At 34.5% G+C, this 72089-nt stretch overlaps 2 protein-coding genes and 1 long non-coding RNA gene across 24 annotated transcripts; all 3 read left to right on the plus strand.

The window, feature by feature from the left end:
• The first annotated feature begins 10602 nt into the window (after window positions 1-10602).
• Window positions 10603-14472, plus strand: LOC25497115 (uncharacterized). Of its 12 annotated transcripts, none has more exons than XM_039826880.1 (5): window positions 10603-11858; window positions 11940-12002; window positions 12297-12495; window positions 12853-12917; window positions 13742-14472. In XM_039826880.1, exons 3-5 carry the CDS (start codon window positions 12481-12483, stop codon window positions 14361-14363), a joined length of 702 nt encoding a protein of 233 aa, XP_039682814.1. In that variant the 5' UTR covers window positions 10603-11858; window positions 11940-12002; window positions 12297-12480; the 3' UTR covers window positions 14364-14472. The 12 variants fall into 12 exon arrangements, 6 of the variants coding, with proteins under 6 accessions (XP_039682814.1, XP_039682815.1, XP_039682810.1 ...); XM_039826881.1 differs by having other exon boundaries at window positions 12364-12495; XM_039826876.1 differs by having other exon boundaries at window positions 10604-11858; window positions 12096-12495.
• Window positions 14473-20850: 6378 nt separating this feature from the next.
• Window positions 20851-27988, plus strand: LOC25497117 (uncharacterized). Of its 10 annotated transcripts, none has more exons than XR_005646736.1 (10): window positions 20862-21807; window positions 22852-22962; window positions 24405-24576; window positions 25095-25445; window positions 25627-25827; window positions 25982-26140; window positions 26242-26494; window positions 26949-27129; window positions 27207-27338; window positions 27427-27988. It is a non-coding gene; the product is annotated as an uncharacterized lncRNA (long non-coding RNA). The 10 variants fall into 10 exon arrangements; XR_003013148.2 differs by having other exon boundaries at window positions 20863-21807; window positions 22907-22962; XR_003013144.2 differs by having other exon boundaries at window positions 20851-21807; window positions 22839-24576.
• A 29132-nt stretch (window positions 27989-57120) lies between these two features.
• On the plus strand, window positions 57121-64952 carry LOC25480372 (protein REVEILLE 6). 2 transcript variants are annotated; one of them, XM_013587179.3, is made up of 9 exons: window positions 57121-57422; window positions 60936-60993; window positions 62091-62214; window positions 62310-62477; window positions 62625-62726; window positions 63413-63522; window positions 63735-63794; window positions 64066-64137; window positions 64504-64950. In XM_013587179.3, the coding sequence occupies exons 1-8, from the start codon at window positions 57223-57225 to the stop codon at window positions 64102-64104; spliced, it is 861 nt and encodes a 286-aa protein (XP_013442633.1). In that variant the 5' UTR covers window positions 57121-57222; the 3' UTR covers window positions 64105-64137; window positions 64504-64950. The 2 variants fall into 2 exon arrangements, with proteins under 2 accessions (XP_013442633.1, XP_013442632.1); XM_013587178.3 differs by lacking the exon at window positions 64066-64137 and having other exon boundaries at window positions 64504-64952.
• Window positions 64953-72089: the final 7137 nt, after the last annotated feature.

The raw sequence follows: 72089 nt of genomic DNA on the forward strand, positions 1-72089 counted from the left end.
TTTTACCCGTTTCTGTCCCATCGTCGATGAGTTTGACGAATTTTCTTTCTGGCTTGGGGTTCTTGATGAACTGCTTGAGCCGTCCTCGTTGAATGAGGAGTTCAATGGCATCCTCTAGGTGGATGCAGTCGTCAGTGACGTGTTCGTGGAACTTGCGGATTCGACAGTATTTTGTTTTGTCGACTCGCTTCCTCTCCGGAGATGGAGCCTTTGGTGGCTTGACGCCAGCTTCTGTCAGATCGGCTACTGCGATCTCGACGAGGATCTTTCCCTGGACATGACCAAGGATGTGTACTCTGTGAAGTGACCATTGGGTCGTTTTCCTTCACGAGTCACTTTGCCTTCCCTCTTTTTGTCATGGAAGGGATTTTTGAAGGATTCAACAGCAGGCTCCTCCTTCCTGGATTTGTTGAGGCTGTCTGCGTATAGCTCCTCTTCATATGCTATGTAGATATTAGCGATCGCTAGGAACTCGTTGATAGTCCTCAGGCGATCCAGGCAGACAGCTTTCTTTACGTCTGTGCCTTCGCGCGGACCTTTGGCAATAAGGTACCGTTTCATTGTCTCATCAGCACCTTTACTTGAACAGGTTCTTTGTTGAACCTCTCAATTTAATCTTGGAGAAGTTCGCTCTTTCCTTGAACAATGGCTTCGAGGGATGCTACCATTTTTGGTTGCGTCCTTGAAGCGGTGAAGTGGGTTGTGAACTCGTAGCAGAGGTCGCTCCATGAGTCAATGGAGTTTCTCCGTAAGTTCTTAGACCAGGTGACAGCTCCTCGTCGCAGTGTAGTGACGAAGAGCTTGCATTTCACAGCGCCCTGCACTGATCTGTATGTGAGAACTGCCTTGATATTCTTAATGTGCTCATCTGGATCGGTTGTCCCGTCGTATGAGTCCATCTGGGGATGATTTTCTAACCAGCGGGGGATTGGAGCTTCTCGGATGCGCCGTGTGAATGGACCGTAAGCGTTACGGTCATTCCGAGCGTCGCGAGTGTCCTCGGAGCTAGAAGAAGACCAGTAGTGTCCGTTACGTCTTGGCGAGGATCACCTTGGAGGGGATCGTCTAGGTGGGGATCGCCTCGGAGAGGAGCTCCTTGGAGGAGTTCGTCTAGGCAATCTCCTTCTGATTGATCTCCTAGTGTAACTAGGAGATCTGACGTTTACTGAGTGCCGAGGGGACCTGGAACGTGACTGGCGAGGGCTCCTTTCTCTTCTGCTATGTATTGGGGAAGGAGTCTGTTTGGCTCGAACTAGAGGACGTGCTTACTACAGATTCATCAGGCGTCAGTTCTATTCCTCGATTAACGACGTCTGTCGTTGAACCGTGTGGAGCATGTTGCTGACGAGGGCACCAGTTGACGTGGTATCTTCAGGTGTCTCTGTAGGTCGGGTTGGACCTTGCAGAGGCCTTTCTTGGAGAGGAATTATCAGTACTGGTTCCTCTCTAGGTGTATCCCCAAGAGAAGGTGAAGATGTGATGTCATCTCGTTGGGGGATGCGAATCTCACATCGTATCTGGGAATTTGCATCGTTGGCAACCATGGTAATTTCTTGGAAAGATTTGGTTTCTAGGAGTATAAAAACAGGGAGAGCTTATATTTTCCCACAGATGGCGCCACTGATCGTACCTGATCATAAGGTGATTGTCGGTGCTTTGAATGCAGTGGTTTAGGTGGTGGTAGAATGTGTCAGAATGCTTCTTGGAGCGAAAGGGGGTGTGTACCTACAGACACTCCGACGCTCAAGTAAGTAGAGATTAGATAGCGAGGGTTTAGAGGAAGAGATAAATTCTAGCTTGGGGACTGCTATGAGTCCCCTATTTATAGAGGTGGAGGGCTGCTGAGCCGTTGTAATGGCACACCTGGCTCTGGCGGTTACGAAATTGTGGGAAGTCTAATCGCCAGAGAGTTTATTGCGGGAACGTGTAGAGAGACGTTGTGGCTCGTTTGAACCAATCTCGCTCGCTCCGTGCACCCCTCTTGCGGGAAAGGGGTATATTGCAAGTAAGTTTGCCAAACGTGGTGTTTGGGCTTTGGATATTATTGGGCCTAAGTAAATGGGCCAAAAATCCTTTTGGCCGGTCCAGAACAGTATTTTAAAATAATAAAAAATGTCTTTTCACCTCTTTAATGCATTTGTACATCTATTTTTTTTGTCACCATTCGCTTCCATCTTTTACGAAAGACCAAAATATAAATAAAATAAATAAATTTCATAAGAATAAAAGTTTTTTGACCAATTGTTAATAATTAGGGATAAAATAGGATTATAATGAAGTTTAATACGAATAAAAAGCATCGAAGCGATCAACACAACATTTTCTTTAGGGAAAGGCGTGACATATTGATTGAGACATTTACCGTTAATTGTAATTTAATAAATCGATTGCAAAATGATCCAAAAAATTTACTTTATTACATTCTAAGAAGAAAAAATATGGCTCAATTTCTCATATTTGTTTATGCTTTGATCATCTTTCTTTTTCCATTTCTTATTGAAGCATCCACATTCAGACGTATGACTTTTTTCAAACCATTTTTTATTTTCCCAAGTTTGTCTTGTACATGATATTTTATCACATTTTAGTAACATTTTTTTTCTTAATTGTCAATGCAGTTAACATTCGTTGTGTTACCGTTGATGATTGTCCAAAGGTGATTAAACCGCTATTGATGTGGTGTATTAATAAGTATTGTCAGTACTATTTTTCTGAGATTCCGTAAGTTAAAACTTAATTATATAACATCCAAATAAATAATATTCCCTTCGTTTGAAAATTAATGTCGTTTAAAGTTTTTACGCACATATTAAAAAATGCATTAATTAAAAGAAACAGAGACGCTAATTTATCAAATTATCCTAATTAACTATTGTTTTATTTTTCATTAAAGAAAAAATAATAGTACTTTAAAAGTAGTGTATATAATATTAATTAAAGGGTATAATTGAAAAGAAAGAGTTATTATTGCATTGGAAACTGAAAGTGACATTCATTTTAAAACAATTTTTTAGTTAAAACGACGCTCATTTTAAAACAAAGATAGTATTATTATTTGTGTATCTTACCATTTTCATTTGTATATTTTAATTCAAAATTATTTTATACTTTCTCTAGCCTTTCAATTTAATTTTACTAGTGTGTCAGTGCACGGAGAAATTGTTTTTGAATTAAATTAAAAAAATAACTTAGATGTTTCTTATGTAAAAAAGAAACAGTAGTGTTATTTGAACATCCATGTATGTGACAACTTTTGTGACAACCAAAATTTTACAAAGAAAATGAGGTATTGTCACAAAAACCAAAACAATAAAGAGAGAAAGTAAAAAGATAATGCAAGTATGAGAGAAAAAGTTATAAAAAATGGTTGTTCAAATATCATTTCTCAAAAAGAAAACGTACTCCTTTCGTCCCTTTTTATTAAGAAAAGTTGTTGGAAGTTGGAACGATGAGTTGTCTTATATGTGTGACTCTTACTATATCATCCTCAAGTGTCTTGTTAATGAGTGCTCCATAGCACTTTTTAAGGATCCAAATTTTAGTAATTCTTCTTTTTTAAAAATCAATTATTACAATTTTCAATGCATTAAATAACAATTTTTTATAAAATAACTTACAATTTAAAGTGTTTAAAGAGTGCTCCGGTGTACTCGTTAACATTTCCACATCCTTAATTTTAACTTTTTATATATCAATAAAGGTAAATAACTTGACAAAAAAAAAAGGTATATATGAAAAAAGAGTAATTTTAGGAATTTGTAAATGACTTTGTATAAAAAAAAAAAAAAAAAAAAAAAAAAAAAAAAAAGGAATTTGTAAATGATTTTATATTTGAGGACAAATTTTTTTTGTAAACTACTCCTGTAAAAAAAACAGGGGAGTAAAATAAATGGGTAGGAACAAAATAAGGACGAAATGGAGAGCAAAACCAATTACGCTAGATAATTGATACTTACGCTTTGAATAGCAACAACATTGGAAAATTATTCCAATTCCAATTGCAGCTAGTAATTACAGAACACAAAATTCTCGGTGATAATAGGAAGAAGAAAACACATCAACGTGACCAAATAAAGAGTAAATAGTCAATTTCTCCCTTGAAATTGTAAGTTTTATCAATTATCCTTCTGAAATTAACAAAACTTCACTTATCCCCCTGAAATTTCACAATGTTAGTCAATTTACCCCCTCCGTCAAATTTTTCTGTTAGTTAACATGACGTTTTGCAAATACCCCCTGAAGTTTTGCACATAAACAAAATGTCCCCCAAACTTAAAAATTTATATTATTTTTTTTCTTACAAACAAACAATTAATAGTTAAATATTAAAATTGTTATAAATATTAATAGTGGATGTCCAAATAGCAAATGTGTTAGTGGGCCATACTACTAGGTTATTGGGCTTAGTTCATAAGCTACTCTATTTCCCTATAAATAGAGCTCATTTGTAACATTGAGAGACACGTCAGTAAATAAGAATACTGCTCCTATTTTCTCTTCTTCTCCTTCCCTTTATTATTATCATCTCTATTTACTTGTATTCATAACAAAAACTAACTATTAATTTTGGAATTTGAGAAAACTACATGCATATACATCAAAATAGCTCCAAAATGGGGGAAAATATGTATTTTTTTAAAGTGACAATAATGTGATGATTTGTGGATTAATATTGGGGGTTGTGTAGTTTAAATGGTTTGAGCAAATTGTTGAAGCAATTGGAGGAGTTAAAAGACTAAGATGGTGAAGGAGAAAATATAAATTTAAATCTGATTATTAATTTGTTTATAAACCTCTAAAAATAATAATTTGTCTATTAGAAATAACCATTATTGTCACTTTAAAAATACACATTTTTCCCTATTTTGATGTATATATGTATGTAGTTTTTCTAAACTCCAAAATTAATAGTTAGCTTTAATATTTAACTATTAATTGTTTGTTTTTAAGAAAAAAATAATATAAATTTTTAAGTTTGGGGGCATTTTGCACATAAGTGCAAAACTTCAGGGGAGTATTTGCAAAACGTCATGTTCACTAACAGAAAAATTTGACGGAGGGGGTAAATTGACTAACGTTATGAAATTTCTGGGGGGTAATTGAAGTTTTGTTAATTTCAGGGGGTAATTGATGAAACTTACAATTTCAGGGGGGAAATTGACTATTTACTCACAAATAAATAAAGGAAATACTAACAAGTGTCATTAAGAAACTAGTTAAAACGTCTAAAGAAGAAACTTTGTGTTGAAAAATGTGCATATTTTTTTATAGGCAAATAGAAGGGTTAGGCATCAGGAAGAGGTTGAAGCATTCCAACTAGATTGGCACCCAACAACAACTCTCATCCTCTACCGCCTTCCTAATACGTAATAATAAAAAAGGATAAAAAATTGTACAAAGGAGGGGAGACTAGGCCCCAAAACCCTCAAAACAAACCAAGAAAAACAATACAGAAAAAAAAATAAAGACAGAAATGGTTACGGTAATCTAATGTTGGGCAACCCATTTCTATCTCTAGTAAAATCAACCAGCAGAGGAGACGGCATAATGTGGAACCAAGTAGTGTCGAGCAAATCATGCCCCATAGTTGCCAAAGCATCTGCACAACTCGCATAAACTCCAGCAATATAGGTTTTAGTGCCCATTGCAAACATGTTCCAGCACCAAACACTGAGATGACGTAAAAATAACAGTAAAAGCAACTTCAGGACCCCAAACCGCCCAAAGTTTAGGAATGAAAGGCTCCCTTTTATTCACACAATATTCAGCAATAAATACTAAAGATGGAGTATTTAAATGACACATATCTCTAAATTCTATCCGGGAATCATTGTTAACGATCCCCCTAATGTTCCAAAAAATAATCTTCATTTAGAGGTTGGAAGAGGACCCTGTGAACGGGTTTTGGTTTGAAAATCTACCTTCTGCTTATTCAATTTTTTCTTTTGAGACTTGGAAAGCACAGGAGAAAAAGGAACGTCAGTTGTGTAACGCTCCTATTTCTATTAAAGCAATTAAACATGCGAATAATACATTTATTCAAGAAATAGAGGCTACGCCACATTCAAAATTCAAAACCAATAAACATGTATATAAACCTCAACAGTTGCAGCGGAATATAAACCAGAGTAATCAAAATATATACATGTCATGAATCAATAAATTACATCACATAGATGCATCTCAAAAATCCCAAACAAAACAGGTAATCTCCAACAAAACAAAATCCAAAAATAACCTAATCTAGACCGACACAACAAGCCTAGATCAGAGGCGACTCAACACCGATACCGGAGAAAGCTCCCAATATCACCAAGCACAAACTCACCAAGCACTACTCCTGCACAACGTCTACCCATCCATACAGACAGGTAGGCGGTTAAAACCACTGGAGATAAGTATTACATTATCATAATCCAAATAACAGTTAACATGAATATTTGAATATAAACATCATGCATTTGATCAATAATAATCACACATTAATACTTACATCACATCCAGATATCTCACATCAATAATCATCAATCATATGAACAATTATCAATTCAAAAATATTCATTCACAATTACCAATCACATTTATCATGAATAATCATTATCACATTTCATGAACAGTTACCAATCACATATATCAATAAGACTCATGTCATGATATGCACCTATAGACACATATATGCATGTGGTACCAAATCTCCAAAAAGGGTCGTCACCCAAATCCAGATCTCAAAAGATCTCTGCTAGGCCGAAGCCCTATAACGAATAAAACATCGTATCCAGATCTCAAAAGATCTCTGCCAGGCCGAAGCCCTAAAACTAGACGTCAAAAGATCTCTGCTAGGCCGGAGCCCAATAATGAATAAAACATCATTTCATCTCGACTATGATGCATGGACATGTAACAAGACTCGATAATGCGACAACAATCACAATTTTCTCCACAATATATAGGACAACACCCAAAGGTTAGGAATGAAAGGCTCCCTTTTATTCACACAATATTCAGCAATAAATACTAAAGATGGAGTATTTAAATGACACATATCTCTAAATGCTATTCGGGAATCATTGTTACCGATCCTCCTAATGTTCCAAAAAATAATCTTCATTTAGAGGTTGGAAGAGGACCCTGTGAACGGGTTTTGGTTTGAAAGTCTACCTTCTGCTTATCCAATTTTTTCTTTTAAGACTTGGAAAGCACGGGAGAAAAAGGAACGTCAGTTGCAGCAGCCTTATCTAACCATGTTTGCATAAAATCCGTTTATGTCCATAAAGTAGGATCAATATTTGCATTTTGGTCTGCCGCTATAGAGGAGACATCTAGAGTCCGGACCAGCGTTGAAATTGGAGCATCATTAATCATTTCAGTACGAACAATTTCATCTATAACATTATTAAGTTGCATACTGAAAGAATTTTGCGACAAAGTAATGTTGTTTACCATGGCTGCCTGAATAGGTCTTGAGGAATCACTTGTCTGCTCCAAGTTCTCTTCGACATGAATGTTCATGGTTGTGTCTGCCTCATTTTGTGTATCTGATATATCTACATCTTGGGTAACAATCTCTTGTTGGATTTGATCAACATCCTGGTGCTTGTCTGCCGTGATTGTAACTTGCTGAACGGGGACATGGGCAGGGATAGCCGTGGCTGTATGTTGCAGTGCTGGAGGTGGAGGCGCCTCAATGCATAAATATTTTAAAAAGTACTCCCTCCATTTCTTTTCTTTTGATGTTTTAGGACTTCAACTTTATTTCAAAACATTTGATGTTTTAGTATATTTAATATTGTATTCTCAAATTTACCCTTGTTGAAAAACACACCGTACTGCAAAAAGAGTTATGACTTTTGGCTTATGACATGAGAATTTATTGATATATAAGGATATTTTAGTCAAAACACACAAATATTTTTATACATTAATTATTCCTTAAGACTTGTGCCAAGAGGTAAAACATCAAAAGAAAAGAAATGGAGGGAGTAACTTTTTCTACGTAAAATTTATCAATTATTTCTATTTTTAAATCATTAACAAGTGCAGGCACTTGTTTACCAGACCCAATAAATAATTGATTTATGCTCTTTACCCAACCAAAAATGCTCATTCCCAACTAAAAAGACTTTAGGACCCCTGCGTGCATGAGTTAACTCACGCACCTCACGCACCCCATCCATGCAACATGAGTTAACTCACGCACTTTTGGACGGTAGCGTGACTTAACTAACGCACATTTGACCGGTGGCGTGAGTTAACTCACGTAGGTTGGTCGGTGGTTATAAACAAAGAACACGTTTTTTTGGACGGTGGTCAAGGTTTTTTAATGGATTTCACACGTTCTTTTACAAGGTTTTACACGTTTTTTGATTGCATTAAGTGTAGTTAAAATCTATGTTACCCTAAACCCCCTATGAATACCCGTCCAACCTTCACCATTTCTCTCACCATCATGTCACGTTCTCTCCTCCTCACTCTCGCCTCCTCTTCCTTCTACAACAACAATGTTTTTCCATCCTTGGTCTTTCATAGAAAGAGGCATATTTTAAAATTTCAAGAGGTTGCTTTGAACTTAAGAAAAAAAAAAACATACCTTACTAAGATGCTTGGTGACCAACCTTCTTGGGGTAGAAAAAAAAAGCAATTTAGTTTTACCCCAAGAGGGTTAATTTCTTTTTACCCCAAGGTTGCTTTTCTTGTGGTTTTCTTTTTACCCCAAATTTAGTTTTACCCCATTGTAAATGTATCAATTATATTAATAAAGTCTATCATTTTTGTTCCTTTATTTTTGTTTATATTTGCATTTATTTAATGATTGCATATTGAATAAATAAATTTGAATAAAGTGAATTCGAATAAAAATTGCGTATTAAATAAATAAATTTGAATAAAGACTAATTAAACCTAGCGTGAATTCAAATAAAAATTTCGTATTGAATAAATAAATTCAAATAAAGTGAATAAATAAATTCGATTAAAGACTAATTAAACCTAGCGTGAATTCAAATAAAAATTGTGTATTGAATAAATAAATTCGAATAAAGACTAATTAAACCTAGCAAGAATTCGAATAAAAAATTGCGTATTGAATAAATAAATTCGAATAAAGTGACACAATTACACAAAATCAATTAAACAAATACCCAATTTTATTTAGATTTAATTTCATCTACATTACATTACATTCTCCCTAAATATATGTGGTATCATCATGAATGATGTTGGGTTTAAATTAAATTATTCAAAGTTTGCACAAAATGTTGGTATTGAAGTGTCTTGTACTTAGCATAGTGATTTGCAGCGTCCATTGAAAAGTCGAAAGAATGAAGAGACCAACACATGCATTCTACAAAATCAACTATATAAATTCTCACATTGAATTCCCTCATATAAAATGAGTAGTAATAAAAAGGAATGTATTCCAATATATTCTTTTGGAGTCAATCCTAATGCATTGACAATTTTCAATTGACAGAGGAGCATGATCAAACACAAAACAGCATCTTAGAAGTACATTCCCTTTCGTCACACTCATTTTATACAAGGGAATTCGATGTGAAATCATATGTATTAGATTTCGTAAAATATATGTTGTGTTCTCTTAATATTTTGACTTTTCAAAAGGCTTGCAAATCACTACATTAAGTATAAAACACTTCAATACCAACATCTTCAGCAAACTAACAAGAATTAAACTTAAATTCCAAGAAAATAAAGACACTACATAATAATGATGATACATAATCATAATCTTATGGAGGAATCAAACTGTCGAGAATATCTTCAGACGATCTCAGCAACATGACAAACATATCGATCCACGAGAACATGTTGTGCTGACAAAAAATCGAGAACATGTTCCTCACATCGTCGTCTTTCGCTAAATCTGGCCGACTGAACGTTTTCAACCCTTGTCGAACTTTGGACGTTCGTACCAAATGTATTCCACCCTCCTTGTGTCTCCGGGGTTGGGTCTTTGGTCATTGAGACCTTTTAACGTGACATTAATGTACCGAACCTTGAACATTTGAGGGTTTCCACCGTTTAAGCGTATGCAAACACAAAATCTCTCATTGTTTCAAATCTACACTATAGAAAAATTAAACAATCAATGAAAAACTCATTCAAACATTTCATCAAACACTTGGAGTGAAAATTATACAAAAACCATAAAACTCATAACTACAACATAAACATGCAAACATCTAAACAATTAAGCAATATAAGTCATTTACATGTAACATTGTATCATTTCTTTCAAAAAAAATCAAAATTTAAACAAAACCCTAAAACTAAAAAAAAATCTTATTTAAGAGGAAAAATCTAAGTTATAAACATAAAAAGGTTGATGTTGTTTGATTATGAAAACTTACTTGTTATTGGAGTTTTGTTTGATTTGAACCTGTTATTAGTGATTTGAGAGAGATTTTGGAGATTTTAAATTGGGAAATGAGGAAATGAGGTTCTGCCTGTCTTTAAAACAGCACGCATCGTGAGTTAAGTCACGCAAATTTAACACTAGTGTGAGTTAACTCACACAGGGGTAATTTTGAAGTTTCAATTGAGAATGAGTAAAACGTGTTGGCTAAAGATCAGAATTCTAAATAATTAAATCACATACCAATGACAAAACCCAATGGACCATTAATAACACTACAAAAAAACGGGGGAATTCCGGCGGTTTTATTATGGCGGTTGTCAATAACCGCCGCTGTAAACTGTACATTGTGGCAGTTTTTTAAGACGCCGCTCTATACCGTATATTACGGCGGTTTTACCCGCCCTTGTTATGTTTGACAATTATTATGGTGTATTGTGGCAGTATCAGCCGCCGCTACTCTCCAATTTTATTTTCAGCTTTCCCTCTCCTTCTTTTTAGTGAAATTATCCCTCTCTTTTCTTCCCTCTTATTTTTTCTTTTTGTCTAGATCCATTCTCTATATCGATAAAAAAAAACTCCTCTCTCTCTCTCGAAAACGAAACAAACAAACCCTTACTTAAGCTTAACACTTCTCTCTCGTCATCAGTTCTGTCTCCCACCGTACGCCGAAATCTTTTGTGGTTGTCTCCCATCTTCGAGAGGCAAGTTCTTTCCCGCCGTCTCCAATGTTTGTAGAAACTAAAAGGTTAATCGGTTGCTGAAAAAGGCAGGTTTGTCCTATAATTTAAGTCTTTCATAGCTTCAATTTCTCTTTTGCGTTATTGCTCAAATCCCATAAAAACCCTAATTTTTTTTCCCTTCTCATCCACAATTTTGCTTCGGTTGGGTATTAATTTTGCGTGTGTCAAGGATTCAGTGTTGTTATAGTCTAATTTTTTGTGTGTCAAGGATTCAATGTTCTATGCATAATATGCAATACTGTCAATTCTTAATTTATTTTTAATCTATTTTTGTTCAGTGAAAAAACGAAGACAACAAAACAGAGAGAACCATTTACCGTCATGCCTTTATGTGTGATATATTTGGCTTTTAACTGGTTTGTTATGATTCCAGGAGTAAAATTTGTAAATTTTTGAGAATGGATTTATATATATACATTTAGAGCATTCATACTTTCTTTAACATTGAAAATTTGTTCATGCCAGTTCTAATTTATATTGGCCTCTTAATTTTTGAGGGGCTTATTATATCTATCTGGTGAAAAGTGAAAAGTTCATGATGATATGCATTAACAGCATATTCGTTTTAGAAGATGGATTCTGCAACTTTGCAGCATCAACAACACCTGAAATATACTCTGGTGATTGTGAATAGCGCAACTCTCGCATTTTTGGCTTCAGGGAGTATGGATACGAACATACTTCAACATCACATGAGGGTTTCAAGTCACTTTATTGGCAAGCTTGTTAGCCATAAGTTTGAGGTAAAAAAATAATTTTCTAAATGCACATTAAACTAGCACTAATTCCTGTTTGATGGCAATTTTTATCCTTCAACTTGATAGGTATGTGGATAGGAATGGTCTTGTGATGACAAATAACTTGCTTATGGTAGTAATGATAATCAGGTATGCCAACTCACACAAAATTACTTTTTGTTTAGTACATTCATTTATGAGTTTTAATTCACCTCTTGTTCAATGTCATGTTTTGTTATTCAGAAATGATAATTATTACGAATGTTGAAAGGACGAAACACACAAAGGGCTAATTGAAAGGCTCATTTCAACGCACAACTCAACTTTGATTTCTGGCAAAACCACAAATGACAGATTTTTTCCTTTTTTAAAGTAAAACATGTGTAATTATTGTGCTAAGTGCTTCGTAACATTTAGCACATCTCTTTTTTCTTATATGAGCAGCTTTTGGTATGGAATCATAACTCTCCAACCAACTTTGAGACTAACATAGCACACTGCTGCTGTGAAGGCTAGTGCTTGGTCCCCTCACTATAGCAGCCTTGTGTCCGGAGGTGGAACTGCTGATAGGTGTATTCGTTTCTGGAACACTACAAACATCCACCCTCTTGTGTCTTGTGAGCTACAAATGCTACATTGGGAGGTGAAGATTTCATGATATTTTTTGCTTTTCCTTTTAGGTTGGTTTTTTTTTTTTTTTGCAACTAGAGTCAAAACTTTGGAGATTTGGCCCCTGCTTATGGTCTTGCTGGATTTTAAAGTATTAAACTGCTATAAATGGTTCTCCATTCACTTATTGGAAGACAAACGAGTCATATGAAATACTGAACATTAACAACTAAAGTTTATTTGCTTCACATTAGGTGTCACTTTAACAAGGATTGCTTGGTTGTTCAATGCTTGTGGCCATATGTAAAAGTGAAAACGTGGTGTCCAACAAGATGTTATTAACTTGCTTTGACTGGTTTTCATGCTCATAGATTTGCAATTGTCTCTTTAGCTAGCAGGGAACTATTCTTTTGCGGAATACAACTTATTGGTAGAGGGGGAAGCAAGTATGAAGAGGTACTTGGAAATTCATTCATACTGCACATATTCGGTGTAAATTTAGTTACTGAGTTTCATAAATTAACAATTAGTTCACTCTTTGTAAAAGACCTGTCAGATTATGTAATTGTAGAGTTTCTTTTCATTTATATGTTGTCAGCATATTTATGTTTGTTATACTTTTTATCAGCATACTATTTTTTAAATTATTTTTGGGCCATAAATGTATGCATTTTATGCAGTAATTGTTGTTCAAATTATTATTATTTTTTTTAATAAAAAAAGGTGGCAATTGTGGCGGTTGAAACTGCCACAATTCTTATATTTTTTTTAACAAAAGAAATGACAATTCTGGCGGTTCGAACTGCCATTATATGCGCAAAATTAGCCGCCATTTTAAACTTTGCTTATTACGGCAGTTGCTGTGGCGGTCATAAACTGCCACTTTACACCTAGTGGCAGAAAAAATTATGGCAGTTTTAAGACCGCCAGTTTAGTATATAGCGGCGGCTAAAACCGCCAGAACATGCAAAATTTAGCTGCCGCAATGCTCACGATTTTTTGTAGTGTAACTTCAGCAAAAAATTGAACAATTCAAATTAAAAGTAAACATTATAATCAAACTTCTAATAGATAATTCAATAATGATCAACCAAATTTTGTAGAGAATGTTTGCCTACTCGCGTCAGACTGAATCGGAGAGGGGTTAGTTGTCCGTTGGGTGACGTGTTATGCAATGATCCGCATGAGGACATTTATCACATTTTTTTGCACTGCTGTACAACAGTAGGTGTGTGGCGTACATTAGGATTGTGGCACTTAATTGAACCGTTACTAAACAGGTTTGATGACGCGTCGGAAATCATTTTTCATATTTTGGAACATGCAGCAACACAAGCAGAGCTGTTTGCCACGACCTTGTGGAGCATATGGAAAAGGAGAAATCATACCTTGTGGAGGCAAGTGACAGAAAGTAACAGGAATGTGTTTGAAAGAGCTACACACTTGCTTGAAGGGTGGAGACATGCTAATATAAAGCAGCTGCCGAGAACAACTCATGTGGAAGAGGCAGCTGCTGTCACGAGACAGCATAGCAGTGTAGCTTCGGATAGCAGCAACATGATACATAAATGGCAGAAACCGCGGCGTGGAAGGCTCAAGTGCAATGTCGACGCGTCCTTCTCAATGACCGAGAACAAGTTGGATATAGGTATGTGTATCCGTAACGAAGAGGGACGATTTATACGCGCAAAAACAATGTGGTTTTTCCCGGTTTGCTCGGTAGATGTTGGGGAAGCTTTGGGACTGTTTTATGCTATTCAATGGGTTCATGAACTAAGACTTCAAAATGTTGATTTTGAGGTTGATTCGAAACGTGTAGCAGATTATTTTAACCGAAGCAACAGAGATAACACTGAGTTTGGAAACATTTTTCTTTTAAAACCACAATCCCACAAGTCATAAAAAAGGGGATAGTAGTTAACTTCATTCTATTAAGTATTTTTACTTTACATTTCAAAAACAAACTGATATGTGTATGTATGTGTTTGTCATAGGTTTTCCCACATCGGACTTTGGAATGAATAGACAAAATCCCTCCTAAAATTAACTTTCGTAAAAAATCCCCCGATATTTAAGAAACTTCAAAAAAACCCTCCTAAAATAGTCAAATATTAGTCAACTACCCTCATCTGTTTGTTTTGCCGGTTAAACCCTTAATGTGGTAGTTAACTGTACATGTAGCACCTCCACGTGGACTGACCAGGTCACAGGGGGTAAATGACTTTTTTTCTTTCTTTCTTCATCTTCTTCCTTCCACTTCTTCATCATCTTTAATATCACTTTCATCAATATTCATAAAAAATCCAATTTTTTATTTTATTTTTAAGAAACAACAATCATCAACAACAACATCATCATCTCATTATTACACCTCTACCACCATAAAAAACAATAGGCTAAACTGCACTTTTCGCCCCTTATGTTTTAAAATGTTGCAATTTTGGCCCCCTATTAAAAAAATAGCAATTTTGGCCCCTTTCATCCAAAAATTGTTGAGAAGACGCCACGTGTCCCAAAAAAGGGGCCATAATCGCAACTTTTTGTAAAGATAAGGGGTCAAAAAGCATATTTCCCTTATGTTATGAGGTCAAATGAACATATTTCCCTTATGTTAAGAGGTCAAAAGAGCATATTTCCCTAAACATAGGGGGTCACTTTTGCCATTTTTTTTAATAGGGGGTCAAAATCGCAACATTTTGAAACTTAGAGGGCGAAAAGTGAAGTTTAGCCAAAACAATAACACCACCTAAACTAATCAACAAAAATTCATCAACCCATAAACAACAAAATCTTGATGGATTTAAGAGTTAGAGATTTTATTGTTTTGATCAAATAAGAAACAATGAAGGGAAAGGAATTGTATGTATATTCACATGATTCTAAAGTCAAAACCAAAATCATAAGATATGGATCATGGATAAGGTGCAAATCAATTCTACTGCAACAGAATAAAACATTAAAACATTGAGAAAACTTATACTTGAAGTTTTCTAATCTTAAACAAAGACAATAGAATCAAACGAGGTGATTTGAGTTACCCATTTGCGACTCTTTTTTAACTTTCTGTTTTTCACTTAGTTCCATTTTCAATTTCATATTTTAATAACCAACTAGATTTATGACTGAATTTCAATTTATTATGATTATATTCAATTTCCCCCAAATTATGTGATAAACCCTAAACCTAGCCCCCACGATCAAAATCAATTTTTTTTAGTTCACTTAAAATTTAATCTATAATTGAATTTGGGAACTAATGAAAACAGGGTTAATTGAAATTGAAGGTATGATGGGAAGTAAAGATGGAGGAGATCCATTCAAAGGAGTGGAAAGAACGTTGGTGTGAGATTGATGTAGTAATTTACTAGGTATCAAAAGTAAGTATTTTTAATATCGTTTCCACATGAACTAGTGCGATATCATAAACCGTTCAACATTAATTATCATCCTAAGTTAAGGTCAGATCGTTTGTTTGTTTAAAATACAATCGAACTAAAAAATGGTAATTAAAATGAGATTCATAAAGGCGTAAAAGCGTTAGATTAGATTTCATTGATCAAACTTTTGCATATATCCTTAAGATCACATATATGAATTCTAGCGAGTAGTCGATATTATCATATATCTCTCGACAACAATATTCATGTCTAAATAATGTTGTGATTTCAACCGTATCGTTTAATCGACTATTTCTCAATCTATTAACATCCTGATAGCATTAAGATTTGATGTTTGAAATGATTATCAAAACCTAAATCCCATTTCTAGAATTTAAACTTTGATAGATGATTAACTTAGGTCTTGATTCAAAAAGTATTTCTCAATATCAATTCAAATCATAAATGAACATAAATAGCAAAGATAGTATCAATATCAATTAAAACACTAGAATCATATATTGAAAGATCAAAAGAGATACATATTGTGCTTGATCAATTACATCTAATCCCAACCATGGAGATTTAGCTACACATCTTCATGATAGCCTTGCAAATTTGAAAGAAAAGATGAAACATTATACAAGATTGTGATTTCTCAACAAATCTAGAAGTATCCAACCTCTAACACTCTTGTTGTGAAGTTCTCTCTCTAAATCACCCTATCTCTCTCTCTATCTCTCAAATTGTAACATGATATCTCAAATAATGAAAGAAAAAGGCTTATATACTTCTGCTAAAAGTGACAGCTTGCTTCGCAAGTTGCAGCTCGCCATGGCAAGCTGCGCATTCTTCGCCATTGGATTTCTGCCACGTCATCAATTGTCCTGAACCGCCTAAGCTCGCTATGGTGAGGATGTTGCTCGCTGTGGCGAGCCCCTGTCTCTCAAAAATCAGACTTCTTTGGACTTTTCTCGCTCTGCACTCGCTTTAAGCTCGCCACGGCGAGTTGGCTCGCCCTGGCCTCATCGTGGCGTGCTGCTGGCATCCAAAAATAGAGTCTCTCTGGAGTTTTATCGCTTTTGCTGGTTGTGGAAATTGAACTTTTGAAAATTGATGTTTTCTTTGCTAATTTATGGTCATGGCTAGCAATTTCCTACATAATGGGGTAAAGTAAGGCACACAAAGCATTGATGACATTTATTCATCAAATTGTAGTTTTTCCTTAAATAACTTGCAAAACAAGTAACTAAAGTGCCTAAAACATGACACAAAATAACTCACTTTCTAACACTTATCAAACTCTCCCTAACTTAGCTCTCCGTTTGACCTCAAACAAAAGATTCAAAAATGAAATTTACATGGCTTTGGACAAAGTTTTGAGCAAATTGCAAAATAGTTCAAGATTTCAAAGATTTCTCAAATGCATGATTCAAATGTAAATGCACGGGCAAGTATGAAGTTTCCCTTTAATCAAGACATATACTATGAATGTGAAACAAGTCTTAAACACAAAATTCATGTCACTTGGTATAGAGGGGAGCTGAAAAGTATTGGTATAGAGGTAGATTTGGTGGGACCTGCCACTTGAAACAAAACTTGATTTGTAATAAACCAGAAACCAAACACATTGGGGATGATACTTTTACGAGATACATTAAAATAATACAATGGGCAATAATGCAACCATGTATGAATGATATTTGTATGCATGCTATGTATGCATGAATGAATGAATATGTATGAGACACATATGACACTATAATGGTAAGATTGTTGAGATAAGATTGGGCACGTCCAAACGGAAGTGGCCCGGTATCACAGTACAAACACTCAGTAATCTTCATCGCCATCGGGGATACCATTACTAGAGATGTGTCAACCACTGTCGGGGTAAAGCCCTTCAAACAAACCACTGGTGGGGTAAAGCCCAAAATCAAACCACTGATGGCGTAACAACCCAATAATCAAACCACTAACAGGGATACGACCTAGTAATCAAACCAATGATGGGGATACGACCCAATAATCAAACTACTGATGGGGATACCACCCAATAATCAAACCACTTGATGGGGATACGACCCAATAATCAAACCAACTGATGGGGATACGACCCAATAATCGAACCAACGGTGGGGTTACGACCCAATAATCAAACCAACTAATGGGGATACGACCCAATAATCACACAACTGATGGGGTAAAAGCCATATTGAAACTACTGATGGGATAAAACCCATATTCAAACCACTTGAAGGGGTAAAGCCCTAAGAAACAACCACCGGAGGGGAAGCTCAAATAATCAAAACACTGAAGGGGTAAAGCCCAATAATCAAAAGCCTGGCAAAAATTGCCATTTCTTGGGAATAAAGCACATCAATCATATCTGGTAGAAGTCACCATTTAATAAAACCACTGGCAGAAGTCGCCATCAAACAAACCATAGATAGAAGTCGCCATCAATCAAACCACAGGAAGGAGTCACCATCAAACAAACCACATGCTGAGCTCGGCAGGAGTCGCCATCAAACAAACCACATGCTGAGCTCGCCATCAATCAAACCACAGGCAGAAGTCGCCATTTCTCGGGATAAAACCCATCAATCAAACTGGCAGAAGTCGCCATTTGTAAACCAGCACAAAGTGCATTCTTCCATTTGGGCCACTTGAGTTGTGATGCCTCTGTTCTTGTTTTTTTTTTATATACTTTTTTTTGTATTTTTAAAATCCTTAACTTTTACCTGGATCGCCCTTTCGGGTTTTCAATCCACCGGGAATATATTCTTTTTTGTATGCCCCTAATTTTTGCCTGGACCGCGCTTTCGGGTTTTCAGTCCATCGGGACGCTCATTTTTGCCTAAGCCGCCCTTACGGGTTTTCGACTTAGCGAGCTTTTCTTTTTTCCTTTTTTTTTTTTTTGACAGAGGTCATCTCACGGCTTTTGGTCATGCTTATGTTGCAGAGTTTAACTGTCCTTGAGACGGATGTTGATGTATGTTTCTTCTATTCATGACTTCAAAGAAAATGTACATGTTTTTTATGTTCTTCAAAAGGCATGAAAAAGTTTTAAAAGAATTTTTGTTTTACATATTATCATCAAAAATAGAAAAAAAATTTGCAAAATAGAATAAATGAGAATTTCAAATAAATGGGCATAGGCTCAAATTAATGTAAATGGAGTGGTGGCCCGCCAAAGGCGTGGCTCCACAGATTTTAAAAAGTTTGAAAAATGGTAATTATATGGGAAAGGTACATTGAACACAATAACCATTGTTCTTCCTAACAACTTTGAATTCCACTGTTCCAAGTCTTTCTTTTGCAAATGCTTCAGATCAGAGGTCCTTCAACAGCTGAGATGCCCCAGATGAATCATATCTGATTTGATGTAGTTACCTTGCCATAAATCGGAGGTCTTTTGACGGCTGATTTGATTTTAACATTTGTGAAAAAAAGTTTTTAAAAAGAGATAAGAGGCATCAAGACATGAGAGAAAATAAGATGAAGTTTTTCAAATTTTAATTATAAGAAACCCAAGTCATATGGATATTAAATTGATTAAACATTTGATTAAAGAAATAAAAGGAAAAAACATTTGAGTTAAAATCCAAGGTTTATTAAGCAAATATTTTTTGAAGTTTTGCATATTTGATTTTTTGGGGAAAATGATTTTTCTAAGTTAAACGCAAGTTAAAAAAAAAAAAAAAACTAATATCCATATGAGGGTTTTAAAATTCACGGGTATTTGATTTATTTTTAAAATTTTAGTTTATGAGGGTTTCAATATCATTATAGAATTGAAGTGATGTGATATTATAAATAGCATAAATGTTTTAGCATGAACAATCTTAAATAAATGCCAACGGGTTCTGTGTATGAAAATTAATTTAGTCAACGACAAATTATCTCGTGCATTTACGTTACTTTTAAAAAGTTTAGTCAATGACCATTTTTCAGATGCATTTCAGTTATCTACGTAATTTTATTCAATATGTACTTGTCTCGTGCATTTAAATTGATAAGTGTTCAATATCATTGATGCATTAAATTGAGGTGATGATATTCTAAATAGTTTAAACATTGTAGATAAAAAATAATTTTTGTGAATGACAACTTGTCCTGTAAATCAAGGTTGGTTTCGTCAGTGACAACTTATCCCGTGTATTTTATTTATTTCTGAAAGTTTAGTCAATGTTCATTTATCCCGTGCATTTTAGTTTACGAAGATTCAATATCATTATAGAATTGATGTGATGGACATTATAAATAGCATAAGCGTTTAAGCATGAACAATTTTTTATAAATATCATGTAACAAAGTTAGTTATCCAATGCATTTACGTTACTTTTGAAATTTTAGTCAATGCCCAGTTCAGCACGCATTTCAGTTATATACGAAATTTTGTTCATTGTCCATTTATCTAGTGCATTTTAGTTGATAAGTATTCAATAACATTGTAGAATTGAATTGAAGTGATGATATTCTAAATAGTTTAAACGTTTTAATAGAAACAAATTTTTTTTTTATAAATTATAATTTATCCTATAAATCAAGGTTAGTTTAGTCAACGACAACTTATCCAACGTGTTTGATATTATTTATGAAATTTTAATCAATGCTCCCTTATCCCGTGCGTTTTAATTTATGAGGGACCAATATCGTTATGGAAATGAAGTGAGGTAATATTATAAATAGCAGAAACAATTTTTTTTTATAAATAACAGTTTGTTTTCTGCATCAAAGTTAGTTTAGTCAGCAACAACTAATGATATAAGTAATCTATATTGTAGACCACATACATCATTAATTTAATGAATTATAAAAGTCAAAATTTACCTATTGTTGACATCGAGTAAAATATGTCTTTTTAACACTATTATTACATTTTTAAATTTGTGTGTGAAAACCTTAAACAATACCCTTAAATTTGTGATTTTTTCTTTTTTTATTATAAAAAATTAAGATAGAAATTAGGAGCCTCACAAATTCATTTTTCCTTTCATTTCTCACGTGACCCACTTTTTGAGATTCCTTTTTTCTTTCTCTTCTGCATACAGCAAAGCCACCCTCATCATCATTTATCGTTTATTTTTTTTTTTATCTCTTTCCTCCCTTAACACATCAAACCAGATAAGCTATCTTCTCCCCCACCGTCACAACTGTTTGTACCCTTGCATGCCAACCGTTCAACCTCTGTTTGCAACACCATCACAACCATTGTTCTTCTCTCATCAAGATCTACCTTATTCACTTAAAAGATTGTTAATTAAACCATACTTTTTAACTCGGATTTCAGACCCTTTTCGGTCAGATTTCGACTCCCACATTGCACCTTTTCAAAAACTATCACCATAATGTTACTCCCCTCCATCTATTCTACAAAACCCCTAAAAAAAAATCGTGATCGGACAACTTTCTCTAACGACCACCGGTGGACATTCAACTGACTCTATTAGTACAGATCTGGATTTTGCAATGGTGGAAGACGACATGCATGCAACAACACTGAAGTCATCAGTTTTTGGGGAGTGGTTATGGTGCATAAGGAAATCCTTATGCACGGTGCATAATTGCTTCGTACACCCCAACCCATTATGTCATACACCCCAAGCGCATCTCTATTTTCTATTTCTAACGGTTATCATTTCTATTTTAACTTTTCTGTCCAAAACCAAACGAAATTCAAACAAAATGAAATCTTCATTCATCCCCCTGCGTCACTGTGTTCATCATCATCACTGTGTGCATCACAATTCAACATCCCCCACCGTCAGTTGTTCAAAATCACTCCTGTTACGTCTTCACCACCGTCGTTGTGTTCATCATCATCACCGTCACCAAAATCATCATCACCGTCACCGAAATCATCATTCATCGTCATCACTGAGTTCATCACCATTCAACATCACGGGAAGCATCATCATCACCATTCAAACGAAACAAACAGCAAAATGATGAAAACAAAATAGGTTCGAACTAATCATATATAATTTCTTCCTCAAATATCCTGAGCTTTCAAGTAATTACAATAGTTTTGAAAGTGTATCTGTTAGTTGGAAATGATTTTCTTTAGTTTGGAAAGTAATTGTATGTGTAACCCTAATTGACAGTTTAATTTCGAATAAATAGTTTAAAAATTGTATATGTTAGTTGGAAATGGTTTCAGAGTGTTGATTTGGTTCAATGACAGTCACAAATGTCCTTATATCCTTATATAACTAAGTTGTTAGTTGTTTTGTGGTAAGAAATCATCAGAATGTTGACACAAGCTTTTGAAAGATATATAATATAAGTTAATGAGGCTTCTCTACCAATTAGCCTTTTCTTTTTCTTGGTACTGATGATAGTTGTGAAATTATAGAGTTCATAATGTCTAGGTTCTTTGTTTCCTCTTTTTGAAAGATATAAAATCACTTAGTTATCTAGAGATTGTGAGAGAATAGAATCATCTTGGAAACCTTAGTTTTCCAATGACAGTTTGGGATTAACATAATCATTCATTCTCTGTTTGTTATTAAGCTAGTCTAGTATGATAGTGTTGTTGATTAATGCAAATAAGTATTAAATAATTAACGTATATGTAGCTCATAGTACAAGTCAGTTGCATCTCTATTTAGGATAATATGAGTTGGGGATTAATTATCGAACGAAACCAACGAGATAGGAATACATTTTCTTACATTATAAAATCATTTTTTCTCTCATTGTTTTTACAATGTTTTCTTTCAATATTAAGTAACATGTAGCAATGCTAGTTTCAAGTGTTACTAGATGATTTGACCATCTTTCCTTTGTTGGTTAACTTGAACTTGTTTCATATGATGCTAGTTTTTGGATCATGCATGGTAGAATATTATCAATGAAAATATAGATTAGGTATCTTATAGATTTGGTTTAAAATCGTCAACATTTCCCTTCAAGATTCTAGTATACATTGATTAACAAACGTATTTACTGATGATCATGTATCTATCAAAAATATAGCTTACGTATCTCTTAGATTTGGTATCCAGTGGATTCATTCATTCATGGTTTTTATGCCAAAATTATTTTGCTTGGGAGCATCAGAGCAGAGATCTCTTTATTGCTGCATCAGAGCAAAGATCGACGTTAATTGCATCCTGGTATTTCCCTGTCAGAAATGGGCTTCTCTTCCCCATTTTCTCCATGTAATTAATCTGCACAATGCACAATAAAAACATGCACATACATATTTTAAAAATCCACCACTTAGTTGTTTTAAAAATACAAATATATATATATATATATATATATATATATATATATAATGATCATCATTAGGAAGTGGAAGTCCGTTAATGGATTTGCAACTTCCAGAGTTTGCAGGCCTTCTTTCGTATATCCAAAAACATGTGAGCACCAGTAATAAGTGATATCCCAGCTGGATCTTCTAATATGTGCGCATATTGGAAAGATACAAAGCTACTATGAGTGGGGCACAAAATTTTGTGAATGATAAAACAGATTGCACCCTTCACCCACGCTTTTGGTTTTTCTAGTGTCTTCAATATTCTCTTCAAATCTGCCACCTTCACAAAAGATAAATAATTTCCATCCAGTACTAATTTTGTCCTCAATCTCTTTATTGCTGCTTCAGAGCAGAGATCGACGTTAATCTGCTTCCCCGCCATTGGAAGCTCATACACCCTATGTACATCATCCTCTTTGAATGGAAGTACCTCGGTCTTGCTTAACGTAATCCACATTTACTCTTTCTCAAAGTTTTTAACAACCCAATCCATAAAGAAAGTGTGGACTTTTGTTCAATTGCAGATATGCAACATTCCTCCAAAGCCACTGTCATTCAAAAGCTCAATTATCTCCTCTTTTCTTCTTTTGTCATGTACTGAATGCATAAGCTCATATACCTTAGATATACTCATCTTGTGCCTAAGGTATATGAGGTTATGCATTTAGTACATGACAAAAGAAGAAAATAGGAGATAATTGAGTTTTTGAATGACAGTGGTTTTGGATAAAAGTCCACGCTTTCTTTGCGGATTGGGTTGTTAAAAACTTTGAGAAAAAGCAAATGTGGATTACCTTAAGCAAGACCGAGGTACTTCCATTGAAAGAAGAGGATGTACATAGGGTGTATGAGCTTCCAATGGCGGGGAAGCAGATTAACGTCGATCTCTGCTCTGCAATAAAGAGATTGATGACAAAATTATGACTAGATGGAAATTATTCATCTTTTGTGAAGGTGACAGATTTGGAGAGAATATTGAAGACACTAGAGAAACTAAATGCGTGGGTGAAGGGTGCAATCTGTTTTATCATTCACAAAATTTTGTGCCCCACTAATAGTAGTTTTGTATCTTTCCAATATGCGCACATATTAAAAGATCCAGCTGGGGTATCATCTTATTACTGGTGCTCACATGTTTTTGGATATACGAAAGAAGGCCTGCAAACTCAGGAAGTTGCAAATCCATTAGCGGACTTCCACTTCCTAATGGTGATCATTATATATATATATATATATTTTTAAAACAACTAAGTGGTGGATTTTTAAAATATGTATGTGCATGTTTTTATTGTGCAGATTAATTACATGGGGAATAGAAACCCATTATTGACAGGGAAACACATGCGGCCATCACGAAGTGATTGGGATGTGAAGACGGCAAACCAAGACCTTCAGAAGGTCCATGACCTTATGGGACTTGAGCATGGACTGACGGCCGGGATAACCAGACTGTACAGCACCGATGAAGGTCCGCTTGTATTGTGTTTTGATGCAGATACTTGTCCACTCTCTAAGATGAGAGCAAAATAATGATATAACTACTATTTATGCAATATGATGGTTTTTATTAGTGTTGTAGATCTTATCATGAACCTTCCTATTAGTCCAATAAGCCATGAACCTTTTTGTCTATCATTGAAGTCATGAATTACGCAAGTCTTATTTGTTACTACAATCCTAAGTAAACTGTGTATCTGTTTGATATATAAATAATCCAACTAGCTTGGTTATGGCAGTGGGGAAATTCAATTGCCGTTGCATAATACTAATTAAAATAATAAAATAAATCAAGTTTGTATACATGCCATGTTACCAAGAACATGACAAAACAATCATCATAAATGCTCCTTATCCCGGTAGTATTGTTAAATGGTTTTATATAATCATTAGTATTGTTAAATCGGATATCTTAATGATTTTCAACATAATATTGTCTTTTTATGGTTTTGAAAATCCTAATAGTACATATACATAAAAAAATTGCAGGCAGAGATGCATCTTTATCATTGTAGGTCTTGTATACGGATCTACACTACAACCGCAGAAACCTTGGAAGAAGAATAACTGAGGAAAATATTGGAACTTCTAGGAAAAATGATGCAGTTCCAAAAGAAACAAACACAACCAGGGACAATCCGATTGAAGTGAAACCTGAAACAGAGGAGAATAAGAATTCAAGTAATGAAAAAGGGATGGAAGTACCTGAAACTGAAGATAATAGAAGTTTGAGTGCCGATATCTAACCCGAAAAAGAAAAGAAAGAAGTTCTAGTGTAGATAATGGAGAGGCTCAGAATGAATCTTCCATACCGCAAACAAGCACTCGAGGGGAAGAAAGGTAATGCATCTAACTACATCCGATGTTTCATATTATGTTTTGTATTTCACACGTGTACACGCTTTAATGTTTGATATCTGCACAAGATCGACACATATAAGCATATGTATAATTCCTATTTTCTCAAATTATTACTAATATCACCGTGTCGGTTATGTGTTGCCATCATTGATGGTTTCAGGTTGAATAATCAAGAAGATGTAGCAGATGAGATCAATGCCAAAATCATTGATGATAATGATGATGATGAAGAAGATGAGATTGATGGCAAAAGCCTTGATGATTCAGTGAGGAAAGCATGCAATATGGGTATTTCCTTTACACAGGAAACAATCTTGAAGTGGCCAGAGTTTTTTGATGGGAGAGAAGCTTCGAATGCAGGGTAAGAAATGAATATATATGATGTGTTTTAATGGTTTTTAATTTGTGATGTATAAAACTATAAGAACTAACTAATGGTTTTATATATATGATGTGTTCGCCAATAGTTTTGATATTTGATGTCTGAAAACCAAAATGATTTTTAATGGTTTCAGGTTGAATAATAATGATTATGTGAGGACAGAGTCAGTGAAGAAAAAATGCAATAGTGAATCGGTTAAGACACAATGCAATGTGAAGCAAGCAAACGTGATGGACGAGGAGAACCCGGAGGAGCAGAAGCTTTTGGAATCAGACACAGACTTTGCTTTAGAGTAAGAATCAACCAATGTGACAATTTTACTTTACAATTGATTCATTAAATTCTGCACAATATTAATTCTGCAAACTAACAATTATGTAATTTATTTGACAGGGCAATTCCGTTAAGGTCGGTGTTACCAGATGAAATAATCGACTTGGATATTGTTGAAACTGTGTAGACAAAGAAAAGAAAGAAGCATGATATGCTTTATTCTGGTGGCACATACCCTGAGCGTAGAAGATCAAGATCAGTGAAGAAGTCAAAATACCTTGCAAGCCTCTACGATGAAGCTGTCTACGAGTCAAATGCAACTAAGATGCAGAAGGATATATCCAACATTTGCATGGAGCATTTCACATGATAAGTAAGTGAAAACCATTTTTAATATCTATTGACAAATTATATGAATTAGTAAGCTTTGCAATAGTACTACTAATAATATTTTGAAGAAATTAAATTATTCTAATTAAGAAAAGTGTAGTAGCATGCAATTTAGTTTTTAAAGCTGAAACCATTAATTTTCAAGTGCCAACAAGCAAATTCATATTCCTAGTTGCAATTACTAAATACAAAGTGCCCTTGAGCAGGCAGGTCGGCATGCATGTTTCTCTTGTTTTTTTTGGTCCAACGAGGTAGTGTGGTTGTATTTTCATGATTACATGTTCTTTAGTTACTAAGAATAGCTTCTTAGGCCGAACTAAAATCATTAAATGTTAATTTTTTTTGCCAACTTAGTTGTTTTATTTGGCTATACTACATCTTGTAATCTCAGATAATATCGTAGTAGTACAAATCCTAAATGCTTTATAATAATGTAGGACGAAGATTTTGTACTGCTCGGAGATTTTGCATGCTTTCACTCTACAAAGGAGTGACTTGTGGACACTTCAAAAAGATGAATGAGTGTCATGCTTCGTGATAAATGTCTGGGTCAATTGCTTGAATTGGAATCAACCAAATGAAAAAATGACAAGACTGGTTACACTAGTCATCAATTATGTATGCATTACATTCCATGAATGTTAAAATTTTACACACTGTTTAGGTCTTTTTGGAATTGATTTTACTCATTTTAGATAAACAGGTTGACATGGAAAGACCTGATGCCATAGATACAACGAAACCAGTTGCATGGAAAAGATTCATCGAGAGACTGAAAAAGTTCAAATACATGGATTGGAAAGCTATTGACCCTACAATTAGAATATGTAAGACTCAGTTCACTATAGTTTTGAAAATTTCTACAGATTGATTGGTGTTGATTATATGGTGTTGATTATTTTACTTATGAAATAGATAATGACGCCGCCACTAATTGGGAATCCGGGTAGTTATTATGTATGCTTCGTTGTGAATCTTAAGAGCCAAAAATTTCAATTCATGAACAACTTGATAGGAGAGACATTGCACATGAAGAACGACGAAGCGACTGTGTATAAAAAGATGTTTGATGTATGGTTGAAGGAGGTGGAAGCATTTGTGACAGTTGTGGAGTCTTTTGCGTGAAGTTTCTTGCTGAATGGGAGGGTGACAATACACAAATGAAATCTTTCAAAGATTGGTCCAAAATGAGAAAGCATGGGAAGAATGACAAGATTGCAAAAATTGTGGATTTGAGAATTGGAATATGTTCCACAATATTAAGCGACTCAAGCAATTGCAAAAGAAACTATGTGGAGAATGCAGCAATTTCATACTATGAAGAAATGCTTCAAAAGTTAGCACGTCCAACATGATATGTAACCTCTGATTAAGGATTGGATTAGTTTTAATGTTTTTTTTATTGAGTTTGTATAAAGATGTTGATAAATTTCTGGATATGTTCTTGAATCAATTAAATTTCTAGATGTTCTTTCCAGTTTATGATTTCGGTTAATGATATTTCTAAGGAAGTCAAAGTTGATTCATTAAGTTCTTTGCAATCTTGTATAACTCCTCTTTTGTTCTTTACGATGTTTGAATTTTGATGAATTGAAACAAACTTAGGGGTATGGATTACTGAAACAATAAGTATGGTTTAATGGTTTTTTTAGTATTGCATGTGAAACCAAGATAATTGTGTAATGGTTTTAAATAATGATTAAGAGGTTATACACTGAAATTATTACTGAAACCATAAGTATGGTTTAATGGTTTTGATAGTATTGTATGTGAAATCAAGATAATTGTGTAATGGTTTTAAATAATGATTAAGATGTTATACACTGAAATTATTAATGAAACAATAAGTATGGTTTAATGATTTTGATAGTCTTCATTGAGAAACCAAAATAATTGTCTAATGGTTTTAAATGAAATTATTATTGGTACATGATTTTAAATAATGATTAACATGTTATACACTGAAATTATTACTGAAACCATAAGTATGGTTTAATGGTTTTGACAGTCTTCAATGTGAAACCAAAATAATTGTCTAATGGTTTTGTAATAAAACAAAAGAACAAATATGATAAACATTTAAACCATTATTCACTAACTATAGTACACAATGATATAACATTTAAAACAATTACCAAATGGGAATTAATCAATCAGTGACCACCTTTTTTGTAAAACCTCATCATCTCTCTTTTGTTTCTTCCGTTACAAAACGAATTTTTGCCTTTGTCTAAATATAATTGTGGTTTAATGGTTTTAATAGGCTTGTATGTGAAAGAAAAATAATTGTCTAATCTATACCTATTAATAAAGACAGTACTTTTGTTTGGTGTAGCCTATTTTTTTAAATACTAAATTGCCCTTTGCAGTTTTGTTTTACACATGGTTAACTTCTCACCACAAAGTTTAATTACGGTTACTTACTTTTCATTGTCTTCTCTTCATACAAAATTGTCATTAACTATGTAAAAAAAAATAAAAAAAAAAATTGTCATTAACTACTTCCCACTACCTGATTTCACAAACACATAATTGCTACAAACATTCATTATTCTAGCAATTTTTCTTTCATCGATAAATTTTATATCTCTTCGAAATTGCGGTATCATTATTCTGTCAATACAGAAAAATCAGTGAATAATGGGTATTGGAATTGAAGTGTCCGATTCTAAGTAAGGATTCAAAACTTATTTGTGTTTCCAAAATATTAGTTACGGAGGTAAATAACTTCGCTACGTTTTAATTTCTTTACTGTTGAGTTATCTTTTTCTTTTTCTTTTTTTGATTTTTCTTTAATTTCTTTTGTTAACTTTCACATATTCTAATATATAGAGGAGAAATATTGATATCTGGGATTTTTTCATTGTGTTGTTTATACTTTTAATTTGCAGCAATGAAGGCAATAGGTTTTTTTGGTATGACCTATTTTACTTTCCAATAATACCTTCGATAGTTTTGGGTAACTTCTTGCAACTTCCAAAAAACAATAGTTTCCATTATATTTCACTCTTTGTTATTTCAACACATTGATTGGTAATGGCATACAATGAATCATAGAAAGTAAAAAAAACGTAACTGAAAAAGATAGAGGTTAACCCTTCTCTCTACATCTCTTCCACTAGATCTCCACATTAATTAATTCTTTGTTGGCAACCAGATTGTGATGTCAATTTAAATCATAAACAACTCTCATAATTTTGATCCTTTTTTTTTTAAACAATTTGATGAATTGAAATGATGTAGTTTGTAAAGTGAATTGATTATAGTAGTAGAAATGGGAAGCCATTAATTAATTATCAATGCTACGTTAAGTTAGATTTTGTAGTTACGTAGTGCATTACTTATTTGTTTCAGGATATGATCAAAATACTTGTTTCATCATACAATCATAGTAATCAGGCTTTAATTTGTGTGCACTGCATTGACAATGTAAAATTATATTACACAAACATCCAATCATGACACATAAATATATATGTTATATATTTATTTTTGAAGGATTTATGGAGATATTTTAGGAACTAACCAACAAAAATGGAACTATCATGTGATTTGCTTGGATGCAAGTGTAAAAAATGTTATACTCACAATGCATAGAAATTTATCTCATATAATTATATCCAATTTCAAATATATCTTCAAATTTTAAAAAGTTTAGGCATGCTTTAAATGATCAAGGAATCAATAGTGAGAGTGATATATGTTCATTGAAATGATCATGAGGTCTTATAATTATTTGGAAAATGATAACGATTACCTCCGAATACTGATTAATGATAACATAAAGGGGATTAGGTTGAAATTGTGGATCTCTTAAGAATTTTCTTCATATTCCAGTTTCAATTTCACGGCTTCATGATAAAAATTAAAGCAGTTACCAATAAACAAATTATACAAACAATTGAACGATTCATTCTCTGAAATTTTGATATAGCTTATTGATTTTAACTTTCAATTTGTTCATACAGACAAAAGATAGATGGAGTTGTATCTTTCTATTCGATGCGGCGGTGCCCAACTCCATCTCACACTTTAAATTTTCTAATTTTTTTAATTAAAAGGGCCTTCTATTTGCTATTGATGTTGTTTTTTTTTTTTTATAGTCGTGAAGGATCCATGGGACAGTAATGCTAAGTCAACATTTATACGAGTTAGCAATAACAAATGCCTTGCAGATTGTATGTATTTTTTTTTCTTGACCAAAGGTAGCAAATGGATGTCACCAGGAAACATGGAAAAGGGAACGAAATTGGCAAATAGAGGTGCAAAATCTATTGACCGACTCGCATAATACAATTTTTGGACTATTTACATATAACTGTTTATATCAAGTTAAGTGACTAATGTTTATTTAAATATATTTTTCTTTTAGATTTTGATGATCATTTTGGATTAAAGGCCAAGTGATGAAGTTGTTTTAACGATATAAGATGAGAGAACCGCTTCTTCTAATTCAATTACATGGAAGTAATTAGTATCATGCAAAGTTTATATGGCTCGGCATGTTATCATACATACAAGACTATACAATTATTGTTATGCATGAAGTGATGATCATAAAATCATATCTCCGTTTACTTACAAAACATATGCTTTTTATTGTCTTCCACAATATATGTAAAAAAAAAAATTCCAAACTGAACATAGAACAAAATTATTCTTAGACAAACTTAATTAGAATAATTTTTTTTTTTATAATTGATGAACAGAGAAAATGCTTGGTTGTATTGTCGTGTAGCTAAGAACCCGAACAACGATTTGAGAGATATGTCGATAGGAAAGTTGTATGGCTGTGTGTAATGTGTGGCTGATGTAGTATCAAAAGTAAGTATTTCTGTTATCGTCTCCATAGGGACTAGTGCGATATTCTAAGCCGTTCAACAATCTATATTGTTCTGAGTAATGGAGTGGTAATAAGTTTTGTTTCATAAACTAGAAAACTATGAAATTATAAAAGATTTGAGAGTTAACAGGGAAATTATTATGCTGGGATTAAACTTCATCAACCTACGTATACGTATTCTTGGATTAGTGTTGCGGATTCTAATTATCAATTGATATTATCACATATTGCTCAACAACATCATTTGTGTCTAAATGATGTCGTGATTTCTATTGAGTCGTTTAATCGTCGATTTCCCAAACTATTAAACGATCTAATAGTCGATTGTATTATTGCATAGTTGATTTCCCAAACTATTAAATGATACAAAAGCTTTAAGTTCCAATATTCAAAGTGATTATCAAAACCTAAATTCCATGTCTAGAACAAAAGCTTTGATAGAAGATTATTCTAACCAAGATTCAAAAGGTATTTTTCAATAACATTTCAAAGCCATAAGATTGTAAGGAAAATAAGAATAACTTCAACATCATAAGATAATTAAAATCAAACAACATCATAATCAAAGGGAATACATACTAATAGAGTTGATTACATTTAATCCCAACAAAAAGAGTCTAGCTACTCATTGTCATGGTAACCTTACAAGGAGAAAAGAAGAGATGGAATGGAAGCAAACCATGATGTCTCAATGATCTTGCGAATCCCTTCAATCCTTGTGCTCCTTGCTCCTTTAGGGTCTCTCTATGTTTCCCCTGTTTTCTCTCTTCCTAAAGTGGCATATGATATGATAATCCCATCTGAAATGAGTAAATGGCCTTTTATACTATGCCTGTTCTGATTGAACTAGCCATGGCAAGTAATCTGCTCGCCTCGTGAGTTGAGCTTTCTTTTCTAGTGGGTTTCTGCCACGTCAGCTTTGAAGGATTAGGCCGCCTTAACTCGCCTCGCGAGTAATTTTGCTCGCCATGGCACGTTAGCTCGCCTTGAACTCGCCATGGCAGGTTGGTGGCGAGCTGCTTCTGGTACTCTCTGCCTCTACTCGCCTTCATGCTCGCCTCGCGAGTAATTCACTTGCCATGGCAAGTTGACTTTTTTCACAAATCCTTGTTTTTCTTTCTTTCTTAGTGTCTTGACATTCAATTCCTGCACAAATGGATAGAGTAAGATATAAAAAGCATAATAGGGCAATTGTTCATCTTTTTCTCGACTTTTCCCTAACTAACTTGTAAGACAAGTAACAAAAGTGCCTTAAATGTAACATGAAATTAATTATATCTAGCACTTATCAGTGGCCATGAGAGAGAGAGAGGGGGGGAGGAATACAGATACGGAGACGGAGAGGGGGGAGGGGGAGAGGGAGAGAGATAGAGATAGAGAGAGGGAGAGGGAGAGAGATATAGAGAAATTTGAATCCTAGGATAGGAAAGGTAGGTACGTGAATGAAAAATGGGAAGGGGTGGTTGTAGGCATGGGCTTTTCCTTCTATTTCTCCAAGATTTCTCAAACAACAATATCACTTATATGCTCCAGTTTAATTAACATTCCTCTTGCTATGTTACATTGACCTTTTCAATCAAAAATATCGCAAAGTATGAATAAGTGATATGACTAATGTGAAAACATTCTTTCACTCTTTTTGAAATGTCTTCGTCCTTTGCAAGACTTGAATGTGTTATTAAAGTTTTGTTCTTATTTCTTCTATTAGTCTGTCTTAGATTTTCTTAAATTTTATATTTTGTGACAAACACAAATGGCTCGAGAAATAATATGAGCATATGCGTACTGGTATGTAAATTGTGTTAGAGATGAGAAAAATTTAATGTCTTCATCAAACCCACCCCGTAAATGTGACTCATGTTTCATGCATATTCATCTACCCTAGATAGATGAGTATGCATCACAAAACTAAGTATATATATTAAGTAACTCCATGTTAAAAAAGTGCATGAATTACATATCTTACATTTTTTTATCAAGTTTGATCCTTCTTTTTTTGATCAAGCTGGATCCTTATTTTAATGCTAATAATTTTCTCCAAGATATATCAAGAAACTTCCTAAAATACCCTTCACAATTTTTGTTTTAATTTTCTTTTATATTGACGTTAAATACAGTTTTGTCTCAAAGTAACTTCAATTGGATATTTACTAGAACTTAAGTCAGAGACAGCTTTTGTTTAGAGGACAAATTGCAAACTATTGTCCATCCCAATTCCAAGCATTCCATCCCACCACCACAATATTCTACGGTTACATGCTAATGGGTCTTGCTCTTCATCTATTTAAAACTACTCCAGGTAATCATTTTCCAAAACAAAAACAAAAAAAAAGTGAACATATTTTTTTTAAGAGATGAAATGGTTTTGAATGGGGGCAGAAATTAGAGACGAAAAAGATATGAGAAAGGGGAAGGTGATGACATTTTCCTCGCCACAGGCAAAGTCAGCGACGGAATAGAGCGGCAACTCGTATAGATTTGCTCTTCGATATTTGCACACTTATTTCACTAATTCCTTTGTCTCTTATTTTTGTGTTCCTTCTATAAGGTGTAGTTGCTGACATGTAAATTGATTGGTAAATATTCTTATAACATGCATGTAGTGATTATTCTTCATTTTCTTCCAAAACTTATTTAGTAACTGCATAGAATTTGGTAATTTGCACTTATAATAACCACCAATTAGATGTGAAATGAAGGCACAACTCATGTCTGCTCTCAATCAAATACAACTAAAAAGAGAGGCACAACAATTCTTTGTTTGTCTCTTTTCACATCAACCACTGCAAAAATTAAGGTTTTCTTTTTAGTTATTTTTTTCATGTTGAAGTTTATACTAATTTATTCAATTTAGTTTTGATTCTGATTAATTGTTTTTTGTTGTTTTTTATAACAATCATTCTGTTGTAATCATTGATAAATTTGTGTTCAATTTGCATTCGCATGTGATTCAATTATTGTTGTTGAGACAGTAGGTTCATGTATGTTTGCTTTCTGGTGGTTCAATTTTGCTATACGCACTGATCTGGTTACTTAAGATCAATGTCATAGTTGTTGACAATTGAATCAAACAATAGTTAAATATTACTGTTGAATGTTCTATGTTTAACTTGGAACCCTTTATGACATTAATTATTTAAAACAATAGTATTATGATATGGTTTCATAGTTGTTGTAAATGGCAGCAGTTATTTGAATTTTGAAAACCTTTTCAAAACTCATAAGCATACAGTGGTGCACTTGGAGTTCCTGAGACCTTATAAAATCAGGCTATCGATGGAAGATCGGTGACGGTTCCCACATCAATGTTTGGAACGCTCCTTGGATACGTTCCCTCCCTACACTTAAACCCTCCACTATTCCTTCTCCTAGTACGGTTGAGCTGTTTGTCAACAATTTGCTTAATCCGGATATGTCCTCTTGGAATAATGATCTCATTCATTCTATTTTTAACTACCAAGATGCTACAACAATTCTTTCTATCCCTCTTAGGAACATAACTATGGTGGATATTTATGTTTGGCAGCACACGGTTGATGGTTCCTACTCCGTTAAATCAGCCTACACACATTGTATGACACTTGCAGCCAGTATGTCGAACGCTGCTGATCCGGACCAGAACTGGAACATTATTTGGAAGCAAAAAGTCCCCCCAAGGTGCACTCCTTTCTATGGCGTGCAGCACATAATTGTCTTCCTACCCGTTCCGGCTTAATCCAAAAAGGTATCCCTTGCTCCGATACCTGTGTGCATTGTGATGTTCTAGCAGGAACGCATACACATCTCTTCTTTGTGTGTCCTAAGGCTATTACTTGTTGGGAGCTGTTGCAACTTGACGCAATCATTCGTGACTTGCTTCCTACTTCATATGATTTTTCCACTCTTTTATTTAATCTCTTTGATAGGTTGACAATCGAACACCAATCTATGGTGTCAATGGTCTTATGGAGCTTGTGGAAAAACCGTAACTCTAAGTTATGGGAGAATTCAGATTCAGCCCCCACCTTCATTGTGCAAAATGCGAAGGATTCTCTTAATGAATGGTGTTATATGCAACATCATAAGAATCCGGGACAGCAGGTACATAGCACGGTTCTGTGGACAAAGCACGGTTCAGTGGCAGGCTACGGGTTGTGCATCCGTAACTCAACAGGCCAATTTATAGCCGGTATGTCAAACTTTTCACACTGCTCCCTCGTGCCTGTCGAAGCTGAAGCATGGGGTCTTCTAGAGGCTATTAAATTTGTTGTTGCTAAAGACATGTCCTATGTGATCTTTGAGTCTGACTGCAAAGCCTTTGTTGACATTGTAAACTCCTCTCTCATTTGCCACAAAATGAGCTAGGAGACATTCTATCTACTTGTAAGGTTTATTATCCATTCATACTAGTTTTATTGTGAACTTTGTTAGGAGTCAAGCAAATGAGGTTGCTCATTCCATAGAAAGAGCGTCCTTATCCAACCCTAGCCCCCATGTTTTCTATGATGTATATTCTCGTTATGTTGTAAAATACTCTAGCCTCTCTGCAAACCTGCACAGTCCCGGGACCCTTTCTCAAAGGCAATAGGGAAATATCGATTTCGAACAAAAAGGGAATCTCGCGGGAAGAAGCCCTAGTGGCTTTCAAGGTGAAAGTAGGTTCTTTCAAAGCTAGCTATTTGTAGCTCAATCTTAAATTTTCAGACCCTAAACCCGATCAAACTCGATGAGGTTGAGGTCCAATAAAGACATTAAAATTCCAAGACAATGCCAAGTTGGACACGAGACACATCACTAACATATAAACTTTTTTTTTTTTTTTTAAAGAATTCATCACCAACTTTTTTTAATCATAGAACAACATCAATTCCAATAGTAAAAAAACCTGACCACATATATACCCAATATAAAAAATCATCTATGAATGTCAACAAACATGAATTGCAAATTCGTTCCTTCAAAAAAAAAAAAAAGAATTGCAAATTCGTCTTACAAAAGTATCCGAACTTGAGTGTCTTTGAAAGAATGTGATATCATGTAATTAGAAGAATATGGTTTCAATATAAATCAATCTTACAAAATCAATTTGTCGAATTTTCTTCACTTATAAATTTAATTTATGTTCATGCTTACATCTTCTTATATAGATCAACTCTTTAACAAAATAACCAAGACATAGAGCTATAATTTAAATCCTTTAATTATTGCGATAAAAGCTATCACCTCAATGATTAGCTCTTTGAATTACAAATGAAGCCATCAGCAACCCAGAAAAAATATAGTCAGTAAAAGAAATAAGTTCAACAAAGCCATAAGAAACGTAAACAACCTATCGGAAACAACAAATTACAAAAACAAAAATTAACCCATCTGATTTTATTTTATTTTTTGTGTTGAAAATTGATTAACCTACCCCAAACACACCACATCCACAAAATCCATTCTGCAACTAAACACAAACACTTTGTCACTAACCCTAGTTTTTCTTCATTTTCAGCAACACCAACAATATTACTACTCCTACTACTTCTCTCCGTCATCGTCACCGATTCCAACTTAAAGTGAGTCGATTCAGACAGTTTGTTGTTGTTAGAATTTTTCTTCTCTTTTTTTTTATTGGTCGTTTGAGAGACGAAATCTTCAAAATCGTCGATGATGTTGTGAATGACTAGGTGATTCGATGAAGAGTTCCAACGAACCCAGTAATTCTTGTAACAACGGAAACAGTTGCAATGGAAGAGATGAGGGAAATGGTCACTGACATCGTTGATTTTCTGGCTGCCGTTTCCATTGAAAGAAGAAGAAGGGCATGAAATGAGGTAAGCTAAGATTTCTTGGTCCTCCGGTGATAGAACAACCGTGAGGGTGAGGATGGCTGCTGGAAGGAATGATAGTTTTTCCCATATTGTTGGCGGCGATGAATGAATCATTCCCTTTTGGTATGATATCTTCATTTTTTTGTTTACCTTTTCTTTTGATTTCAGTTTTTGAAATCAGAGTTTTGACGATGAAGAAAAGAAGGTTGTTGAAGAAATTTGTATTGTAAGGGGTGTTTTTGTGGAATGCGGCACTTGGTGAGTTCCTTCATCTCTTGATTATTAGGGTTTTGATTACGTGGGAAGCACGCTAAGGTATTGTAATAAGGCAAATTCTATGGTACATCCAATATATTTGAGGTATTGGTACACTCACTCATATTATTTTTTAGGGTTAATAGTGATTTTCACCCTGTAATATATGTCATTTCCGGTTTTCGCCCCTATAAAATTTTTTGGTTTGATTTGCACCCTCGTAAAATTTTTATTTTCCAGAAAACACCCCTAATAGGCCATATTCAGAATTTTTTTTTTATCATTTATAATTACAATAACTAAATCTTAATCATCAAAAGTGTCAACAAAATAAAATTAATTTTTTTTGAATTTTTATCACTCATAATTGAGAACATTGATTATTTTTATGATAATATATAAAAAAAATTATTATGATTTTTATAAACAATGAAATGATGTTCTATAAAATATAAATATTAACAAATAGTTATTTCTTTCATAAAAAATGATCGTTAATTTATAAAATTATGAAGTAGGAGTACCGATACACTTCACTTTGTGAGTGTACCGTAGAAGTTCCCTTGTAATAATTATTTTATTTTATTTTGAGAAATGGTAGAATTATTTAGATTTTTTACGGTACACTCTTTTTGAGAAATTGTAATAATTATTTAGAGTTTTCACGGTACACTCACATATTGAAATATACATATATATTTATTTCAAAACAAATTACATTAACAATCATTTTTATGAATAAAAACTATTCGTCGATTTTTATTTTAAGATATATCATTTCATTAGAAAGTTTATAAAGATCGTGTGATAGTCAAGCGGTCAAGGCAGGTCCATATGCTTATTTCAGCTAATAATAATAAAAGTGTCATATTAAATTTTTTATTTTTTTCGTTAAGAAAAATCTCTATTCACTATCATGGGTAATAAAAATTAAGAAAAAGCAACTTTTGATAAACAGGATTTAGTAATTAATCTCTAAACGAGATTTAGTTATTATAATTGTTACTATAGAAAATAAAGATCGGGTGCACCAAGTACCAACTAACTCAAATTTTAAGTGTATTGTAGAAATTGTCTAATTATTATTTTATAGTTGTAAAATATTTTGTGAAATTATAATAATAAATTGAACCGCCCACGAGTATGTTAAATAATATATTGAATTTAGACTTAAATATGTAAATGATCCTTGCAAATATCATGCATTTTGGTTTTAGCCTGTATATGAAAAAAATTGTATGGATCATTTGTTTTCTAATTCAATAAATTAAGGATCATTTTTTTGAATAAAACCTATTCATCCATTTTGTAAAAAATAAAAAAGCTATTTGTTGATTTTATTTATTTATTTTAGGAAAATATCATTTCATAAAATAAACATCATTTTATTGTTATAAAAAAAGACAAAATAGCATAAACAACCAGAGACAGAATGATACGATTCATAACGATGTCAATCATATCAAATCCCTTAAAAACACAGTTTCTAGAAAATCTTGACTCCCAAGAAATCCTTGACACAGTTCTAATCCTTGATAACACGGGACACTATTGTAGATAACCTGAGATCATCTATTTACCAGGGTGCTTTCATAATTGAGCTATTTAATAAATAAAAGCATCATCAAAACCTAAACTAAGAGGCAATCCACAACCATTTCCCCCCTTCCAATTCCAAGGTATTTTTCAATATAATCACACAAGAGTATAACTGCTCAAACACATAAGTTTGAGATTTCTTTGCGTCACACGAGGAGTTATACAATCAAATTTTACAACAAATAAGTTTGATTGGGTTTACACTTTGTACTCATAGAGTGGCAAACTAAATTAAAGCTAAACTAACTTCTGCCACTATAATAAATTTGACTGTGTTTACACTTTGTACTCATAGAGTGGTAAACTAAATTAAGGCTCAAGTAACTTCTCCCATTAATAAATTCTAGGCTTAATACATGCTTTGATCCCTTAACTTATTTTTGGATTTCATTTTGGTCCCCTAATTATAAAATGTCTCAATTTGGTCCCTTATGTCCTCTCGTGTTACCTTTTTTGGTCCTCTCTGTTAGTTTTTTAATGTCTGATGTTTTTGATATGATTTTAACCATTCGATTGCATGTCTATTGTATACAACAATGAACCACCAACACCAAGTTTTTTTCCCTTTCTTCATCTTCTTCCTTCCATCACTTCTTCATATTCATACAAAATTTGTTAAATTGCAATTTCAATACCCCTGTTTTCAATTCAAAACACTTTCAATTATATGTTAATATTAACCATAAACGTCAAAAATAATATTAATCATATAATTAAAATTAAAATATTTTATTAATTCATTAATTTTATTCATTCTGGAATTCATTGTTTGACAGTGCCATCTTCATCTTTTTAAGACCCACCATCGTTGCCCACTCTTTGACACACACCTGATCTCTGCTTGCCATAAAACCAGTACCAAATATTTTCTCTGATCGTGATCTATCATCCCATCCATTCAGTTTTTTCAAACAAAGAAATTCTCGCCGGACCGCCCCCACTTCAAAAATTCTCGCCGCTGCACCACCATGATGTTACCAGAGTGAATTTGTTGTCGTTACCATGACTTCATGCCACCATTGTTGTCCTTTTTCACATTTTTTAGTCTGAGGATAAAGATGAGACAATGAAAGTTCATTCCAACTGATCTCCTTTTTCAGCTGCATTTCTCTCCTCATAATGCTGGGAAATAGGATTCATCAAAGTGACAATCAACAAATCGAGCTATAAATAAATCTCCTGTCGTGGGTTCGAGATACTTTATAATTGATGGAGATTCATATCCAACATATATTCTCAACCTTCATTGAGGACCCATCTTAGTGTGTTGTGGTGGAGAAATTGGAACATACACCACACATCCAAAAATTCTTAGATGGGAAATATTAGATTTTTGACCAAAACTCAATTTCAAAGGGGAAGAGTCATGATAACTGGTTGGCCTGATGCGAATCAATGTTGCAGCATGTAGAATTATTGTCCTTAGGTGGAAATTGGGAGTTTGCATCTCATGAGAAGTGGTCTTGCAATTAACTTTATATGCTTAATAAATGATTATGCAAGTCCATTTTGTGATGAACATGTGCTACAGGATGTTCAATGTCAATTCCAGTAGACATGCAATACTCATTGAATGCTTGAGATGAAAACTCAGAAGCATTATCGAGACGTATTTTCTTTACAGGATAATCAGAGAAGTGAGCTCTTATTTGAATTAATTGTGCTACTAATCTCGCAAACGACTTGGTGTGAGTTGATAATAAACAAACATGCGACCATCTATTTGATGCATCGATTAAAACCATAAAATATCTAGATGGTCCGCAGGGTGGGTGTATTTTGTAACACTCTTATTTCTATTAAAGCATTTAAGCATGCGAATAATATATTTATTCAAGAAATAGAGGCTACGTCATCATACAAAAATAAAAAACCATAAACATGTATATAAACCTCAACAGTCGCAGCGGAATATAAACCAGAGTACTCAAAATATACATGTCATGAATCAATTATTACATCAACATAGATGAATCTCAAAATCCAAACATAAGGGTAATCTCCAAACATAACAAAGTCCAATAAAAGCTAATCTAGACCGACACAACAAGCCTAGATCAGAGCCGACTAAACCCTAACACCGATATCGGAGAAAGCTCTCGATATCCACCAAGCACAAAATACTCACCAAGCAACTACTCCTGCACAACGTCTACCCATCCATATAGACAGGTAGGCGGTTAAAACCACTAGGGTAAGTATTACATCATTATAATCCAAATAACAGTTAACATGAATATTTCAATTTAAACATCATGCACTTGATCAATAATAACATTCTTATACATATACTTACATCAAACCCCAATATCTCACATCAATAATCACCAATCACATGTGTCATAAACAAACATCAATTCACAATTATTCATACACAATCACCAATCACCATTCACATTTTCAAATAAGACTTATGTCATGATATGCACTTATTGACACATAAATGCATGTGGTACCGGATCACCTCAAAGTCGTCACCTTCGATACAACAAAGACATCGTATGTAAGATTTCACACCCGTCTTACATAATCTCCGAAGTAAAAGAGTTCAACCCTTTTACAACTACAATCTCAACACAACTATCATGCATGGACATGTAACAAGACTCGATAATGCGACAACAATCACAATTTTCACCACAATATATAGGACAACACCCAATTATATTGTTCATCTCCACAACATTTGCATTATCAAGAAAACATGTCCATACACAATTAAATCATAGCATTCATCACCACATCAACATGATCATCAATAATCAACAATGTTATTCAACATCAACTATCACATATAGTTTCACCAATTCAAGCATTTCTTACATCCTAAGTAAGATAGCATATACATCTCATGATAAATATCATATCCAGAATACAATCATTCATTCATACAACTTCACTTAGTCATAAAAGAATGGTCACAACAATTCATAAGACAATTGGCTCAAGAAACATTTCCAACCAAAAACCATATCAAGTGGCCACCGGCCAACATGGATAAATCTCAAGACAAAACGACACAAAGATTCACTAGACCCCTTTTACACAAGGTTAATTCTTTAATAAAAACACCCCTAGATGATTAGGATAAAGTCCCTATATTTAGAAATAAGTTTGGAAACAATTGGATCAAAGAAAATTGCATTTTTAAGGTTTTCAGAAAGACAGCATCGTGGCACGTTGGTTTCCCATCGTGGCACGGTTTTTCCAGGTTCAGAAAGACTGAAATCCTGATCAAAATCGTGGCACGATGGCCCCGAATCGTGGCACGATCATAGTTTGACAGACAGCCCATATTTTCAACCTCCACGTTTTCGCGCATAAAAATCAAACCGTTAATCCGTTTTCGATGCCGTTTTCACCTACGTGTTCATGACACTTAGCCCTATCTTAATGTACAGAAAAATTCAAGTTTCAACATTCCCAAATTCATTTTCCAAAGCCTTACACAACACTCATTTTTCCAAAACGGTTAACAATTGAATTTTCACCCGAAACCCCCGATTTGTCCCAAACGACTCGACTATCACAACTACAACATAAAAACAGAAATTCCATCAAGTTCAACTCATCCAACCACATAGACAACTCAGTCAACAACTTTGTATATCAAATTTCACCTTGGGCCCTTCACATGAACATCTAGCACAACTTCAGCAATAGAAACAACTTATTTCATAAAATGGAATACCCATAATATCATTCAACAACAACAACATATCTACTTCAACAACACTTCATTTAGACTTGAATTCAACAACACAATATCCCAATCCAACAATTGAACAAAACTCATAAGTATCTATTTTCACCAAACCAACAACAACAACTTATTTCACAACAACAAATTATGAATCATGCATACCCAAGCCATGAATTAGCATCCATAACATCACTTAACAACAACAACATTCATTGATCATGAAACTTATCACAATTCATCAACAACATAGCATAATTCACCAATTGAACATATTTTCAACACATACCCATTTTTCATACTTTGAACATGTAATTCAACTAACAACAATTCAATTATCCATAACTTCATACATCTAAACATGTCATCATAATTAGAACACGAATTTCATCTTTTATGAACAATTAAGCACTTTTCATACAAATAATTGAAAATTCCAATAAGTGATTATGATGAATTCTAACCCCCTTACCTTAGTTAGGTTAATCTCTCTAGCTTAGGCTTCAATTTTGCTCCTAGCTCTTCTCCCAACCCTTGATTCTTCAAGTCCTCTTCTCTCTAACCCTTTTCTTCTCTTGCTCCCACTTTCTCTCTCTATTCTCTCAAAAATATCTTATGGAATGAAAGTGTGAGGAAATTTCTCATAAGAGTAGGTTATTATAGTAGGTCTCACAATTGGGCCTAACCCTCAACTTAATGGACTTAACCCATTTCTATTCACATCAAAATGTTTCTACACATACAACGGTATTTCACTAATAACAGTTATTTAACGGTAAAATGTCACCAACGGTCACTAAACGGTAAAATCTTAATTTTACTCTAGTATCTTAGTAAAACAACGGTTCTCACTAATCACTAAAAGTAATTCTCACCAAAACCTATAATTTTACCCGTTCTCACAAAATGAACAGAATACCCCTAAGTTCAAAATGACTAAAATACCCTTCCAACACGGAAATCCATGAAAATGCACCCAATGATGAATAATCACACACAAGCACATAAAACACATAATTAAAGTAATTAAAATAAATAAAACGAAAAATCGGGCTGTTACATATTTGCCCACAAATATTACCATGTATACGTTCTAAAAAATTTAGAGATTCATTTTCAAATTTTGGTGGTGATGGTCGAGTTATTAACTTCCCTCGTGAACAAGAGGTACGTGATAACTTTTTAGATTGAAGAATCTCTCGGCTCTTCGATTGATGACTACATGAATTTTCAATTATTTTTTGCATCATTATAGATCCGGAATGACCCAATCATGCAAAACCACAAATTTATCATGATATGTAAAGTTCTAGTTTACAATTACATGTGCTTCAATTGTACTAATGTAAGTGTAGTACAGACCAGAGGAAAAAGAAGGTAGTTTTTTTTCCAATACACATGTTTTATCCAAGTCATGTTTTGTGATACAAAGATATTCAATACTTTCTTCGATCCATGTTTCGAGGTGGTATCCATTTAGGCGAATATCTTTGAAACTTAATAAATTTCTATGGGACTTTTGTGTGTTTCCGATCATCACACCTTCTCATCTTTATTTTTGTTGTTAAGAGGGCTGCCATGAAAGTTTTATCCAGGTATTCCTAAAACCCCTAATTCTTAATATATTGATAAATCAAATACGTCGTAGATCCGATCATAATTATGTTCAACGTTTTGTTTGCTTCCGCTATTGATTCATAATTATTGAACATGTTTTTATGAAATTTGTTTTAATTAAGACCTAAATTTCCAACAAATTTATATAGTGTTTATTTGTTTCTAATTCATCATGAATCCCTAAATGATTGCTTAAAAAATAATTAATGAATTCCTGAAGAATACAACCGTAATGCATCCTAAAGGATTGTACAAATAAATTTTTCTTGATGAATTCAACAGTGATGAATTAATTTTTTCTAAGGATGCATAAAAAGGAACACATCCCTAAAGGATTGCACAATTAGTATTTATTTATTTTCTTATGAATTCTTGAAGAATTCGACGTTCATCAACCTTCATGCATCCTTGAAGACATAAATAATTGATCTTATATAGTTCATGAAGAACTTAAAAAAAGAGTTTAAAAAGGTCTGAATTTTATTCTATATAAATTTTAGAAGACTTCAAATATGAATTTTCGAAGAATTCAAAAGTCTAAATCTTATTCTCTATGAATTTTAGAAGAATTCAAAAGTCTCAATTTTTGGTTAAATTTTTTAGATAGTTCCTGAAGAACTTTTGCTTAAATTTGTTGGATAGTTTCTGAAGAACATAAAAACCAATTTTTATCCTCCAATACTTCCTGAAGAGTTCAATAGTGATGCATCATAAAAGATTGCACTTTTGTTTGTGCCATCCTTCTAGAATGCACTAGTGTTGAATTCTTTCGGAATTCATTAAGTAAAATTTGTTTATGTCATACTTCAGGGATGCAGTAGTATTGAACAAGGATGCATAAATGAGTTAACTTTGTATTTCTCTCCAATAAAAGGAGCCCTCTTTTCTTCATAATAATATAAGAGACAATTATCACCCATATATTTTTCTACATGGTATCCGAGCCTATTCAAGATCTACCGTTGTCGGGATTTCGCGTTGCCACGCTTCATGCTCATTGGGGCTGAGCGTGAGAGAGTGTGTGGAAATCCCGCCCCGAGCATGAGGGGGTGTGTTGTGATGAGTCATTAATTAGTGTTTTTAATAGGATATTTGAGTCTATTTTATTTAGATTTTATGTGTTTTTATTTCCTTTCTAGAACTATTTTACTTCAATTGCAAGTTATTTAATATGATTTGGAGCTGATTGAAGACAAAAATATGAAGATCATGTACAAAAATATCATGCATGGCCGCGCCGGACAGCGGCGTGGCCACGCCATCAAAGTTTGAAGCTCATTGGCCAAGTCAGAAGCTTGGCTTGGCCCGCGCTGCTAGTGGCACGGACGTGCTCGATGGTGCAACCCTTTTTGCTGATTTTGGCCAGTTCCAGAGTTTTAGCTGGCTTCTTGCAGGGACCATCATGGTCGATCAAACGATTCAAACTTTTGTCAACATGAAGTTGTGATATTGTTTGCTCCTAGGAGAAATACGTTTTTTCTTTAATTTCATTTTATCGTCATAATTTACAGTTTTGATCGGGAACTTTAGTGCATGCTTGCTATTGGAACTTTATAACGATTTATTTTGAAATGTTTGGTGATAAGATGTACTATAAACTTTCATCTTTTATGGTTTTGTAATAAATGTCATCAATTGGATATTTCTTGTATTATTTTCACTTTAAAGTGATTTTGCACAATTCACACTAAAAAATGATGAATTGAACATGCAACTTGTTTGTGGGAGCCAATGATAAACATTGTTGAATTTTTTTGTCTTAGATGAAACATTCATGAACGATGTCCTATACTATTATTGGGTAGGCTTGTGCTGAGTCAATACTGGGTTGTCTACTATTGACATATTTTTTTTTCTTCAACAAATTAAAATGAGATAAATTACTAACCCAACGATGTTGCCCCCGCACAAGGTGTGCAAAAGGAGGACATCAGAAATATTTACAAAGTTATGGTGCCTAAAAATAAAGCATCAACCTCACCCAAATAATTATAAACGACCACCCATACAAAGAATTGGGTGTTTCCACCAATCGTGGTAAGTATAGGCAAAAGCCATCTGTTTAGATTTCAGCCAAAGGAAGGAATGGAGCTTCACTTTTTCAATGAGAGAAAAGTGTGAAGAAGCCATATTTTGAAATACCCGATTAATCCTATCCTTCCAAAGCACCCAAATATTTACAAACCAAATAATCTTGAAAAATAAATGAGAATAGGTTGGCATGCCCGCCATCTTAGTGAACTGAGTAAAATGTTGTCGAAGCTCACCAGCATGCACAAATGAAATGCCTAACCAATTCCAAACAAGAGCCCAAAGATCAGCTGACAAAGTACATTGAAGAAATAGATGTGATACGTACAGACTCATTACATTCACACTTAATCGCACACGACATGTCCGTAGAAGGGAGGACACCGCGAATCGCCAAGTTATCTTTAGTTGGAATGCGATTACGAAGGAGGTGGCACACAAACAAAGACACCTTCAAAGGGACATGCTTATGCCAAACGTCATCAACAAGGGACATTACCACCATGTCCTTGTAACACCCCGTTTTCCCAATATTTAAAATTTCTTTAAAAAAAACATAACATTTATCAGAGTAAACATCAAACAACGGGATATCACATATAACGTAATCCAACAGTTAAATAATAATTTAACCAATATCTTAAACATTTGCAGCGGAAAGTCTTAACCATAATTCATGAAACGTTTTGGCACGCAGGCCCAACAAGTATCTCAAAAGAGTTAATCAAAACAGTAAATATTCATGGCAGTTCACGTAAGAGAATGAAACATGTTATGGCATAAAACCCCATCCCGTTACGTATCAGAGCGACCTAGACGACACAGTGAAGGCAAGGCCACTCACGACGGCAACTGCACACTAAGCACGATCACCTGCAAGTTACCCATACGAAGGGCAACATTTTCAAGCAGAAGGGGTGAGATTTCATAATAAAATAACATTAATCAATGTAATTGCGAATCATAAATTAACATCATAATCATTCCATTATTAACTTTGCATAAATGCTAAACAGTTATCACGTAATCATATATCCAATTCATTATGAACAACGTAACATAATCAATAAACACTTATCACGTAATCACATATTCATTCATTATCAACAAGGCATCTTAATCATGACAATGTGACAATGCTCCTAGGCTCCTTATATGCATGTGGTACCAATCGTCATCATAAGTATTAATATACTTTAATCGTGCGGAGGACAAAGCTCCTATAAAACGTGCGGAGGACAAAGCTCCTAATATTCGTGGTGAGGACTAAGCTCAATGATATGCTATGCATGGACACATATGAACAAAACATCGTAATCAACTTATCAACATGCATCCAATAATTTGGAGCTAAACTTCATCATATAATTATGCACTTAGTTAAATAACGGAAGCAGCATAAACAGGTCACATAACAAGATGATATTCATTATATCAAAGCACATAATTTGTATCATTATCACATCTTCTTATCTTGCATGAATATACAATACAATAGTTCATATTCAATTAATACTAATATAACTTAAACAACTCTACAGTCTGCATTAAACGACATCACTAGGTCTCATTACCAGTTAGGGGTTCACTCTTGATCAACAAGTGCGACACAGATCGCATAAACACATAAACAAGTTCATCCTGGTTGTACTCGCGAGGCGAGAGTACTTACTCGCCATGGCGAATACCACTCAACTCCCAAACTAAGGTTGTTCTGGGTTCCCTCTGATCCTACATTCATTCCTAATCAATACTAGGTATGTTCAGGTACTCAAAGGCATACAAGATTCAACTAAAAAGGTCGAAACACGAAATATGACATGCACTCTGCCTAAGCTCGCGAGGCGAGGAAGGGTTGCTCGCCATGGCGAGTTGCACCAAACAACTCGCGAGGCGAAGGGAAGGGGGCTCGCGTGGCGAGCGATGAAGTTCATCACTCGCGAGGCGAGGATCATCACTCGCCGTGGCGAGCGATGAACAGAAGCACGGGCAGACTAGGGTTTTTCTCAAAAATCCATCACACAACATGGTTTAAAGCGTGGTTTTGATTCCAGAATTCATCCTAAACATATTCTAAGGTTAAAGGACGGTTCTTTCATCAATCTAACAAGTTTTACCGTTTGATCATCAATTTTTAGGGTTTTGACCTAATTCCAAAACTTCTCTAAATCAATCCTAACTTTGTCAACTAATCATCAGAATTACAGTAAATAACATTATTGAATTATTAGTCTCACCCTTACCTTGAATGAAGAAATCGCAGCCCTCACTCTAGGTTCCTCTTCTCTTGGATTTTTCTTCCTTTTCTCCAAAAACAGTCGTACGTACTTTATGTTTTTCTAAACTAGGTCTAACCTTTTATATCTCCTCTTAAAATACTTATCTTATCTCACTTTCTCCCCCAACACTATCTAAAATATCAAAACAGCCCTCAACTAAATATTTTATATTATTTTCAAATCTTTATTCTATTTAACAATAAAATAAATCTCATATCATAATCAAATCCTCCAAAACTCATAACTTATCACGTCATCAATCAAATCATCATAAATCATCAAAACATACCAAAATCATGCATATATTATATAATTATAATATAATCACCTAAACTCGATTAAATAAACGATTAAACGAAAGTGGGCGTTACAACTCTCCCCCACTTAAAAGATTTTCGTCCTCGAAAATTTACCTCAAGTAAACAACTCTGGATAAGACTCCAGCATCTTACTCTCAAGCTCCCACGTCAAGCTTTCACCAGTCGCTCCCGACCAAACGACTCTCACGAGAGGTATCTCCTTGCCTCTCAACGTCTTCACTTTACGATCATCAATCCTCAACGGTAAAGTTTCTACCGTAAGGTTGTCTCTAACTTGCACATCGTCACTCTGAATTACATGAGATGGATCCGGAACATACTTTCGAAGTTGCGACACATGGAAAACGTTGTGCAAATTCGAAAGATGCGGCGGTAAACCCACTCGGTAAGCCACCATTCCAACTCTTTCCAATATCTGATACGGACCAATGAACTTCGGGGTCAACTTCTTTGACTTCAAAGCACGTCCTACAGCAGTAATAGGAGTGACTCTCAAAAACACGTGATCTCCTTCCTGAAATTCAAGGTCTTTTCTACGCTTATCATGATAACTCTTTTGTCGACTCTGCGACGCCTTCATTTTCTCTTGGATCATCTGAACTTTCTCAGTAGTTTGCTGAACAATCTCTGGTCCTAAGACCGCTCTTTCTCCTGATTCAAACCAACACAACGGAGTTCTGCATCTCCGACCATACAGAGCCTCGAACGGTGCCATTCCAATACTAGAATGATAACTATTATTATAAGTGAACTCGATCAACGGAAGATGACTGTCCCAAGTTCCTCCTTGTTCAAGAACACAAATTCTCAACAAATCCTCTAGCGACTGAATTGTCCTCTCCGACTGACCATCTGTCTGTGGATGATACGCCGAACTCAATCTCAACTTCGAACCCAAGGCCTCTTGCAAACTTTTCCAAAATCTAGAAGTAAATCTTGGATCTCTATCTGACACGATGCTCGAAGGAACACCATGCAACTTCACAATCTCCTTGATATAAATCTCTGCCAACTGGGCAACAGGGAAACTAATATTAATAGGTAGAAAATGAGCTGACTTCGTCAACCTATCAACAATAACCCAAATTGCGTCGCTCCCTCTCGGAGTATTCGGCAAACTCGTCACAAAATCCATCGATATACTATCCCATTTCCATTCTGGCACATCTAAAGGTACCATCATCCCAGCGGGTTTCTGATGCTCGACTTTCGACTTCTGACAAACTAAACAGGAATACACAAACTGTGCCACGTCTCGTTTCAAACCAGACCACCAGAAAATCTTCTTTAAATCATGATACATCTTCGTAGCTCCCGGATGAATACTCAAGCTACTTCTATGACTCTCTTCAAGAATCATCTTCTTAATCTCTTCATTGTCTGGGATACAAATTCTTCCTCGGAATCTCAACACACCTTGATCATCTTTAAATCCATCGATATACTATCCCATTTCCATTCTGGCACATCTAAAGGTACCATCATCCCAGCGGGTTTCTGATGCTCGACTTTCGACTTCTGACAAACTAAACAGGAATACACAAACTGTGCCACATCTCGTTTCAAACCAGACCACCAGAAAATCTTCTTTAAATCATGATACATCTTCGTAGCTCCCGGATGAATACTCAAGCTACTTCTATGACTCTCTTCAAGAATCATCTTCTTAATCTCTTCATTGTCTGGGATACAAATTCTTCCTCGGAATCTCAACACACCTTGATCATCGATTTTAAAATCACTGTCTTCAGTCTGATCTCTAGCAACCAACAAGTCCACAAACTTTACATCAACTTTCTGTGCTTCCTTGATACTTTTCAGAAATTCATTATCAATCTTCAGCATACCCAATTTCACACTCTGAGGTGTCCATTCCCAAACCAAACTCAAATCTCTAAACTGTTCAAGCAATTCGAACTCTCTGACCATCATGGCGGACATATGCAATGTCTTTCTACTCAAGGCATCTGCAACAACATTAGCTTTACCTGGATGATAATTCAAGCCAAAGTCATAATCTTTCAACAATTCAAGCCATCTTCGCTGTCTCATATTCAATTCCTTCTGATCGAACAAATACTTCAAACTCTTGTGATCACTAAACACCTCAAATCTCGAACCATACAAGTAATGTCTCCATATCTTCAATACAAAGACTACAGCTGCCAACTCGAGATCATGCGTAGGATAATTCTTCTCATGAATTCTCAACTGTCTTGAAGCATAAGCTACCACTTTACCTCCTTGCATAAGTACACCTCCTAAACCCAACTTGGACGCATCACAATAAACCACAAAAGGTTCATTTGACTTCGGCAAAATTAACACTGGAGCAGTCGTCAAACGCTTCTTCAATTCACCGAAACTTTTCTCACAATGGACGTCCCACACAAAAGTTTTACCTTTACAAGTCAACTGCGTTAGCGGAAGAGCTAACTTAGAAAATCCTTCAATAAACCTTCTATAGTAACCAGCTAAACCCAAAAAGCTTCTAATTTCAGTAACGGACTTAGGAGTATCCCATTGCGATACAGCTTCGACTTTAGACGGATCCACAGCAATACCATCTCCGGAAATAACATGGCCAAGGAAACTCACTTCATTCAACCAGAATTCGCACTTAGACAATTTAGCATAAAGTTTCTTCTCTTTCAACACTTGTAAGACAATCTTCAGATGCTCGGCATGTTCTTCTTCAGTCTTGGAGTAAATCAAGATATCGTCGATGAACACAACTACGAACCGATCCAAAAATGCATGGAAGATGCGATTCATATACTCCATAAACACTCCAGGTGCATTGGTAACACCAAAAGGCATAACTTTATATTCATAGTGACCATAACGCGTTCTGAAAGCTGTCTTCTGCATATCTTCATCTTTTACTTTAATCTGGTGATAACCTGATCTCAAATCAATCTTGCTGAAAACTCGTGCACCCACTAGCTGATCCATCAAATCATCAATTCTCGGAAGTGGATACCTATTCTTGATAGTTACCTTGTTCAACTGCCGATAATCAATACACAACCGCATACTACCATCTTTCTTCTTTCTTAGCAAAACCGGCGCTCCCCAAGGTGAAACACTTGGTCTAACAAACTTCTTCTCAAGCAAGTCTTCCAACTGTTTCTTCAACTCAGATAACTCAGAAGCAGACATACGATAAGGTGCCATCGAGACCGGCTTCGTTCTAGGAACAAGATCAATAGAAAACTCAACTTCTCTCTCTGGAGGCACATCAGGAATCTCATCTGGAAAAACTTCAGGAAATTCACACACCACCGGTAACCTATCAATCACTGCTTGATTCTCAATAGATATAGTAGCCATTAACGAAAACATCAAGATACCGTCGCGTTCCAGTTGCTTCAGCTGCTTAGTAGATAAAAACTCTGCACCACTTTCCTCTTCGACGGAAGAGAAATGTACTGACTTGCTAAAACAATTAATAAGAACGTGGTTGTACTCTAACCATTTCATACCCAAAATCACATCCATACCACTCAAAGGTAGACAAACTAAATCCATTTCAAAATCACGACCAAACATAGACAAAGGACATTTCAAACATACGAGAGAAGTAGTCACCGAACCCTTAGCCGGAGTTTCAACAACCATCTCTCCATTCATATCAGACAAATCAAGACCCAAAGCAGAAACACAATCGAAAGCAATAAAACAATGCGTAGCACCAGTATCAATAATAGCAACTAAAGGAGTATTATTAATATAGCAAGTACCTCTGATCAAACGATCGTCATTCTCTGTCTGAGTCCCAGTCAAAGCGAAAACCCTACTAGTAGTCGGCGCCCTCTTAGGCTGAGTACACTGTGAACTAATGTGACCCTCTCCATTGCAATTAAAGCACACAATGTCTGTACGATTGCAATCAGCTACAACATGACCTTTCTTACCACACCGGACACACTTCTTGATTTCCTCAGGGCAGGCGTAGCTCTTGTGGCCTTTCTCACCACAATTGAAGCACACAATCTCTGCAGCATCCTTCTTCTTAGGCCGCCTAACATCGACCATCTTCTGTTTACCTTTGTCAGCGGGGGCACTGTACGGCTTAGGACGACTCTGCTGTCCCTTGCCCTTCCTTTCATTCACTACCTTGTAGTGAGCCTTCGTATCCTCTTCGTAGATTCTGCAGCTATTAACCAAATCCTGAAAAACTCTCAGCTGTTGATACCCAATCGCCCTCTTGATGTCGGGCCTCAAACCGTTCTCGAACTTGATGCATCTCGAGAACTCAGCATTCTCAGCAGTATAATGCGGATAAAACTTAGACAGCTCCACGAACTTGGCAGCATACTCTGTCACGGACATATTTCCTTGCTTCAGCTCAAGGAATTCGATCTCTTTCTTCCCGCGAACATCTTCCGGAAAGTATCTTCTCAGGAACTCTCTCCTGAAAACAGCCCAAGTCACAACAGCTACCTCTTGCCCAAGGGTAGGCAGAAGAGCAACCCACCAGTCATCAGCTTCCTCGGCTAGCTGATGAGTACCAAACCGCACTTTCTGATCCTCCGTGCACTGCATAACCCGGAAAATCCTCTCAATCTCCTTAAGCCACGTCTGGGCTCCATCAGGGTCATAACGTCCTTTGAAAGTCGGAGGGTTCTTCTTCATGAACGTCTCCAACATCCTAGCTTCAGCATTCGCACCGGCATTCACGTTAGGTTGTTGTCCCACAGCTTGGGCAACAGCTTGTAGAGCAGCAGCTAACGCAGCATCGTTTCTTCCAGCCATTTCCGAGATTCTACAAAAGTAGAAACAACAACATAAAATAGTAATATAAATATTACTAAGACTCGACACGACTCTCTAATTGACCGGACGGACCGACCTGCTCTGATACCAATTGTAACACCCCGTTTTCCCAATATTTAAAATTTCTTTAAAAAAAACATAACATTTATCAGAGTAAACATCAAACAACGGGATATCACATATAACGTAATCCAACAGTTAAATAATAATTTAACCAATATCTTAAACATTTGCAGCGGAAAGTCTTAACCATAATTCATGAAACGTTTTGGCACGCAGGCCCAACAAGTATCTCAAAAGAGTTAATCAAAACAGTAAATATTCATGGCAGTTCACGTAAGAGAATGAAGCATGTTATGGCATAAAACCCCATCCCGTTACGTATCATAGCGACCTAGACGACACAGTGAAGGCAAGGCCACTCACGACGGCAACTGCACACTAAGCACGATCACCTGCAAGTTACCCATACGAAGGGCAACATTTTCAAGCAGAAGGGGTGAGATTTCATAATAAAATAACATTAATCAATGTAATTGCGAATCATAAATTAACATCATAATCATTCCATTATTAACTTTGCATAAATGCTAAACAGTTATCACGTAATCATATATCCAATTCATTATGAACAACGTAACATAATCAATAAACACTTATCACGTAATCACATATTCATTCATTATCAACAAGGCATCTTAATCATGACAATGTGACAATGCTCCTAGACTCCTTATATGCATGTGGTACCAATCGTCATCATAAGTATTAATATACTTTAATCGTGCGGAGGACAAAGCTCCTATAAAACGTGCGGAGGACAAAGCTCCTAATATTCGTGGTGAGGACTAAGCTCAATGATATGCTATGCATGGACACATATGAACAAAACATCGTAATCAACTTATCAACATGCATCCAATAATTTGGAGCTAAACTTCATCATATAATTATGCACTTAGTTAAATAACGGAAGCAGCATAAACAGGTCACATAACAAGATGATATTCATTATATCAAAGCACATAATTTGTATCATTATCACATCTTCTTATCTTGCATGAATATACAATACAATAGTTCATATTCAATTAATACTAATATAACTTAAACAACTCTACAGTCTGCATTAAACGACATCACTAGGTCTCATTACCAGTTAGGGGTTCACTCTTGATCAACAAGTGCGACACAAATCGCATAAACACATAAACAAGTTCATCCTGGTTGTACTCGCGAGGCGAGAGTACTTACTCGCCATGGCGAGTACCACTCAACTCCCAAACTAAGGTTGTTCTGGGTTCCCTCTGATCCTACATTCATTCCTAATCAATACTAGGTATGTTCAGGTACTCAAAGGCATACAAGATTCAACTAAAAAGGTCGAAACACGAAATATGACATGCACTCTGCCTAAGCTCGCGAGGCGAGGAAGGGTTGCTCGCCATGGCGAGTTGCACCAAACAACTCGCGAGGCGAAGGGAAGGGGGCTCGCGTGGCGAGCGATGAAGTTCATCACTCGCGAGGCGAGGATCATCCCTCGACGTGGCGAGCGATGAATAGAAGCACGGGCAGACTAGGGTTTTTCTCAAAAATCCATCACACAACATGGTTCAAAGCGTGGTTTTGATTCCAGAATTCATCCTAAACATATTCTAAGGTTAAAGGACGGTTCTTTCATCAATCTAACAAGTTTTACCGTTTGATCATCAATTTTTAGGGTTTTGACCTAATTCCAAAACTTCTCTAAATCAATCCTAACTTTGTCAACTAATCATCAGAATTACAGTAAATAACATTATTGAATTATTAGTCTCACCCTTACCTTGAATGAAGAAATCGCAGCCCTCACTCTAGGTTCCTCTTCTCTTGGCTTTTTCTTCCTTTTCTCCAAAAACAGTCGTACGTACTTTATGTTTTTCTAAACTAGGTCTAACCTTTTATATCTCCTCTTAAAATACTTATCTTATCTCACTTTCTCCCCCAACACTATCTAAAATATCAAAACAGCCCTCAACTAAATATTTTATATTATTTTCAAATCTTTATTCTATTTAACAATAAAATAAATCTCATTTCATAATCAAATCCTCCAAAACTCATAACTTATCACGTCATCAATAAAATCATCATAAATCATCAAAACATACCAAAATCATGCATATATTATATAATTATAATATAATCACCTAAACTCGATTAAATAAACGATTAAACGAAAGTGGGCGTTACAGTCCTCCGTGGTAGTAATAAAGCGGTAGGCTCTCCGCACTGTATATCCATGAATAGGATCTGACAGCCACCGCCAAGTATCATGAACATTATCCTGCAAAACAACATTATGTAATAAAATAGAACATTCCCTCACAGACTCCTCCTCCTCCCACGCAAACAAACGACACCTCCACATCGACGCCCCTCCATCAATGCCCCAACCGCTACCCTCCATGTTTCCCATTGAACAATCCTTTTCCACCTAAGTCAAAAAGGCGAGGAAATTTCAGTCTCAACGGGATGTCTCCTAGCCATCTGTCATGCCAAAACAAAGTTTTCCTCCCATCTCCTACCACCTGCCTAATATGTACGTAACACTGTAATTGGATGTCTTGGCACAACTTGTGCTACGACTCTTCACTTAATAATGATAACTTTGCTCATTCAAAAACAAAAATTTCCTTGAGAGTATAGTTTGTTATCATTGTCATTATTTTCATTTCTAGGATTTGATCATAAATCATCTAGTATTTGTGGTTTTCTAATGAGATCATCTTTGTAAGACTCAATTTAATCCTTGAGAACATAAAAACAACTTTTAGTCACAGAGAAAAATTAATCATGACACGCTAAATGACACAAATAGATTACAAAAGAAGGACACAAATGTCCTTAAACAAAAACTTTATAAGATACAAATAAATTAAAGTAGGCATTTCATTACGATCGATAAAAAATACAAAATATGAAAACAAAAATAAAAATAAAGAATATTATAATATGAAATATATTTCATAATGATCAAAATGACATTTATCCTTAAATTTAGTCTTTAGTGTTAAATTTAGTCCTCAAGATGACATTTATCGTTAAATTTAGTCTTTAGTGTTATTTTTTTCGATAAACAAATAATTAATAAATATTTTTATCATTAAATTATTTGTTTACACCATCTATAAACAAATAATAAACTTCGATACTCCATGAATATGTATCGACTAATATCCATGTAATTTTGTTATCCAATACATATCCGATACGATTTCGTCTCAATATTTTTAGAATTCAAGCTTACACCATCTCCTAACAAACACCAAACTTCACTTTGTAAGTTTGTAACATACCATCGTGGCATTCAACCATTGGTCCAATCTCATACCAAACCCAAACCACATTACATCAACACACACCAAACCTTAACCTTTCAACGGCCAAACAAAACTCTCTCTCTCTCTCTCTCTCTCTCCCCCCAACTTTCTCTCTCTAAAACCTTCCAAAAATGGTATCCAAAAACCCGAACCCGCCAGAAGGTTTCTGCCTGGATCCGACCAGCATGGCTCTACCGGGTTTCGGCCCCTTCGCCGCCGTGAACTCGTCGGAAGACGCCTCAAAGAAGATCAGGAAGCCGTACACGATAACCAAGTCTAGAGAAAATTGGACTGAACCTGAACATGACAAGTTTCTTGAAGCTCTTCAATTGTAATGTTCACTTGTTTGCTTTTTCCTTTTTTACATTTTTATGCACAATTTTTACTTCATATGAATTTTAGTGTTAAATTGATATGTTATTTAGTGGTTGTGACTGTTCAGTGACGGTTTTGTTAGTTTTATGTGGTGAATTGGTTGCAAAGGTGTGGAATTTAGTTTTTTTTTCTTTTTTTTTTCTTTCTGGAATTAGGTTTTTTTTTTTTTTTTTATGAATTTGAAGATGTTAGAGTGGAAATGATAAACTATGAAGCATGGATACAGACACCAGACACGACAGGGACAAGCTGACACCGCTAAAAATTTGAGAAAATCACATAATTCAGTGTAATTATATGTGTCGGTATCGTGTCGGTGTTGGACACAACACGTGTCCGACACTGGGACATGGTTAATCTGAGAAGTGTCTGTGCTTCATAGATGATAAATGGGTAGGGTCAAGTTTGACTTTTTTACTTTTATTCTTATAGCATTTATTATTTTTTGCTTAAGAAAATTTTGTAATTGAACTTTAGTATTGTTAAGTTGAAATGAGTGTTTAGACATGGTTTTGTTAGTTTTATGTGGTGAATTGTGTGCAAAGGTGTGAAATTTAGGTTTTTATGGAAGTGAGGATTTTTGATTTATTTATGAATTTGAAGATGTTGGAGTAGAATGATAAATGGCTAGTGTTAAGTTTGATTATTTTTGTTCGTAAGACCTAGCTCAACTGACAATATCAATATTGCTAGGCTTCCACACTTTTTCTTGGATTCAAAGCCGAGACCTCGCAGTTGTGTTCTTCTGTAGACCAAGGTTTTGCTAACGAGTGTCCTTTGGGTATTAGTTAAGGAACCTATTAAAGGAAAATTTTGTTGAAAATTCAAGTCAAACACTAGTCAATATTTTCCCATACAAACTCATCTTTTGAGTTTTAATGCTGAGTTAGTTGACAGAGTGCAATGATAGTGAATTAGGGGTTTGCTTGATTTATGTTTTTATTAGCTTGTTGCCTTTATTACTAAAATGGGCAAACCATCATTTTGGTCCCTCCAGGTGTAACTGGTTGTCACATTGGTCCTTGAATCTATCGAAATTGCAAACACATTCACGAGTGTCTTTTTAATTATTTTTTTTGAGGGACGAGTGTCTTTTTAATTAGTCATTTTGGTATTCAAATGTTCATTTAGGTAGTCAATTTAGTCCTCGTTGGTCAATATAGTCCATGAATTTAGGGTTTTTGAATTGGGGATTTCTTTATGACTTTAAAGATGGAGTGTAAGTGATAATTGGCTAGGGTAAAGTTTGATTATTTTTAAGGTCTTGCCAACAAGTGTCCTAAGGGCATTGGTTAAGGAACCTATAAAGGAAAATTTTGTTGAAAATACAAGTCAAACAGTTATCAATATAATACTAAATACAACTTTATCCCATACAAACTTACCTTCGTTTTTGATTGTTTAACCAATTCGTCAGGGGGCACTCGATAGCATTTTCCTCATTTTTAATTTGAGTTAGTTAACACAGTGAAACAATAGTGAATTAAGGGTTTGTTTGATTTTATGTTTTCATTACCTAGTTTCCCTTAATTACTAAAATGGGCAAACCATCATTTTGGTTCCTGAAGTGTAATTCGCCAATTCACAGACTCTCATTGGTCTCTAAACCTATCGAAATTGCAAAACATCCTCAATTGTCTTTTTTATTAGTTATTCTGGCTTCAAATCTTTGTTTAGATAGTCAGTTTAGTCCTCGTTGGTCGAAATCATTGTTTAGGTAGTCAGTTTAGTCCTCGTTGGTCAATTTAGTCCTCGTTGGTCGAAATCATTGTTTCGGTAGTCAGTTTAGTCCTCATTGGTCAATTTAGTCCTCGTTGGTCAAAATCATTGTTTAGGTAGTCAGTTTAGTCCTCATTGGTCAATTTAGTCCTCGTCGGTCAATTTTGATACATTTAGGGACTAGAATGGTTCTTTGGCCTTACTAAAATGGTCAGAACATTTTTTTAAACAAATATTTGCAAATGAAATTTTGACAACACTATTTTGGTATTTACACCATCTTCTGTAGAAAATACTGATCTTTGATAAAGTAAACACAAGGTGATATTTTCTAGATTAATAATGAAAATAGGAAATGCCAACAGAAATAATTCCGTGAACCAAACCTGTCCTTTTAGTTTCCTAATGTTTATCACAGACCTAATGTTTATCACAGAAAAGATGAAGATTTGTATGAGTTGTTTTGTAATAGAGTATCAAAAATGGATTTGAGAGCCGATTATATATATTTTTTGAACTGTTTTTGTCAGTTTACGTATTTATTTTGTCGTTATGGTGCCAAATTCCACTTTTGGTTCAAACCCTGGCGTGTAAGCCACGCTCAAGGGGATGAATTTGAGATATCAATTGGAAAAGTTATAGCTTAAGGACAGAGGTTTGATTTTAGTTTTTAAGGAGAGGGAATGGGGCAATGATCATTAGCTATATACTAGAACTAGAATTGCACCATACGTTCCACTTCAAATGAAATACTCGGGCTACTTATATTTGATATTATAGTTGTGTTTAACTGGTTGAAAATCGCTTCCTGTTTCCCAGTTGACCAGTAGTACTTTCCCTTTTCTCGGTGGTGCTCGGTCAAAGTGAAGTTAGCTGTTTGAACTATTATTTTCTATTTTCATTTTCTGATTTTGATTAGAATGGACAATTTGTTTTTCCTTACAAAAACAAATAAATGAAGGAGACTAGATCTAATTGAACCTAGGTGTATTGATATGGCATCGGGATAAAAGTATATTTGGAAAATGTCTGAAAAAAAGGATTATTTGACTAATTAATCTATATTCGCACTCAGATTGTTATGGAGATTATCTTCATTTAAAATAAATACACCTAGAATGTGTATATGTTGACAGTATAATTCTTCTACGCGGGACTTAGAATTTTATTAGCAAAGTAAATATTTTATTCTTCCATTAAACAAAACAAAATGACATGAAGCGGCGTACTTTGGATGGTTACTATAATTTTGTGCCATATTAGGAAGATATTTTCCATTTTCGTAAAAGAAAATACGATAGAAAGAAGAAATAGAAAATACATCTATGGGAATTAAGAATCCCTCCTGAAAAGTAAAAAGAAGAAACAAGTAAGCCAAAGTGGCTATAAAATACAAAGCTGTGTATCTCTTTGCCTTCCCTTAATAAAACATTCTCGAAACATCCGAAGGCACCGAATAGAACCATAAACACAACACTTTCTTGTAACAAATGTAAAGGTCGATAAACACTTTCTATCATCCTTTACTTTTTAAAATATATGCATTTTTCTCTTACCATATATACAACTCAAATTATTATTACTTTTTTACTTTAATTATGAAGATAGCTTTAGAGTGATGTAAATCATTGCATTTCAAGGTCGAAATGAATTCCTTTCGATAAATGTGGTAGTTGCGGCCCTTTCTCATTCTTGGTGTCTCCATTTTTTATTATTCTCACATTTATTATTCCCTTATTCCTTTGTCAAGGTTTGACCGTGATTGGAAAAAGATTGAAGCATTTGTTGGATCGAAGACTGTTATACAGGTAATTTCAATTTCATGAAAAATTCTTCACCAGAAGTGCATCAATATCACTGTTTTAAACATTTCCTGCTTTAAGTCTACACCTTTCATTTTACTTTGCAACTTGTATGTGTTAACTCATCTCATTTTCCTTACAAATTTTTTGTTACTGGTGCTTGGGAGTCAAATCAACAGACCCATGAAAAGAAATAGGGGTTGAGTATTCACTGATAACATTGAGGGTCTATCTGTACTTTCTATGCTGATTGATGTTTTCCCAGCTCTCAAATAACTAGCTACCTAACTTCACTAACCGACTCTCCTTTATTCTATATCAAACATTATCCAGTTAGAGGACAATCCCCAATTCCCGACACTAATACATTGTTTGGTACCCGCGAAAGGGAGCTGTAAGCGGGCAATCTTATTTACCATGAGGATAAGGTGAAAATCTAGGGAGTGATAGATAATCCCTTGTGATTGAGTGAGGTAGTAGGCGAGTTAGCCAGATAATTTGGAGAATATAGGCTATAGATAAAAGGAGAGATTGAGAGAGGCATATTGTCGCTGCTATAGCATCATTTGCCATGTGATTTTCTGCACAAAACTTAATATTACTCTAAGAATCAGATGCAACCTCTTTTGTGTGAGGCCATTTCTTTTCTTCATTAGATAGGCTTGGCCCTTTAGGTTACCAGATTGACACAAACATTGTGATTCTATTCCTTCCCTTTCTTTCACATTCATCCCTTTCTCGTGAATTTCTCGTTTATTCTTCACCTAGACATGGCATGAAATTCCTGCACTATGATTTATATCCAATGGTTAAGGGTTTCAGCAGTGGAGGGTTGGTCTATCAGAACACTGGCCCATCATGGCATGTGCTAAACAATTTAAGTACTTACTACATAATCATACATGACTTGATACCATGATAAATGAACCAACCACAATGATTGCAGTGAACAATATTAGTAATTTTTTTACTTCTATGCTTGTCTATTGATTGAGTGTCTTGAAAGATATTAATGTTTTTGTTTGGGGCTTGTGTTATTTCAATGTCGTATGCATGCCTCGTGTTAAGAAGGACTAAAAGAATACTTCCTCCTGACTTTGTAGATACGTAGCCATGCACAAAAATACTTTCTAAAAGTTCAGAAGAGTGGAGCCAATGAACATCTTCCTCCGCCCAGACCTAAAAGAAAAGCTGCCCATCCATATCCTCAAAAAGCTTCCAAAAGTGGTAACAATCTTTACCATATATATACTATTTTTTTTCTTCCTGTGAGACAATATAACTACAGTTCTTTCTAATGATTTGTATTTAATATTTGACAGCTCCTGTACTCGGACAATTACCAGGATCTTTTCAATCTTCACCGGCTTTGCTTGAACCTGGATATATAATGAAAAATGAATCCATACCAATGCTTGAAACTCCTATTATGAACACTGTTGTGTCATCCTGGTCAAACCACACGTTGCAAAACACCAATTTGTTACATGGTATTTAGTGCTACAAGTCTTTGGAGCTTAGGATTTTGCTTGTATATAATTTTGATATCGTCATTTTATTCATGATAGTAGGAACTTGTAACCTCAAGAAAATGATCTGACTACTTTCTTTTGTTTGCAACATCATGCCTTTTGCAGTGCCAAAGGTGAATAATTCTTGCAGTAGCACTGAAAGTACTCCAAAAGTGCGGCCGGTTGGTGAATCTAATAATCAAGTGAATAAAAGCCTTCCTTTGAGAGGCAAGACTTTAATGCTTTCGCTTTATAATTCAAGTTGATTTCCTTTTGCAGTTTCATGTAAGCAGTGCAAGGTTATGTGTTGTTATATACACAGTTTTTTCTGAAATAGGCATGTGTTAAACATTTGTATGCTTGACACCAATTTCATATCTAGAAGCCATGGTACGTGGGGTTTCTAGTAACTTAATTTAACCCACTTGTTTGAAAGTGTTATGATCTTGTTATTCTACCCTCATTTGTCGCATCAGATATTCAGTCTTGAGCGTAGAAGGGTGTGTTGAGAATCCTAAATCAACTAGATATATTGCCTAGGTAGTGCTTAACTGCTTAGAAGACTGGACAACCCTCACCTAATTAGCCAATTTGAGAGGTTGAGTTAGACAAAAAACTAGTTGATATTAAAACCTACCCGGATCCGCTTTGGGCCGCCCGTATCATCCACCCACAGTGGCTAGAAGTATCGTCTGAAAAAGTCAATTAGAGCTTAGGCATTCAAAAGGAAGTTATGTAGGTTGTGTTAGGTCATGTCTCCAAATTTTGAGATGGTATCAAGGCTCATCTCAAATCTATGGTTATGCCAAGATCTGTATATTGAGAGTACCACATATTTACTATATTTATGATTCTTGATAATTTAATCAGCATTGTAATGACTTTTATTTTATTTGATTTTATTTTTAATGCAGTTCTTCCAGATTTTTCTCAAGTATACAACTTCATTGGCAGTGTATTTGACCCAGAAGCATCTGAGCATTTGCAGAAACTCAAACAGATGGACCGTATAGATGTTGAGACGGTATTGTTATTCTGTCAGCTTGATTTGATTGTATTGTACTTAGTTATAACAAATTAATTTTTAAAATTCCCCCGACATTTAATATCTACATTATGAAATAACATTGAAGCTTTATTGCACCTGATTTATCATTGACCTGTGTGATAATTGTGTAAATGAAATTTGTGGCTGTTCAAATGTGCTTACAAATGTATGGTCTTGGTTCTGTATAGGTGCTTCTGTTGATGAGAAACCTGTCCATCAATTTAACTAGCCCCGATTTTGAGGATCACGTAAGTATTCATGCCATTGATCTTTTAGATTGTTAAAAAATATCAAATATGTTTCGATGAGTAGTACATGCCTCTACTAGACCATTGTAGAAACATTCCTACAGTTCATTATGGTACCATCAATTTCTTTGGTAGGAATATTGGAATTTAGAAATAATCGTAAATTGTGTTCGCCTCCCTTTTAATATGTCAAAATAACACATACCTTTCCATTTTACAAAAGACGCCCAAATTTCACTCACCACCTCTCATCTCTTTTGTAAAACTACAGGGTTTAAATAGACCTGAGGGGGAGGTGAATGTTATTTAGGCATACCTCAGGTGATTGCAATCCGCATTATAAGTAAGTATCAATGCTAATCTTTAACCGTTTATTGAAGTCGTATATTTTGGGTCATTTTTATTCAAGAGAATCAAATATAAAATTTAAGTGATTTTAAATAAAATGAAAATCTGATGTGACTGCCACCTCATCACAGTGGACATCTCCACGTCATTTAATGAGGTGTCATGTCAACCAAATTGAAGGCCAAAATGGGAGTAGACCAAAATTGCAAATTTTATAAAATAGGGGGACCAAAATTGCGGGGGAAAAATATTGGACCAAAGTTTGCAGATATAATAACATAACTGCATTTTAAGCCTTTTTATATATGATTGTGTGCCGTTTTTCCTGATGACTGATGAGGATGCTGCAAATTTCTTGCAGAAAAAGCTGCTTTCATCCTATGAAGTTGATCTAGAGACAAACAGCTATCTCAATCCAGATAGACCGATACACGACGAGCCATTGAAGAGTGCTACCACTTAAATATATGGGATTGGATCCATAAGATTGGTTCATGTTTTCAGCAATTGGAATCCATAATTTTGCATTAGGTAAGGTGCATTGGAAAGTTCACAAGCTGAGAGGTTCCAGTCACAAGATCTTGTACTAGTTTGTAATTGCTGTTGAAGCTAACAAAAGCCTTGATTCTCTTCATTCAGTTGGAATTGTCGTGTATATATAAAACAATCTATTATAATAGACAATAAAAATGTAGAGATGTATAGCTTTGTGAAATTATTTGATAGGTGGTTTTGTAGTTTGAAGAAAGAACAAAGAAATTACCGGTGATTGGTTCAAATTGATAACCTAGATACTGTTTTGTACTGTCATGTAGGCTTTCATTCTAAATTAACCTAACACCTGTGAGTGCTCCGTCGTTTAAACTATAAAAGATATACCAAGTCACAGATTCGCAGAGAGCATTTTGTCACCAGGCTGGGAAAACGTTTGAAGGATGTTGTGAGCGCTTCCAAGAACTGAACGACGTAGATACTTGGTCAAAGAATTCCACAACAACGGCAGAATGGTTGAGTGGTAAAGGATGTCGACAATGGTGGATTTGTCATTGAATACTGGACGGGAGAGCAACTGGGCGGAGGATTGGGAGTAGGCATGGCCGGTGAGGTTGAAGGGTTGCTCTCGGTTGGAGGTTCACTGAGTGGAGTCGTGGTAACATAACTCTATCTGCAAACCTTGTGTTATTGATTGTAATGAGTATACGAACTTTTTATTTTTTAGAGAAAGAGTATAGAAGTAACACGGTGTGAAATGAGTTGGAGTAATTAAAACATGTTAGGATTATATTGGAGACAAGTACGAACAGCACCTAGGATACTGTATGAGTTTTATCCATTTAAAAATGTACATCCAATATTCCGCGTCATTGACCACAAGCTGGAAAATGAAATCAATGGCCGAGATTGGACAGGACCCTCCTGTGGCTGGAGAAGATCCGGTTCCGTTTGATTGGATCCAGATTGTCTCATGTCCTTCCTCACATGTTTGTTGTGTTGCTCTGAACAGAGCTGTACATCCATCATTCCGTGTCACTGCCCACAAGCAGGAGAATGAAATCAATGGTCGAGATTGGACAGGACCCTCTTGTGGCTGGAGAAGATCCGGTTCCGTTTGACTGGATCCATATTGTTTCATGTCCTTCCTCACATGTTTGTTGTGTTGCTCTGAACAGAGTTGTACATCCATCATTCCGTGTCACTGACCACAAGCAGGAGAATGAAATAAATGGTCGAGATTGGACAGGACCCTCCTGTGGCTGGAGAAGATCCGGTTCCTTTTGACTTTTTATAAAATAACCGGAGTTTATTCCTACCAACAATTAAGAAACAATTATTTTATCTATACCTATATTTTTTTTTTTTGGTTACAATGCAAAAAGAAAAGAAATAAGCGTAACAAGAAAAAAAAGATAGGAGATGCTAGAGACGATGAAATTAAAACTAAATAAAATTGTATATTTTTTTAAATGATTTTGTGTAATTGTGCAACTTTCTTGAAATTTATTTATTTAATACGCAAATTTTATTTGAATTTACGATGGGTTTAATTAGTCTTTATTCGGATTTATTTATTTAATACGCAAATTTTATTCGACTAAACTTTATTCGAATTTATGTACTTAATACACAAATTTTATTCGAATTCACGCTGGGTTTAATTAGTCTTTATTTGAATTTATTTATTTAATACGCAACTTTTATTGGAATTTATTTATTCAATACGCAATCATAAAATAAATGCAAATATAAACAAAAATAATAGATATAAAATCCCATTTTGTTAATATAATTGATACATTTACAATAAGGTATGTTTCTTATCTAGGGAAGGGCGATTGGAGTAAAACTAAATTTGGGGTAAAAAAAACCATAAGAAAACCAACCTTGGGGTAAAAAGAAATTAACCCTCTTGGGGTAAAACTAAATCTGATTCTTTTTACCCCAAGAAGGTTGGCCCAACCTTGGGGTAAATAGAAATCAACCTAAAAAAACCCTCTTGGGTAAGGTATGTTTCTTATCTTATGTGAAAAAATCTTCGATGCCCACCTTCTTTGCAGTTCGTTGCCATCTCTATTGACCATTCATACAACCCCTGAAATTTTCAAAGAGGCATCTTTCTATGAAAGGCCAAAGATGAAAAACCATTGTTGTTGTAGATGGAAGAGGAGGAGAGAGTGAGGAGAAGAGAATGTGGGAAATGGTGTGAAAAATGGTGAAGGTTGGAAGGGTATTTATAGGGGGTTTTAAAACATACGTTTTAACTACACTTAATGTAGTAAAAAATGTGTAAAACCTTGTAAAGAATGTGTAAAATCCATTAAAAAACCTTGATCACCGTCCAAAAAAACGTGTTCTTTGTTCATAACCACCGGCCAAAGGTGCGTGAGTTAAGTCGCACCACCAGCCAAAGGCGTGTGAGTAAACCCATAACACTTCACAAAATATTTTGAGAGGTAGAGAGAGAAAGTAGATCACTAGAGGAAAGAAGAGGAGAATAGAGAAAGAAGAGGATGGAGCTTGAAGAAGGAGAAGAAGTTGAGGTTACACACAAAAATGCGCAAGTGTGTTTTGCTGACTGGTGCAAAACGAACGGTCTGGTGCAGGATGTGCACATACCGTGCGTTTTCTTCTGGATCGTGCATTTTGATGTGCACGACCGTGCACATGATGTATGGTTCCTGAACTCCAATTTTTCACATTTTAAGGCCCTGTTTTCATCTCTAAAAGTCCCTAATCCATGTACCTACTTGAATAGGGTTTAAACGAGCTTTAATAAGTGGTTTAACATGGCTTAATCTTGAGGAAAATTATTGGTTAAAAAGCATGTTCAAAATGAGACGAACTTGTGAAATTTTGGAAAATGAATTAACTTTGTGAAACGAAAATGCCGTGAATGTTTTCCCTATATAATAAGTGATATGTAGGGATGTTTTGAGTGTATTATTGATACTTGAAACTTCATTTTGGTGAAATATTTGGAAATCGACATTTCACCAAAATAGACGAATTTTGTCAAAATGAGTTTTCTTGATCGGATAACTTGCAAATGGTTTTGGAAACATGATAATATGATGAATTAAGAATGAAATGATGATTGTTGAGTGTGTGATATGTTAATTAACATGATGTAGTTCTATGTTGTCTTTTATGCAAAATTGTGGTTTGTGAGACGATTGTGTTTTACTTATGGTGATAGTATAAGTTGTCATAACTTGTAAATGGATTTGTAAACATGATAAGATAGTTAAATAAAGATAAATCAATTATTAATTTGGTGTTAAATGTATTGGTTATCATGGCGTGGTGAATTGCTTATTTTTGTGTGAGTTGTACTTTGTGAAATGATCTTATTTCCTATGAGTGATATTTGTTGATGATGGATATGATGATTCCTTTGGTGATTTTAACTTGATGAATTCATGATGACTTGTTGAATTGTGACTTATTGATTGTATGGGTGTAAGTATTTGATAATGCAAATGTTGGTGAAAAACATAATTGTTGGTGAATTATGCATTGTCGAGTCCTTACTCGAAGTCGTTGCATTCATAGTCATTTTGAGGTCATTTGAAGAATGTAATTGATGATGTTTATTACATAGCTTCTGCAGAACATAATTGGTGATGTTTATTATGTTGGTGGATTCATTAACGGTAAAATTATCTCCGGAATCCTAATGGTACCATAAGCATCTAGAGAAGAGTCTAGAACATTGCATGCACTTGATATTTCTTGAAATTATGTTGGTGGATTCATTAACGGTAAAATTATCTCCGGAATCCTAATGGTACCACATGCATCTAGAGAAGAGTCTAGAACATTGCATGCATTTGATATTTCGTGAAATTGTGTTATACTTGACTATGTGATTTGGTGATTATGTGCATTGGTAAAACTTGGTGAATTATATGAATTTGGTGATTTGTGTGATCGGTGAATAATGTGGAGATGTGCACAAGATGATGTTTGTTATCTTTTTAGATGCTCATATACTTGATAATTTTATTTGATAATAGTTGGTTGGTGATAGTAATGAAGTATGAATCATATGGGTTTGATTTGGTGTCTTCGTTGATGATGATTATTTCTTTGTCTATATTTTGAAATGATGAATTGTATTGGTTGAGTTGATTAGGCAAGATTTTATGTAATCCCTATGGTCAATGTGAATTAGATGAATTGTATGCATTAGGGAAAGTATGTGCTTTATGTAAAATGAATAAAGTTGCATGTATGTTTATAATTCTTAAATGATAAGTTTGGTGTGGTTTAATGATTGAGCTAGATAGGGAATAAGGTGAGAAATTATTATATTGATTGATGTTGTTAAGTGATAAGATTTTGATGATGCTTTGATATAAGAACGAATATGCTTGATAAGCTATGATAGAAATATGATAACATGATTTATATTTAATGTTCTTGTGATGTTAGTATTCTAGGAGTAATGAGTATGTATATGTATATGTGTTATGCATGGAATCCTTGAATGTCATATGTTTGATTATACTTTAATTCTTGAACGTTATCTAACCCTGAGTGTTCGTTTCGTTGACCGCCTGCCTATTTGTATGAATGGGTAGACGGCGTGTAGGATTTGTTGCTTTGCTTGCTTGGTGAGTTTGCTGGAGGCTAGCTTTGGAGCTACCTCGTCTTTTGCTTTCAGAGTTGTAGTGTGTCGGCACTGATTAGGGTGTCTGTATGTTATGTTTTATGACTATTTGATGTTTTATCATTCAGTATGTTGAGATGTCAGATTTATTTTGGTGATGTAGTATGATTTGTGACATGGCGACTTTGAAGGATTTAATTATTTGTTGATGAGTTGTATGATATTATCATTCCGTTGCAATGTTTTGAGAAAATTATTTATGTATGTTTTGGAGTAATGGAAGAAGTAGGATCTAAATCCTTTGCATGATTTGTATTATTTACGTGATTTATCGCTTTAAGGGTTTAGGGTGTTACATCGAAGGCATGGAAAACTTTGTGTTTCTATCGCCATCTCGATAACAATGAGTCTTTGCGCGTTGGCTCTAATAAGCATCATCTTGTGCTAGGAGTCTGTTCATTTTTCGTCGAAGTTCTATCATTTGGGACTACCCTTCACTGGAAAAATTAAGATGAGTATTATTTAATTGACGCCTACAATCATCAATATCATGTTTTACCCTCCACTCCAACCTGTCATATCCTCTACGCAAGAACTCAACTTTGGGAGTAAAGTAATTTCGCTTCGTTGTTGCCAATTTTTTTTTAAGAAGTCCTTAAAGCCAGGTTCCAATTTCCGGTCATTTTCATAACGAAAATTACGTTTGTGAAGGTGTGGCCATTGAACTGGATTACATGGTTGGAAGCGGGAGCGATAAGGTTCTCTAGAACAACATTGGGGAATAAAGTAAACCATGTAGAAGTGGCAAAAGCTCTGTCCAATCTCTCGTTCACTACACGAGTGGTACCCAAGCTTTTAAACCACATAAAAGGGTAACCTTCCATTGGTACATCCGACAAACCCGAGTCAAGAACTGATTGTCTGAAACCATTTATGAGCTAGTTAGATCTAGAAGTTCTTCCTCTCTTTTAACTAGCATCCATGATGTCATTAAAGTCTCCAAAAATGCACCACGGGCTTGTATAACGACAAGATAAGAGGTCCGGTTTGAAGTGCCAAACTAGATACTTTAAATCTGGAATTGCATTCGGGCTACCCAAACCCCTGCAATTCCAACTTATCAGACTCATTTCCTCGACAACTAATTGTCTTCATGATCAATCCCTTTTTGGAAGCCAATTTAGAAATCAATCATACCAACATCCAAACAATTAGAGTCGTAATTGAACTCCACTACCATGACTACATAATTCAAGAATTACCAACTACTCCATCCAACTACCATATAATCATGAGTCACAAGAATATGACATTAATATATCTTGTACTTTTTTATGTATCATTGACAAATGTTTGTATTTGTTTATATACATTTATAAACAATAAACATGCATCCAATGCATGATTTTAAAATTAAACTAATTATATATTATAATTACAAAATGTTAGACTACAAATATATTAAAATATTATAAAGTGATAAAGATGGTGTTAATATGTCCAGTGTATTTTTTCATGTATCATTGAAAAATATTTGTTTATTTATTTAGATATATTTTTAAATAAAAAATATGTATCTCGTGAATGATTACTATAGTAAATTATAATTACTATATTAGAATCACTCTTATTATTATTTATGGGATACATCAAAAAATTCTATTTAACTATTACAAACATGGGATTAGTTGTTATTAAATATTATAAAGTGTTAGAATAAAATATTTCAAAATACTGCAAAATGAAAAATATGACATTAGTATGTCATGTGCTTTTTTATGCATCATTGACAAATGTTTGTATTTTTTATATACATTTATAAATAATAAATATGCATCCAATGCTTGATTTTAAAATTGAATTATAATTATCTATTCTATACCATATATAAAGAAAATAACCTCCTTCAGCTTTTTTGGCCTGACTTTTTCTCTTTCCAAAAATTCCCTTAATTTTCATTACAAATAAAACATGTAACAAATAGATAAGAATAAATTTAAATATTAAAAGAAATATTGCAAACACGATATGAATATATATATATATGTTCGATTTTTTTTCTTTATCACTTAAAATGTGTAACAAACTGGATAAGTATATTTTCTCTTACTATTTTATTATTTCAATTATACCCATAAACAACTTTTTGTATAGTAAAGAATAAAGATTGTTGTTGATGTCATTAAAAAAAGAAATTTAGATTATATTTGTTGTTATATTGTTTGTGTTAATGAAATAGATAATCATGGTTAGTTTGATTTGTTATAACATGAAAACAACAAACATTTATATTTTTAGTTTTAATCAAAATCTAAATTTCATAAAAAAACACCGTTCAAAATTTTCTAAAGTTAGCGCAATAAAAAGAGCGAAAAGACAGGCACGTTTTTTTTTATTAGTATACTATAATTACAAAATGGTAGACTACAAATATATCTTATTAAATGGTAAAGATGGTGTTAATATGCCTAGTATTTGTTTATGTATCATTCAAAAATTGATGTTTATTTATTTGTATAAATTTATAAATAAAAAATATGTCCGTGTATGAAATTTGTAATTTTCTGAAAATCAGCCATTTGCCTTATTATAAATATTAATCCCATGTATAATTTATAAATGACAAAAAAATTGTAACTTTCCTAAAGTTGTGTTATTTATGATTATCAATAAAGTATAATTCAATAAATTTTGATGCAAAAATATGTATTAGTAACAAATAGTCTGTGCAAGGGGGTGATGCTCCTCCATTTGTCCAATGAATTTATTATATCAGAATGTCAAAGGTATTGGCAATTCGGATGCAAGAATAACGTTAAAAAAAATTATTTTTGACA

The sequence above is a fragment of the Medicago truncatula genome, chromosome 6, assembly GCF_003473485.1.
Source record: "Medicago truncatula cultivar Jemalong A17 chromosome 6, MtrunA17r5.0-ANR, whole genome shotgun sequence".
Taxonomy (NCBI): domain Eukaryota; kingdom Viridiplantae; phylum Streptophyta; class Magnoliopsida; order Fabales; family Fabaceae; genus Medicago; species Medicago truncatula.

What these genes read in the sequence shown, in the direction of transcription:
- LOC25497115 (XM_039826880.1), top strand. An exon ending in GGGGAAGCAAGTATGAAGAG is followed by an intron (nt 12,918 to 13,741) that starts GTACTTGGAAAT and finishes GTTACTAAACAG; the next exon opens with GTTTGATGACGCGTCGGAAA.
- LOC25480372 (XM_013587178.3), top strand. Translation starts at nt 57,223, where the DNA reads ATGGTATCCAAAAACCCGAACCCGCCAGAAGGTTTCTGCCTGGATCCG. An exon ending in TCAAAAAGCTTCCAAAAGTG is followed by an intron (nt 62,215 to 62,309) that starts GTAACAATCTTT and finishes AATATTTGACAG; the next exon opens with CTCCTGTACTCGGACAATTA. An exon ending in GCCCCGATTTTGAGGATCAC is followed by an intron (nt 63,795 to 64,503) that starts GTAAGTATTCAT and finishes AATTTCTTGCAG; the next exon opens with AAAAAGCTGCTTTCATCCTA.